This window comes from Beta vulgaris, chromosome 7 (assembly GCF_026745355.1).
Source record: "Beta vulgaris subsp. vulgaris cultivar EL10 chromosome 7, EL10.2, whole genome shotgun sequence".
NCBI lineage: Eukaryota > Viridiplantae > Streptophyta > Magnoliopsida > Caryophyllales > Amaranthaceae > Beta > Beta vulgaris.
Window position 1 is genome coordinate 31,668,951 of NC_079208.1, and position 72,089 is coordinate 31,741,039.

The window sequence follows — 72,089 nt, forward strand, 5'->3', positions numbered from 1 at the left end:
AAAAATTATGTAAAGTTCATACATCGAAATTATACATAAATAAATATATAACTTAATATTGATACATTAATAAGAATATATGATCAACACATCTATAAGATAGGGGTATATTTAAATTATACATGGTGGCTTCCGACTTTCAATTTTTCTATATGGTGGCAAGGCAACAAAATATTATACAAAGTAACCCCGATTTTGATAAATTCTATCTAGTGACCTTATTTCGTTAATTGGTGGCTACTTAATTAAACCCGTCTCTTTCTCTCTCCTCCCTTTATCACCTGTCTCTTTCATTAATTGATCATGCTCTCATCTTTTATAACTTGCGCCTAATTGCACAAAATAGGATTAATAATGGAACTAAGTTGTGCAGACTTTGTGAATATTGTCTTTGGTTTAGCAAGAAAAGCTTGGTCTCATAGTTCTCATATAACTGCAGATTGGAGTTAGCCTGAACCTATGATTTCTTAGGCAAGCGTCGAAAAAAAATCTATTGACTTCTTGAACATTCTAGAATATGGTGCGACTTTTCTTTATTTTAAAGCTATTACTAATATATACTGAACCCGAAATTTTTTAAAATGCTCTAAAATTTGTAATCAATTGCTTGCTCTACTTGTACATTAGCTAGGTCTAACATACAAAAGGCAGTGAACTTTTTGAAATGTTAACCGAGTCATTTGTTAGATAAAAAAAAGTAGAATAAGGATCTCACAAAGATGAATTCGATAAATGTGAATCATCTAGGCTTATAATCACTTTTCCTAAAGAAGTATTCTAACCCTATACTAAGTATGGAATCCACGGAATCCTCAATCGAGATACAAAGAACAAAAATATTCTTGCTCACTAAGAACAATGTCAATTAGGAACAAATGGGTGATTTATATATATTTGTGATGATGAATTTGCTTTTTTGTTGTGTTTTAGAGAGAGTTTCTAACCATTCAATCATATGAGAAGAGTATCATACATATAGAGGATCCTATTAATGCTTAAAACTCTACGTTAAAACCATAATAACCGCTCAAGGCAACAAGCAACATTTTGCGACAATCAGCAAACAGCCCAAATGGAGCGATCGCTCCTATGTGGAGCTCTCACTCCATGGTCATCACCACTTCAGTTACTTGCTTCCTTGATATATCCCTGCCAATTCTAAGCGAGTGCTCTATCTAGGAGCGAACGCTCTCCATCGATAACCTCTATATCTTACGTTGTTAACTCACAACACAATAACCAAGCGACTTATACGAACATAACATGAATCTAATCATAGAAATGCTCTAAATCTCCAACAATCTCCCACATTTAGAGTATTTAAAAGGCTATTGCACAACATCACCATAACAAAGCAATCTCATGAGTAAATGAAAGTGTACAAGGCCTTGAACTTACACTTAGTATAATACACATTCCAAGTACTCATATCCAAATGGTGTCGATAAACGATTGAACCATTAACAACACATTATGAGAACTTGAAGATAGTATACAAATAAGATTAACTACTTGTTCTTAATATAAAATTGACACTTGAAATCATGTGTCCATATCAATTCATAAGTGCATCACAGTTATGCCCCACTAGCTATTTGAAGCAGCCGAAATTCGCACTTACATAGGTAGATCTCTTAGAAGAAACATGCTCTTGTGATAAAGCATAATGTCAAGAGACCTATTAAGATTATACAACCTCTTAAACCATCTTAGGTTTAAAGAACTTTAACTTGGATGATTATATAAGTTTTTTCAATCATCAAATAAGGAAATTAATCTTATTGAACTCAAGACCCAACGTCTTATTGGGTGTTAAGTTAAGATTTCCTTACTCATGATTATCAATGAGCACCAACCCTAAACCGATTTCTATCCTTTTTAATGAATCTCTAGCTAATGCTTTTGTGAAACAATCCGCTAGATTATACGTAGTTCTTATATAGTCAATAGAGGTAGCACTATCTTTTATAATCCCTTGGACATAACTATGTCTCACACCAATGTGCCTTGACTTACCATTATACACTTGACTATAAGCTCGTGCCAATGCTGCATCACTATCACAATGTAGAAATATGTGATATTGGTTTTGGCAACAAAGGTATCTCAAGCATGAGATTCCTTAACCACTCGACTTCTTTTCTTGCTGATGATAGAGCTAAAAAGTTAGATGTCACTAAAGAATTGGCAATGCAAGTTTGTTTCTTGGAAGCCCAAGATATAGCATCTCCCCCAAGGAGGAATACCCATCCACTTGTGGAGGAATGAACTTCACTATTAAAGATCTAAATTGCATCCCAATACCCTTTTAAGACCGAAGGATATCCACTACAAGACAAACCATAATCCGTGGTATTCCTCAAATACTTTAACACTCGACGAATAGCTTACCAATGTTCCATACTAGGATTACTAGTATATCCACTTTATTTCTCCATCGCAAACACGATATCTAGCCTAGTACTCGTCATTGCATACATCAAACAACATATAACCCTCGCATACTCAAGTTGAGACACGACATTACCATCATTTTGTAACAATTTTTCACTTGGTTTCATAGGAGTTGAAACAAGAGAACAATCACTAACATTAAACTTCTTGAGCACTTTCTCAATGTAATGAGATTCTGACAAGATCAATTTTTCATTATATCTCTTAACTATTATACCTAAGATGACATCCGACTCCCCTAAATCTTTCATGAAGAATTTTGAAGATAGAAAGGATTTTTTCCATTCAAATTGTGACAAATTTCGTTCCAAAAATCAACATGTCATCTACATATAGACAAATCATGACACCATTACCGTTGTCATCAAATTTGCTATATACACACTTGTCTGAATTATTCAATTTGAAACCAATGGATAACACAACCTCATCAAACTTTTGATGCCATTGCTTTGGTGCTTAATTGTTTTTGCTCATACAAAGATCTAATCAACTTGCATACTTTATGCTCTTGATCTTTCATGACAAACCCTTCCGGTTGTCGCATGTAAACCTCTTCTTCTAGTTACCCATTTAATAACATTGTATTGACATCCATTTGATTAATCACAAGCTTATGAATAGCCACAAGAGCTACTAACAACTTTATGGTGGAGATCCTAGCAACGAGTGCATATGTATCGAACTAATCAATACTTTGTCTTTGTGAGAAACCTTGTATAACTACACAGGCTTTGAACTTATCAGTAATCCCATCCACTTTCATTTTCTTTTTGAAAATCCATTTATTCCCTATTGGTTTACACTTAGGATGTAAATCAGCTAGAACCCAAGTGTTATTTCCCATGATGAAATACATCTCATCATCAATTACCTATTTCCAAAAAGCGACATCTTGAAACCTCATAGCCTCATTAAACATTAAAGGATCCTCTTCCACATTTAATATATATGGAAACTTAGTCACAATAGAACTCCTTGATCCTTCAACTAAATATAGATGAAAATTTGGGCCGAAAGATTTCTCTTTTCTCGCCCTTTTACTTCTTCTAGGTTCTGATTTTGTTGATGCAACAGTCACATAAAATTTTTTTTCATCAACTTCTTGATCAATGTTGGTTTGATCAATTTCTTGAACATTGGAATTATGAGTAATATCCTTTCGTCTTGGAATTGATGAATATCTTTTTTAATCAAATTGCATCTCTTGACTCCACAATAGTATGAATTGATCAAACGTCATTTTGTTTTATTACATAGAACCTATAGGATTTGCTATGAAGAGAATACCCTATAAAGATACACTCAACTCTTCTTTCACCCAACTTTTTACGTTTGGGTTTCGGCACGTTTACAATTGCCCTACATCCCCAAACTTTGAGATAACTCAAGTTGGATTTTCTTTTATACCAAAGTTCATATGGGGTAACCTCGTTCTTTTTTATTGGAACTCGGTTTAAAATGTGACAAATTGTAAAAATAGCTTCTCCCCAAAACCATCACATAAACCCGAATAGGATAACATAGAATTTAGCATTTCTTGCAAAGTTCTATTTTTCTTTCTGCCATACCATTTTTTATGGTGTATAAGTTGCGGTTGTTTCATGTATAATGCAAGTAGATTGAAAGTAACTTGCGTCACATAATTCAACACCTTTATCAGTTCTAAACCAACTTTGTCATTTAGTTGCAATTCAACTTCATTTTTATAGATCTTAAATTTATCAATGGATTCATCCTTAGTGAACAACAAGTATACATAAAAAAACCGAGAATAATCATCAATAAAAGTTATAATGTATTCCTTGTTCCATAAGGAAGGAGTGTTATGGAAACCACACAAATCACTATGCACCAAATCAAGCAATGAAGTATCCTTTTCCACATTGTTAGGATGAGATTTTCTTGTTATCTTTGTTAACATGCATGTTCTAGACTTCTCTATTCTTGGATCAAAAGAGGGAATCAAATCATGCTTAGACATGGAATACAACTTTTTATAGTTAACATGACCAAGTCTATTATGCCATAGAGACGAATTGTCATTAACAACAAACAACATATCTTTCAAAGCATTAAAAATACTAAGTTTAAACATGCCATTACAAAGATAACCAAGTCCTACAAATATACCACCCTTAAACAATATGAATTTTTCCACTTCAAAAACAATTTTAAAACCTAAACGATTCAAGGTAGCACCGGATAATAAATTTCTTCTATGTGCTGGAGCATACAACACATCTCTTAAAATAAGAGGCTTTCCGGAACTAAAAACTAATTCTATTTGTCCTATGCCTAGAACCTTGGTCGTAGAATCATTTCCCATGTAAAGAACTTCTCCATTGTGAACCTCCTTGATGGTATTGAATAGAGACCGTTCCTTGCATACATGTCTTGATGCTCCCGAATCGATCCACCATGAACAATCATCCTGTACACAAAAGATTTCAGAAATCATACACACAAAACTCATATTTGAATTAAGTGAAACTTGTGTACTCATACTTGTTTGGCATGGGTTTGGCTTGACTTGCCATTCGCTCCATTATTTTTGTTCATTTTGGTCTTCCAAATGGTGGAATCCTTCTTGAAGTGACCGGGCTTTCCACATTCCCAAGTTGAGTAGCTCGACCAAACTTAGGCTTCTTTCGATTGTTGCCTTTGGTGAAATTGTTATCCATCTTCTTAGGATTAGAAGACTCCTTTGATTTACCATCCTCCACCATGTTAACGGTGGAAGAATTAGGATTGATACCATTTTTCCATCTTGGACCCGAATGGCCTCTTGAATCTCAAGATGGGTAGTTGGGTACCCAATTATTCAATATTCATATCATCTTTCTTATGCTTTACAGAATTTCTAACATCCTTCCAACTAGGAGGCAATTTATCAATTATAGAATAAACAACAAAAGTCTCATCCATTACAATGTTGTATTGCTTAAAACTCCCTAAGATTCTTTATATTTCATTGAATTGCTCCAATAACGGCCTAGAATCTACCATTTAAAGTAATTGAAATTACTAACAAGAAATTTCTTGCTAGAAGCATCTTCGGCGATATACTTACTTTCTAGTTCATCCCAAAGAATCTTAGCAGATTCGACAAATTAGTAGCATCGAACATACCATTAATGATGTGACAACTACATATGTAATCATTGTTCTCCCACTTGTTTCTCTTCCTAGTTGATTCAATGGTTTCATTTTCAACTTCCTCGGGCTTGGGAGTGCTTAGGATATATGCCACACTTAGACATGTAAGGAGGAAATGCATCTTCTTTTGCCATCTTCTAAAGCCAACACCTTCTAACTTGTCATGTTTGTGAAAAATTGCAGACATTTCATGAATCGTAGACATCTTTGAATAATACTTCTTTCGAATTGTTAGATAAAAAATAGTAGAACAGGGATCTCACAAAGATGAATTTGATAAATGTGAATCTTCTGGGCGTGTAATCACTTTCCCAAAAGAACTATTCTGACCCTATACTGAGCGTGGGTTGCACGAAATTCTCAATTGAGATATAAAGAAGTACGACAATGTTCTTGCTCACTAATTATCAATTAAGAACAAATGTGTTATCTAGATTATTGATGATGAATTTTGCTTTTGTGCTTGCGTTTTAGAGAGAGTTTCCAACCATTCAATCATATGAGAAGAGTCTCATATATATATATATATATGAGAGAGAGAGAGAGAGAGAGAGAGAGAGAGAGAGAGAGAGAGAGAGAGGATCCCCTTAATGCCTAAAACTTTACGTTAAAACATGATAACCGCTCAAGGCAACAAGCAATGTTTCGCGACAATCAGCAAACTGTCCAAATGGAGCACTCGCTCCTTTGTGGAGCGGTCGCTCCTCCATGCAGCTCACACCCCATGGACATCATCACTTCATTGCTTTGCTTCCTTGATCCCTGTCGACTCTGAGCGAACGCTTTAATTTCCATGGATAACCTCTACATGTTATGTTGTTAAGTTACGACACCATAACTAAACAAGTTATGCAACATAAAATGAATCTAATCCTACAAATGTTCAAAATCTCCAACATCAGTTTATGTATGACAATTCATATATAACTGCTTTGTTGATCAAGCAGTCTGATCTGAAATATATATCGAGTATATTTTGAGTAATTGTAACATGTCGCTTGCAAATATGTCGTGAGGATCTCGTACAACATAGTCAATTAATGAAAGAGAAAGGGAACGAGGGAGGAGAAAGAAAGAATTGCATTTAATAGGTTAGCCACCAATTAATGAAATAAGGTCACTAGATATAATTTTTCAAAATTGGAAGTCATTTTATATATATAGATATATTTTTTTTTGCTCTGCCACCATATAGAATTTTTCTAAAATTTATCATGATAATCTTAAAAAATATGGACAGCATAACATACAAGTATGAACAAATTCATGTTTTAAGTATAGACACTTTTTAATTTGAAAAAGTGTCAACAGTTTGCAGTAATTTTATTTTAGTAAAATATATGATTATTTATCAACATTTCACAAAGTAATCCTTTTTGCTCAAAATGTAATGTTTTTTAAGAATTGCCCTCCAAGAGAAAAAAATTGTAATATTTCAATCGAAATAGATTACTAGTTTCTGAATACTTTCATCATATACCTGGTACCATGCAAACCCAAGCCTATTTTTCGCCCATTTACTTATTTGGAGCTCTAACTATTATCTGATTATGCTTATTTGCAAATTTCAAATAAACAATGAGCAAAAACTAACCTTGTGTGTACCATAAATATAAATATGTTACATCTAAATGTATGATAAAAATTTTCCAATTTCTTAATACTTACTTCCAGTCTACGTAGATTTTCATGTAAGAATTATTATCACCCTAACCTTACAATACATATAGGGTAAAAGTTGGTACACAAAAATCAAACAAGAACAACTGTCAAAATAACAAAAATGCTCCAAAGTACTTTATAATCCATCGAATCATCTTAGCTTTCGGTGTATATATACAAGCGACTCACTGCTCCAACAAGTCGTTCTCTTACTTTTGTTCATCCTTCATAATCCCTCATTAGTACCAAAAAACAACAAAATGAACATACCAAGAAAAACCAAGTTTTCACTAACATCAACAATTTCGATTTTTACCATTTTCTTGCTAATGCTTAAAACAACGTTAAAGGCCACCTCTCAAAAACCCCAAATTCATCTACATGTCCAAAACCATCTCCAACTTGCACAATCCCATTGCGATGGCACCCTCTACACTGACCTTTGCATCTCCACCCTCTCTAACATCCCACACCTTCACAAGAAGTCCCTGACAGAGATTCTCCGTTATGTAATCAGCGTGACAGAGGCCGAGGTACGTGCCTCGGCCACCAATATATCTGGTCTCGAGTCTGTCAACCGGCACACTTTGAGCCGGTTACAGCACTTCGCGGTCAGGGACTGCCTCGAGCTCTTAGCGGACACGACAGATGAGCTCGACACAGTCCTAGATGAAATGACGGGCCAATGCGGTCCATCCAACAATGTAAGCAATATTCGCACCTACTTGAGCGCAGCCATGACGTACCAGTATACCTGCCTAGACGGGTTTGACGTTGGGTCTAGCAAGACACTTAGGCGGCTCATTGAAACAGGTCTACTTAACATCACACACCATGTCAGCAACTCCCTAGCAATGCTGAATAAGATCCGCGGGCCCCGACATTGCAAGGACAAGACTATGTCGTCGCCGCCTTACCATGACGACGATCTCCATGATCGCAACGGGCTGGACCGGGCCGGGCTCCCGCGCTGGATGGAGAAGAAGGATCGGAGGCTGTTACAGACGGCAAAACCAGCGTCACCCGGAAGTGGGACGACTACCCAAGTCGACATTGTGGTGGCCAAGGACGGTTCTGGTAATTTTACGACAATTCGAGAGGCGGTGGCAGCAGCCCGAAATTGGAGCACTACCCGGTTTGTTATCTACATAAAGACGGGAGCTTATTTTGAGAATGTGGAGGTGAAAAAGAAGAAGACCAATATTATGTTCTTAGGAGATGGAATTGGGAAGACCGTTATCAAGGCAAAGAGGAATGTAGCTGATGGATACACCACTTTCAGGTCTGCTACTCTTGGTATGTTTTCAATAACACTAAGTTATTTTTTAAATAATTTTTATTAATAATGTAGCAGTAACTGTATTTTGTTAGTTCATTGTGTAGGAATTTATAAGTACTAAAGCAGAATTTTATGAATCTAATTCATAAGCACTTAAATCATGATCACATGCACATACAATTAAGGATCACATATAAGTTTAGAAATAACCTTTCTAGCGTAAATTCCACAAAGCTTGAGTAATCCAGATAAAGAACCTCAGATGCAATTCCTCTACTTGGTCCACCAACCCGGATCAACACTCTACCATGCTAGTTGGAAAGGAAGAAAACTTATTCTTTGGTTTCTTGGAGTATCACGGGGCTTTTAGAGAGAGAGAATAGGAGAGAGAAAATAATAAGAGATATTTGATGTGTTTTCTTTTCTGCCTAACCCAATATATAAATATATTTTAGGTCATACTTTTCTCCTTTTTTCCTATCACTTGGCCGGCCACCCTAGGGCCCTCTCTTGGGCTCTAGGCTTATTTCGTTGATCCAAGTTTAATGTGTGACCTTGTAGGATCCACTACATTGGGCTTCGGGTTTATTATTTACTAATCCAAAGTTCTATAGCTTTCTCTAGCATGACGTATAGACGACCCAATATAAAGAATTATTATCTCCATAATACGATCCAATATATATTAGTAATTGCATTTAAGTCGAGGACATAAATCCTTCAATCTCCCACTTGTCTGAGACGAGTGTGCAATGTTTTTATTCCTCAAGTCTCTTAATGTCTTAATTTGATAGTATGATCATAATTCTATATCATCCATACTAGCTTTCAAATTATTCCTTGAAATCTGACTTCAAATTGTCAAACAAATTATCATCGAATGATCCATTTGAGCACGGCCATGCATTTTCAATTTTTCACTCTTCAAGGGGCCAAGACCCTATCCTATCTCATATAGGAGGACTTTTCCAATCTTGTAGTAACCAATAGTCCCACTCAACTTTTAGCATAATCTGAATGCTGTCTTTATCGTCCCCTTTTACGGCATGACGTTTGACAGTATCAAAGTTATACCAATCATTGGGCTAAGTAATGTTCTACTCATGTCTCAGGAATCTACTAATATAATTTCGAAGTTACAAAACTTCTAAGTAGGTCTAGTTCGACTATGTATCAACTATACATATCCATATGATTGATTAAACATCTCTATGTTTCCATAGCCCATGAAACGACGCTATCAATCAATCTTATATGTTAATCCCTTTAATAAGTTATTTATGTCCAGTTTAATGACTTAGATTAGGAACTTTAATATTCTATGAATTCTGTTCACTTATGGTGTTTCATTCATCAAATCACATATTTGACAAAACCATAGAATTCAAGATATATTTTGGACATTTTATTTAATACCAAACCAAAATTAAATAAGACAAAATTTATTATCATAAACATAAATAGCAAAACCATGTCTTTACATTATAATAAGTTTCTCTAAACCTAGTACAATCTAAAGCCACTCTAACATTTGCTTCAAGCCTATAGCCCTAGTGTGACACTCATGCTTGGGTTGAGGTAATGGTTTAGTTAGCGGATCAGCCACGTTCTCATCCGTATGAACTTTGCTTTGAGCTCTTCCAGCTCACTGCTACTCCATTTAGACGAAAGAAATACCCTGACTGAGAGCGGTAGTCATCTTTGTCGATTGGAAGCTTGTAGTAATATAACCTTCAACAACCAACTCACTTTGTCCCCATATGCTAAGAACATGCCTTTAGTCCTCCTCAAGTACTTAAGGATGCTCTTAACTGCTGTCAAGTGTGCTTCTCCATGTTTTGCTTGGAGCATGCTGCACATGCTCAAGGCATATGCAACATCAGGTCGAGTTCTTATCATGGCATACATGATCGATCCTATAGCCGAAGCATAAGGAATGCTACTCATTCGCTTTAACTCATCAGCCTCAGTGGGGCACTGAAGCGATATGCCATGTGACATGGGAACGAAACCTCTCTTCGAGTTTTCCATGTTAAACCTTGTAAGAACCTTATCAATATAAGTTTCTTGACTTAGCCAAATCATCCTTCGAGACCTATCTCTATGGATTTTGATTCCTAGTATGTACTCAGCTTCTCCAAGGTCCTTCATAGAGAAACAACTCTTTAACCATTCCTTGACTGACTCAAGCATTGGTATGTCGTTTCCCATGATTAGTATGTCATATACATACAGAACCAAGAAGACTAAGCTGCTCCCACTAAACTTCTTGTAAACACAAGACTCTTCTTCACTTTTGATGAAACAAAATTCTTTGATTGCCTCATCAAACCGAATATTCCAGCTCCGAGATGTCTGCTTCAATCCATAAATGGATCTCTTAAGCTTGCAAACCACCCCATTTAGCATCAGTATAAGAAACTAGGGAGGAAACCGATGATGCGTAAAGATGGAGGCCATGATTAAGTGAACCTTGAATATAGCGGATAATGCGCTTTAGAGCGTGCATATGGTTAACTCTTATATCATGCATATGTAAACATACTTCTTGAACCCCATAAGAAATATCTGGACGGGTGAAGGTAAGATATGAACAGCCCTGGCAAGACTCATATAGAGAGTAGGATCCTCAAAAGGAACATTAGAAGTAGCATTGAGCTTTTCCTTTGTGTCAACAGGAGTAGTAGCAGACTTACAAGAGGACATGCCAGCCCGCTCAATGATTTACTCAGCATATTTACGTTGTGAGAGAAACATACCACCCTTATGTCGAGAAACTGCAATGCCAAGGAAATAATTCAAGGGACCATTTCATAGGAAATTTCGAACTAAGAAGATCCATAATAGACAAATGGAGAGCATTAGATGAAGCAGTGAGAATTATATCATCAATATATAATAAGATATAAGCCATGTCAGATCCCTTGCGATAAATAAATTACAAAGAGTTATCACTCTTGCTATTAATGAAACCAAGAGAGATGACATAATCAGTAAACCGCTCATACCAAGAACGGGGTGCCTGCTTTAGACCACATAAGGACTTACGTAATAGACATACATAATCCGGATGAGTCCGATCCCGATATCCCAAAGGTTGATGCATATATACTGTTTCCAGTAGCTCACCATGAAGAAAAGCATTTTTTTACATCCAATTGATGAATGGGCCATACTTTGGCGAGAGAAAGAGAAAGAACTATATGAATCGTAGCCGGTTTAACTACCGGGCTAAACATTTCGCCACAATTAATGCCAACCCTCTGAGTCGTCCTTTCCCCTACAAGACGGGCTTTATGCCGCTCAAACACACCATTAGATTTTACTTTATGAGTAAAAATTCACATGGAACGAATAACATTAACATTAGGCGAACGAGGTACCAAATCCCACGTCTTATTTTTAATAAGAGCATCATACTCATCATCTATGGCCATTCTCCAATTAGGGTCACGGAGGGCAGCAACTGGGTGATGAGGTAAAGGGACCGGGTAACAGTAGCAGCTAGAGAATATTTGTTATTGGGCATAAAAATACCCTTTTTGACTCCTAGTGACCATGGTGTGCCGTGGCCCGTGGTGCTGTATGGGAGCAGGAGAGGATGTGGGATTTGTAGGTGGGGTAGGAGGATTAGTAGGTGGCTGATATTAGAAGTAAGTGGGCTAGGTGGGGAACGCTGGGTAGGTAAAGGGGGTACAAGACTGGCAAAATTTGGGCTTTTAGAAGGAGAGGGGGACGGGCCAGCAGGGGTTGACCTGTCATGGGTAGGATGAGAGGTAGGATGGGCCGTGTCTTGCTGGGATATGGAAGTTTGCTGGACCGTTTCAGCAGTAGCAAATTTTTTAAGGTGATGCAGTGTATATGGAGAAACCTCATCACATTAAAAAATCATACGTGGATGAAGAATACAAGTTTGCAAAAGGGAAAATGTGCTCATCAAATAAAACATAGCGATAAATTATAATTTTATTAGTAGACAAATCATAACATTTGTAACCACGATGATTCGAAGGGTATCCTAAAAATAAACAAGGAGTAGACCTAGGTTGCAATTAATTGATAGTAGTAGAGAGAATGAGAGGATAACACAAGCAACCAAAAACTCGAATGTGCCAATATGAGGGAATCCTTTGATATAGGATTTGAAGAGGAAACACATTTCCCAAAAACATACTTGGAAGAATGTTTAGAAGATAAGTAGCAATTTGTAAGCATGATGCCAAAATGAAGGAGGGAGAGAGGCATGTGCTAAAAGAGTACAAGTGACATTATTGATAGTACGTATTTTTCTTTCGGTGCCATTTTGAGAAGAGGTATGAGGGCAAGAAAAACGGGAGGACATGCCATGAGTTTTACATAAATCCCAAAATTGACCATTATCAAACTCTCTCCCAGTATCACATTGCACATTTTTAATATTACGTTCAAATTGGGTGAGAATATGAGCCATAAAAAACTAAGAATTTATCATAGACATTCAATTTCTTAACTAAAAGAAAAGTCCAAATAAGATAATTAGAATAATCATCCAAGAATAAAACATAATTTTTATGCCCGATAGAACCCAAATAGGAGAAGTCCAAACGTCACTATGAATAGTGTCAAACGGCATACAAGTACTCGAATTAGAAGAAACAAATGCTAGCTTAACATGTTTGCCAAAAACACAAGAACAACAAGTGCAAGAAGAAGTACGAGTACAATCAATGCTTTTATTGCGCCTGAGAGCATCTAAAACAGGATCACCCGGATGACCTAAACGATCATGCCAACGATCATGCCAGAGAGAAGAGGAGATGGCGGTAAAGGTAGAAGGGAGAGCTTGATTGTGTGTGGTGACAGGATATAGGTCACCCCACTGTCACATCTCATTATTGGTCTCCCCATCTAAAAATCCATCACAAAAAACCCAAATGGATCAAATTTAACAATCACAAAATTATCAGTAGTATATTTTCGAACATAAATCGGATTTTTAATAAATTTGGGAGCATGGAGAATATTTTTTCAAGGATAATCGGGGATTAGGGGAAGGTAATGAGGTGTTATCGTAACCACTAATTGGAATAGTATGACCATTTCCGACAATAATACCACTAGAAGAATTGCTCAAATTAAAACAAGGCGAGAAATTACCATTAGAAGACGTCATGTGTGACGTAGCGTCGATGTCCATGTACGAAGACGGATATAATGGAATATTTTCTTCAAATGTTATTATTTACATAGTAGTCAATATATACCTATATCAGTTTGATCATGAGCATGCATTACGCATTATTCAAAGTAACATTACCATACATGTAGGGTAATTCCTAGAAACATAATATTGACTATCCTAATATACAATATACTAGAATATGTTTTACATATATTTAACTAATATGATTACATGATAAAAAATTATCAATAAAGAATTGTTGTAAAAAATTCACTCGAGCTTGCTTTTAGAATCCATTAGGATATGTATATATCCCCACTCCCTTGTTGTGCATTTGTAACCGACGAATGTGCATGTTGAGTTGAAGGATTGAGTAACTTTTTCTTGGGTTGCTGCTTCTTTTGCTGAATTTGAGAAGGACTAACTTGAGTATGTCCTTGTTCATGATAAATAATAGCTGGAGGATAATTAATGTAGCATGAACATGTCCTTTTTAGGAAGGTTTGGACACTTTCTATTGTTATATATGACCCTCTTGGTTGTAGTTGCTACAGTTCTAACTAAGTCCTTTCTTTGACGTCTTTCCTCTGTTAATCTGCCTAATAGATGGATTTCTCTTAACATTGGCCTATCTTGAAGTTTCTTAACCGCAAGTACCTCAATGGGGGGATAATTTGATGTTAACCACTGATGAGGGACATTTAAAGGCTCTATAAAAACCACTAGTAAGCTGAAGATATGATGCTGTTGTGAATCATTCAACTATATAGTATCCATTCGATGGCCTTCCAAATAGCTGCTAGAGCATGATGGCAAAACACATCACTTAGTTGTCATGCGTTGCACCTATATGTTCTCTCAAGCAAGCTTATCACATATATTGTTGGAGTTGCTCCTTTTCTAACCCCATAACAGAAGTGACCATTTAAAAAAGCATACCATCCCCGAGCATCAACTCTTTGCCTTCTCTAACTTCTATCGAATTCTAGGACATATAACAATGTCTTTGTTAGCTATGAAATCCCTCTTGTTATGTAACCTTTTCATTAAAGCGTCTTTGATATCTTCAAGCATATCAATGATAGGCTTACGTCTAGATGATAAAATGTAAGCGTTGTAGACCTCATTCATATTGTTATCTATGGTATCATATTGGGACTAGGGAGTAAGAAATGCCCTAACCAACCTTTTATGATTTCATTTCATTCAGTCGTGCCCTGCTTCTATAGATAAAGATGACAATAATTCCATAGTAGCTTTAATTTCATTTTCTACAGTGCTCTTAGCTACTTTCCAAAATCTTCTTTTGTACAAAAAACTGACTATCAAAGACTTGTTTAAAGTTACAATATCATCAAGCTTATAATTAATAGGTTAATAAATCGTCTTAATTATGATAGGTGAAAATTCTCATTAAAATAGATTATGTATCTACTCTCAAATCAGGCTAAATGGCTATCAGATCAGCTTTATTTTGGTTCCTATTACTTAAAAGGAATTAATAACAACACCACTCCATACCACCAAATTTATTCCTCGTTAGTGTAAATCTACATTCTAACTTTGTGCATACGAACCTGATAAGACGTGGTTAGTACATGAATAATCTTTTGATATAGCTTATGCCTTATAGTAATTAGAAATTGTGAGTATCTCTATCATATAAGGGAAGAGGAGGGGGACACTAAAAAATGGTAAACCCTTTTATATCCGTAAGTAATAAAATACAAATTTACAATCTTTTACCATTATACCATTCATTAACAAAATATTTACATCATCCTTAATTTATTAGTTTTCAGAAAACAAAAGAAAAATATACAATGAATTTTATGAACAATTTATCGTATATATTATCACGCAATTCCCCTTTTGTTAGTTTTCGCACGCATTGCGTACATACAAGACTAGTTATTATTTATGAAAACATTAGAGTATGTAAGTATAATCAAAAAACTTTTCTTAAACAATGATACAATTAGAAAGCCTAAAACGCATTGCTTGCAACCATATTTGAACCCGTAACCTCTGGATATTGTACAGGACCCAATTACCATCTCAACCAACTTTTAATCATGCTTTAAGTGTCCACATTATTATATTTGTACCTTTTAACCGTTTACTTTCCTTAATATATGTTAATGGGAATAGAAGAAAATACATATCAAATTCGGAAAACAATACCAACCCGGAGCAATGTCAGACCCAAATACCAGTTAATAATATAAATAATATACTTTGTCAATTTCTCATATAATTGGACATCCCTTCAAACTAATTATATGGCTCTAAAACTACCTTCCTTTGATTCTTTACTTACAATAAATCTCAAAGTTTAGAATTATACTATGATTACCCCGAACTCATCGACTTTTCACCATAGTCTTTTAAATATATTCAATATCAATTGTAGTTGAACCATAGATCATAAGCATAAGAGGTTTAGTCTACCTTCTTATGAGGTACTCTATTTAAAACATAACAAGTAGATAAAACGGCTTCCTCCCACATAAATCAGATAACTAGAGGAAATCAAAATTGCATTCATCATGTCTTTCAAAGTTCGACTTTTCTTTTCAACTATCCTATTATGTTAGAGAAATATAAGGGCAAAAAGTTCATGGACAACAACATTAGTTTGATAAAAATTAGAAGTTAGAACCACATTCACCACCACAATAAGACCTAAGTCTTGATTTTTTTTATTTAGTTGTTTTTCAACCTTGGTCGTATAAAAAACAATGTCCAAAAACTCGATCATCTTTGCTTTTTAGCAAATAAAATCTAGTGAACATCGACCAATCATCAACAAAGGTTATATAATACTTATGGTCAAATTTGTTGACAACATTCTTAAAGTCTGTAAAATTTGTATGGATTAATTTGAAAAATATAGTATTGTCCCTTAGTCAATTCCTTAAAATATTTCTCATGATACTTGACCTTATCACACACTTGACACTTTTGCATTTCAGACATGACAACCTCCAAATTCATGCTATTAATGCGCCTAAAGTACTTAACATTAACATATCCAAGTATAAAATGCTAAGTATCAATACATTCAACAATATAAGTAGAATACGATGACACATTCATTGCAAAGTCCAGATTGAACATGCAAACATTACAAAAACCCTTGCCAACAAACTAAGAAAACTTAGACAAAACTAGTTTGTCAAAAATAAGTTTAACACCAGCATTATTAAGTAAAGAACCAAAAATAATATTTCAACATGCATCAGGAACATATAACACATTTTTAAAGGCGAAATTCTTTCCAGAATTGAGTATCAGAGTGACATTACATTTGCCGTAGAATTGCACTTTGCTGGAGGTTTTCAAGAACATGTACTCATTGTAAGGCTATTTTTACTGCTTACACGATGTGATTGGGGATTCGACAACCACATTGTCAAGGTTTTAGGTTTGAAATTTATTTTGAAAAAGAAAAATAAGTTGACAACAAGTCTTTAAAGGAAGACTCGTAAATCTAATTGGATATTTTGGAAATCATAAAGACATCTTCAGGACCTATCGAATGTAAATTTATCCGTTATGACTTCTATTGTGGCCTAAATAATGAACGACGCACCAGAAGACACATGGAACTATCAGGAGCATCCACATGTCCCCATCGAAGGATTAAAAAGAGGCCAAAAACACCGAGTTTTACTAAAGAGAGGGTAAAAATCCATCTTTTGGCCTGAAAGAATATTCAGGGCCCAAATCTCAAAAAATGACAGCTCGTGATTGGCTGGTGTTTATCACCTAATCATTGTATGGCACGTGTTGATGTCTGATTGTCTGACTAATAAGGTTCTCCCATATTAGAGTGTCCCAAACACTATAAATAGCCCCTAAAAATAAGGAGATTTGTAACTTTTTGAACAGTGTGTCCATACTCTATAGAAATTCTCTCTCACTTTCTCTCTCTATCTCTACCTTTCCTTTTCACTCCTGATACTAGATTTAAGCTTTGGAGGGGGAACCACCACCCAAATCTCCTGGGTTGGTCCCTTCTTTTGTAGGTTTGGGAATAGAGCTTAGATTCGGGTTACGAGATTCAGACATCACTGCACAAGTCTCCATTCAAGAACTTTATAATGATAGAAATTTACTTGCCGGCCAAGTAACCCCGTAACATTTGGCGCCGCCTGTAGGGAGACGCATCATTGACTGATTGTCACTCGTCTGACGTGGCAAGGAATAGAAGTTTTCAAGTACGAGTTGACGATACTGTAGATAATGAGAGACCACCTCGGGGGAGGGATAGACCTCCGTCCATGATCCATTTCCTTGGTCAGAGTCGTGAACCTATTGTTCTGGAAAATCTTGAACGTCTAGTGAATTCTTCCTATCTGGAGAACGTTTTGAATGATTTTCATACTAATATGGCAATAGTCGTCCAGGAACAAATCAAGAACAACACGTTCTTTTCCATGTCAATCTAGATTGAGCTACTAACAATCTAGTTCATCTTAGAGGCGTTCCGAGGAAAATCGTCCAAGTCCAAGCCAACCTGCTCGTTAGGAACCCTCTAGGAGAACAACCAGAGAAAAACAACCAGAAGGTAGTGAGTAGCGAAGGAAGATGGACTGGAACTTGGTGGTAAGGACCCAGGAAGATGCTCGTCCAAATAGACATCAAATGGAAACAGATGCCTTTGAGTACTTAGAGGCAAAGAAAGTTGCTGCATTACATTGGTCGGCCACCGGATCTACATCATATTTGAGAGATTGCCTTTGAGGCTACCATCTAGAATAGAAGGAAGAAGTATCAGCCCTTCTCTTGTTCGTCCAAGATAAGACAAATTTTTTGTGCATCCAATGGTTTATATGCGTCCAACTCCTGCAAACACCTCATCTAATCTTGTGTTAAAAGAGTATCGTAAGGAGTTCATACCCATTGAGGGACAGCTGAGAGCCCTCCGAATCAACAGGATAACTACATTCTCGGCTAGAACCATGGACGCGCCCACATTCCCAAAGGTTAAGCTCCTTACCATACAACCTTTTGATGGAACAACGAATCCAGACGATCACCTATCTATTTATAAGCATTTGATGCACGCCCAAGCAGTGAATGATGCTACTTGATGTAAGAACTTCCTGGCTACTTTGAAGGGAGTAGCTCAGAAGTGGTTTAACAATCTCCCTACTAATTCAGCTAACAACTTTACTTAATTGATTTACCTTTTTAATAGTCACTTTGTTGCCAATAGACAAGAATAAAAGAAAAGCATGCACTTAGACAAGGTCATCCAAGGACCAAAGGAAGCCTTTCGAAGTTTTGTTAAGAGGTTCAATCTAGAAGCCCTATAAATTTAAGATCTCAGTGGTGGTGTGGTCTTTAACACCTTCATTAGGGGGTTGAGGCCAAGAAGTTTTACGTTTGATCTTGTAAGAAGAAAATCACTAATCTTGCAGAAGCATTGAAAGAAGTCGAAGTGTTTATGCACGCCACCGAAGTATGTGCAGAGGCAAAGCACCCTAAGTCTAGGAAGCCTAAAGAGGTAGCTCAGCCAAAGAAGAGAAATCCTAAAAAGGATGAGAATTGGGCTATAACATCCACAACCAATTCGTTTAAGCGAGGAAAAAGGAAAGAATCTGTATCTTCAGCTGATCCCGTTGAATTTAACAAGGATCAATACTCCATTCTTATGGAGATAAAGGATTAATATGAGCTAAAGGCTCCGACTGAAATGAAGACTCCTTATACGAATAGAGACAAGATCAAGTACTATCATTTTCATATGGACTATGGTCATGAGACCAACGAATGTAAACAACTTAAGAGGGATTTAGAGGATTTAGCCCGGAAACGTAAGATGAATTCATACTTTCCCCAATGAGGGACGAAGTTTCACTTAAACGGATGATCATTACAACAAGAAGAAAGAAAGTGAAAGCACTAACGAGGATGTCGTACTTGTCATATAAGGAGGATTCACAATTGGAGGACCAACCAATAGAGGGTACAAGAACTACTTGAGGGAGCTCGGCCAAATCTTACTAACTGACCAGACAAAAGCAAGATCGGGGGAAGATGAAAACCCCTCGTGATGATCCTGTAGTTGTAGTGATGAAGATAACAAACTTGAGAGTAAGAAGAATTCTGATGGACACTGAAAGTTCCACAAACATCATAACTGCAGATTGCTTGTCCAGACTAAAGTTTGATGAGAATAAGAACTTGGTTCCTATCCACCATTCAATCATTGGTTCGGCGGAGGAGTATATGGATACAGTTACTTTGCACGTCTGCCATAATCAAAACAAGTACTACCATTTTCACAAGGACTATGGTCATGAGACCAACGAATGTATACATCATAAGAGTGATTTGGAGGATTTAGCATGGAAAACAAAGATGAATTCCTACAGAAAAAAGTATTTGCCCGTTAAAGAAGAACCACCCTCGTCTGAAGAAGTGATGCCATCATAGGCGTGACACTTAAACGTACAGAGCCTGTGGAGGTCCTAATGTACATTCGCCTAGATGATGCTCGTCCAGAAAGGACCTTGAAGATTGGTTCTTCTCTCACTACTGATTTGAGGGGTATTTTGAAAAATTTGCTCAAAGAATTTCAATATGTGTTTGCCTATAGTGTTGAAGAGATGCCTGGTATTGATCCGGATATAGTTGTCCACAGGCTAAATGTAGATCCAAGTTAGTTCGTCATAAGAAGAGGTATTTAGGGCCACCAGAAATCAGGCGGTCGACCAAGAAGTATAGAAGTTGTCGGAATCCCGTTTCATAATAGAAACCTACTATCCCGAATGGATAGCAAATGTTGTCATGGTACCAAATCCTAATGTCACTTGGAGAATGTGCGTGGACTACGTTGATCTTAACAAGGCATGTCCTAAGGATACTTTTCCTTTTCCTAAGTTAGATCGGTTGGTGGATTCCACCACTGGCCATGCTTTGTTGAGCTTCTTGGACACTTATTCAGGATTTCATCAAATCCCCATGTAGCCGGAAGACTAGGACAAGACGTCCTTTATTACGGAGAAGAGGTTAAATGACGGGCAGAGGATGCCTTTTGGCCTCAAGAATCCTTTGAGAGACTGATCAACACGGTCTTCCAGCCACAATTGGGAAGAAAAATAGAAGCATATATAGATGACATGATCGTAAAGAGTCAGCAAGAAGAAGACCATGTTGGTGATTTGAGAGAAACCTTGGAATCTCTCAGAAAGTACAAGTTGAAATTAAACTCCAAAAAAATGTATTTTTGGTGTCTTGGCAGAGAAGTTGTTAGGCTTCGTAGTTGATAAGACGGGAATAGAATCCTATCCTGATAAGATCCAAGCTATCCTAGACATGAAGTCCCGTTCCAAGATCAAGGAAGTACATCGTTTGATTGGTTGCCTAGCTGCCCTTAGACGTTTCGTGTCTAAGTCGGGAAACATGTGTCATCATTTTTTAGCTACAATTAATAAGAAAGCTAAGTTTGAATGGGTACCAGAAGCTGAGCAAGCACTTTAGCAAGTCAAAGACCATCTTCGTCAGTTACCCATGTTGGTCAGTCCAGCCGGGGGGGAGGGGGGACTGTTGGTGTAATTAGCGTGTCTCCTTAGGTCGTGGGTGATGTTCGGCCAAAAGAGAGTCAGTGAAAATCCCAATATACTTTATAAGCCATGTACTTAAGGACGCGAAAGGTAGATACAATATGGTTGAGAATTTAGGCTGACACTAGTAATGGCCAGCAAAAAGTTGAGACCTTATTTCTTTGCCCATAGTATACTAGTCTATACAAACCAAGCTTTCTAGCAAGTATTAGAAAAGATGGAAGTTGTAGGATGGATGCTGAAGTGGGCTATTGAACTAAACATGCTTGACATAACTTTTATGCCATGGAAAGCCATCAAGGGACAAGCCTTGGCAGATTTTATCAATGAGCTTACTCGGCCAACAGTGGAGCCAATATCTGATCTGGCCGAGGGTAGAAAGCACTGGACGCTTATGGTGGATGGATCGTCCAATATAAATGGATGTGGGGCACAAATCATTTGTCAAACTCTAGAGGGAGATAAATTTGAATATGCATTAAAGTTCCAGTTCCAGGCGTCCAACAACGAAGTTGAGTATGAGGCTCTTTTAGCCGGCACCAAGCTATGTAACGTGTCTGGGCTATAGAGATTGAGGCAAAATCAGACTCTCTCTTAGTCGTGAGTCAAGTCACTGGGGATTATGAATGCAAAGAGACATCAATGAGCAAATACATGCGTCTAATCAAGGATGAGATTGAGCCATTAAAACGATTTGTTATCGACCAAGTGTCAAGGATAGAAAATCACAAAGCTGATGATCTCTCAAAATTTGCCAGCTTTGCTGACTTTGATGTACCAAGGACAATATTTTGGAAGTTAAGACAAAAAAGAGTATGCATGAACATGTCTTGTTATTTAGCCGAGGATAAGTACGCGAAGGATAGAGACAAGTGGTTTGGGTTGTGGGATGAAACTCTCTACAAGAAGTCATTCAATCATCCTCTTCTCAAGTGTATCACCATGGAAGATGGACTAGAAGTGCTGAAGGAACTCCGTGAAGGAGCTTGTGCATCTCACATTGGGGGAAGAGCTTTGGGAAAAAAGGTTTCAAGGACTGGGTATTATTGGCCTACATTGGAATAAGACACTCTCGCGTATGCAAAGAAGTGTGATAGCGGCCAGAAGCATGGGAACTTGCATCAGAAGCCGTCTAACTACCTAACTCCCATATTATTCCCTCTTCCTTTTGCAAAGTGGGGAATGGATATTCTGGGAACCTTTCTATCCCCACTGAGGCAGTATGGGGCATAACGGCAAATGACGTCAAAAACATCATTTGGAAGAACATTATAACCCGGTTTGGCATGCTATAATCCATTGTGTTTGACAATGGTCCACAATATGAAATGCCAAACCTGAAAGATTGGTTGGAAGAAAGAGAGATCAAATCCCACTTTGCTGTAGTCGCCCACCCACAAGCCAATGGAAAAGTTGAATCCTTCAACAAGATACTCTCTAATGGCATAAAAAGGAAGCTAGAAAATGCCAAAGGATAATGGGTTGAAGATCTACAGCTGGTATTATGGTCTATCAGAACCACATCTAAGGACGCTACAAGAGAGACACCTTTCATGCTTGTTTATGCTACTGAAGCTATCTTGCCGATTGAGGAACCCACCCAAAGAGTCATGTTGTACACAAAAGAGGCCATGCAGACTGTCTTGGACCAAGTACTCGAGTTCAGGGTCAACACCCTGTTAAGAATGTAATTGTAAAAGCTGAGGATGGCTCGGGACTTTAACAAGAGAGTCGTCAGACGATCACTCAAAGTAGGGGACTTGGTTCCGAGGAAGATGGAAGTTGTTGGACGAGCTAAGAGTTGGGAAAGCTGATACCAAATTGGGAAGGGCCCTATATGATAGTTCAGGAAGTGAAAAGCGACACTTTCCATCTCTAGGATATGGATCGATGTCCAATACAACGCACTTAGAACTAAGACACTCTGAAGAAGTATCACGTTTGATCCAACTAATCGGCAACAAACTAAGTAGTCTATAACCTCAAACAAGTGCCACGACATCAAAAAGAGAATTAGAATTGTATACATGTACCTTAGTACTTAGCCAAGCAAATATCATATAATACAAATTCCGCTTTTACTAAAGTTGTTCACTTTGGGCCATTTTTACCACCATTCAGTCTAGTAGTCTAAAAGAGACATTAACTTATATAAAAATAAAACGAACGATAAAACATCCAAAATTAAATTGAGAAACGAACATCATAGCATGGAACAATCATTTCTCTGGCGCACATTGCTTCTTCAAGGAGACGGGCCAAAATGTAATAAATCTACAAGATAGTTTACATGTTTGGTCAGACAAAAAGTGATAATCTCTAGTAAGAGAAACATCATAGTTGCTAAAGGAAGCCGAATAAATATAAGCAAGCCTTATTAAGGGAATCTTACTTTGAACCTTAGTAAATGAAACATTACTGTAAGATAAATACTACTTCATAAAGGAAGTCGGCCAAGTACATGGTTAGCCCATAACTCAAACTTGGTAGTTTTATCCATATACAACCTCGTCAAAAAATGAGAGTTCCACATATGTTCAAACTTTTGTGGTCTTTCTCATTCTTGGAACCAAGCATGCCTAGAACATGAGGACTAGCTTAGTCCCAAAAAGGAGGGAAAACCATAACATAGTTGATCACCATACAAAAGTTACGAGAAGTCACATCCGAAATTGCACTTTTTATAAGTACCTAGTTCGGTGATCGCCCAACAATCCTGGTCGAGTTTCACTTGTAATAAGCTTAAATTAAGTAAAGTTTAAAAGTTGTCCACAATTCAGGACAAGTTTTGTTTGCAATTTGGTGAATTGAGTAGAGTTCCAAGGTTATCCATATTTCAATTTGGCTTTCTCTTGTACTCATCTTAAATTGAGTAATGTTTCAAATTCCTCCACAATCCAGGATAAGTTTCGTTTGCAATTTGCTTAATTGAGTATAGTTCCAAGGTCGTCCATATTTCAGGACGAATTTCATTTGTACTTTCCTTAAATTAAGCAGAGTTTGAAGGTCGTCCACAGTTCAGGACAAGTTTCACTTGTACTTTGCTTAAATTGAGTAAAGTTTGAAGGTCGTCCACAATTCAAGACGAGTTTCAGTTGTACTTGGTTTAAATTGAGTAAAGATTGAAGGTCGTCCATAGTTTAGGACGAGTTTCATTGGTACTTGGTAATAATTTAAGAAAAGTTCGAGGATCGTCCATAGATCAGCACGAACTCCATTGAAAAGACAAAATTATAGACAAAAAGCATATATTAATTGTTCAAAAGAGTACAGACTAATGTAGGGGGATGAGGAACCACGTTACAAAATGGCTATCGGCCAAGAAACATTGAAAAATAAACCTAAGGCTAGATACTCTAATCAGCCAGAGGAGTATCTTGACCGCCTACAGGAGGCTTTTCCTCATTTTCTGCCTATGCTTCTTCGTTTGAAGAGTCCAGGAAGACTAGAGGCTTCTCAGCTACCAGCGTCGCTCTATGAAGGCTACCCTGAATGTGAGGAACCTCCTCGGGAGCGGCCAGCATATTAAAGGCCTTCACGGCCTAAGTCTTGGATGTGCCGATGACCTCATTAAGATCCTTCTTGGCGTCATTGAAGGCTTTGGCCGCCTCCTCTTTCAGACAATGGTTTTTGGCTCTTAGAAGCATGTTTTCCCTTCTAAGTTGGATGACAACCACAAGAGCAGTATCTTTCTCGTCCTTTAACTCAGCTGAGACAATTCTAAGGCCAACTGTCATTGAGTTCTCACCTTAAGCAAATCGTTGATTGTGAGGAGATAATGGTTATTGCTAAACTGCAACAGAGCCGACTGTTTCTGTTAGGCTTCCCCGAATTGATGATGAAGAGTCTCGACAAAAATAACGACAACAAACGCAATGTACCTCTGCAACAAGTTGAGACATGTAGCCCATATGACCAGAAGATGCACCCCTCAAACCCTCTATGTAGGACTCATGGTAGTATCTGAGAAGCATCTGCTTTAACTTCTCTCGTTCGGCCTTCATCATCTTGGCGAAGGCGGTAGAGGACTTGTCGACTGAATCAGCCGAAGGAGCTACAAGAGGGGCGACAACATGTGCTTTACTCCTGCTAGCTTGTTGGACAGACTCATCTGACATCCACCAACCCGTAGTGTCTGAACTACATTGGAGTAGTACGACTCACCCGATGACAAGGAAGCAGATCTGTAAGACGGTGGCATTTGAGCCACCATCTGGGTGACATGACCACTATCGGTCGAGCCTTCCTTAACAGCCGCGTCTGACTATTTAGTTATCTCCTTAGCCATTTCAAACTTATCCTCAATGTTATCAGCCTCTTCCGGTTGCTTGATGATTGGAGGGGTAGAGGTAGGGGCGACCTCCCCCATGAATGGAATGATGACCGATGAATTGTACACCTTTAGAGGCTTATATGCCTTCGGAGCCGATGCATTATCCATTTTCTTCTTCATCGTGAAGCCTTTGGATTTTTTTGAAGGGGGTTGTTCCCGAGTAGCTGATGGCCGCTTCGTGGTAGCTGCCTGTTTTCCCGCCAACATCGAGGACGTTGGGGGCATTTTTCTGCAACATAAATGACGAGTTACAAACACAATCGTCTCGAGAAAGATAGATAATTAAAATCTTGGACGCTCCTAGCTTGCTTAAGGAAGTCGGCCAAGAAGTTAGGGTCATAACAAAGGGAAGAAGGAAGGCGGCCTAGATAAGCCATTTCTAGATATTTTTCTAGAGGGGTCCTAACACTCCGACGAAGGCCAACCGAAGAAGGAAGCGTCGACCAAGAACAGTTGTTTCCCTTCCTTGGACTTAAGGTCCTCGTCCAGTGATAGAACAGACTTTTCAGGGTTAGACGAAGGTTGCTCATAGTAGGAGTACGACCAAATATTGACCTCCTTTCATTTGTGACGCATCTTCGTCCAAAAACCTTATGGCGGCTTTCCTTCTACATGGAACCTTCGTCCAAAAAACTCCAGTAAATGGAGGCGTCTAGAAACAAAAAGAAATATGTTTCAGGATGAAGGCCACTTACGGAAAGAAACGGGACAGGCTTAGCCGCTTTCGTTCTGCAAGGAACCCTCGTCCAAATCAAGTTGGACGGACGACATAAACTGGCCGCCTTTCATTTCGGAAAACAAAAAAATAAAAAATATTTATTTACGTGTAATGACTAACCAAAGTATCAACTCTCTTCTCATAGCCAATCTTGTTGAACTCCTTCCAAAGATTATTAGTGAACCTAAATATGCTGAGTCTCCTGTCCAAGATCTTCTACCGACGGACTTGGCGGTGGCTGAAAAAGAAAAAAAAGCCAAAAAAATAATTAGTAAAACATGAATCATGGACGGTGCATTTTACTTGGGAAAATTCGTATTATACCTCTATCCTCGGCCAACCGCAAGCCAGCGGCAACCAGAAAATTTTCATAGAACATCTGTTTAAAGGGAATCTAGCTGGACGATCCCTTGAAAGATGAATAATTTGGTTTTGAATTCTCCGCTATTCTAAAGTATTCCACCAGTTCCTCGTTCGAATTACACTGCAGCTCTAAGAAGGATGTTGTTCGTTTGGTGTTAATTGTCGCCAGGCTATGATAATGATAGTGCCTAGCAATGGCCTCATTGGGATCCCAGACGAATATAAACTCAGCCTTCCACGCTTGCATCTTGGATGTCTTATCCCAAGACGTGATAAAACCATGCAGACGCTGAACTCGGCCCCTTTTACTATTTTCGGGACCTTAGATACATAATATATCTGAGTAAAGGCCAGTAAGAAGGTGAAATGGCCTGCAACTCACAGACGGCAAGAAAAGTTAGAATATTCTGCCATGAGTTCGGTGCCAACTGGTTAGGATTGATTCTGTAATATTGTAGCACTCAACCAACAAAAGCGTGAGGGGAAATATTAACCCCGCGTCAAGGGCCAGCCGGTAGACGGTGAAGTGGCCACTTGGGTCGTCTGAGTCATCAGGGGAGCTAGACTCACCGTCGTTTTTATCACTTTCACCCATATCAATGACCCTCCCAGACGGACTAGCCTCTGGGTTTACTTGCTCAATCTCCTCTTCCCCGACGCTACAAGGAGAAGAATGTTCAATCGTGGCAGAGCACTCTGAGTCTCACGTTCCCCTCCTCTGGAACTCGTCCTATTGACGTATCCATCTTAGAGCTGGAGGTTGGGAGTACGATTCCACGTCTATGACGGGAAGTTTGCTTGACGCGCGCTAGATTGCCATGCATAGGTAAAGATTGGGTTGTCTGACTTTGTCAACTGAATAAAAAAAAAAGATATGCATGACCGACCAGAATAGGCCCAACCTTAGAATGTGCCGAAGAAGAAAAGCTATCGGTACTAGCATCAAGGCAAACTCTTGAACGACAGGGATTATTCAACGAAGAAGAGGAATTCATTTTTATTGATTTTCAAGAAAAAATAAAGAATAAAGGAGAACTAAGAACAAAGAGGGGATACTTGACGAGCGACTAGGACATTCAGTGGAGAAAACAAAAGGTGGACAAACTCACTCTCTCTATGAATTTAGCAATTGGGCGGAGTCTCTCTCTCTAGAAAAATTCTCTCAAGGGGGAAATGATTTCGAAAAGGAAAAAAGAGCATATATATAGGGGATTAAAAACCTTCTAGACCGGTGAAAAGTGACTCATAAATTCAAAACCGGTTAAAGATAACCGATAAAACAATTAAAAAGGGTGCGTTTTTCCTTCATTTGAAAATGAGGTAGCTTCCTCAGGTAAAAGGACATGTAACCGTCTTGGGGCCAACAATAAAATCCTCTTTTAGGGGTAAATGTTGTAGCCTAGATAATGAATGTGTCCCCTCTAAAGGAGCAAAAAGAGGCTAAAAACTCTGAGTTTAACTGAAAGAAGGGTAAAAGCCCACCTTTTGCCATGAAAGAATATTCAGGGCCCATATCCCAAAAAAGGCGGCTCATGATTAGTTGGTGTTTATCACCAAATCATTGTCTCCCACGTGTTAATGTCTAATTGCCTGCCCAATCAGGGGCCCCCATTTTAGGGTGAGCTTAAAGGGTAGCATTCAAGACCCCAACACTATAAATAACCCCTAAAAATTAGAAGAAAGGTAACTTTTTGAATAGTGTGCTCATACTCTGTATAAATTATCTCTCACTTTCTCTCTCTATCTCTACTTTTCCTTTTCACTCCTGATACCTGACTTAAAAGGGGGGAACACCACCCAAACCTCCCGGGTTGGTCCCTTCTTTTGCATCTTTGGGAACGGAGCTTAGGTTCGGGTTACGAGATTCAGACAATACTGCAAAAGTCTCGACTGAAGCACAATTGAAAGATAGGAGTTTACTTGTCGGCTAAGTAACCCCAAAACAACTTCATAATTGACCAATGAACCAAAGATTGATTTAGAGGGTGAATGTATGAATATGATCATGATTCAAATTGTCTAATTGTTGGCTTCTACTTAATACGATCCATGTTCTAGCTTTATACAATTAAACAACCACACAATGTATTCATGTATTCTAAAAGTTAAGTTATTTTGGTTTATTAAACGATGAAAAAAATAATATTTTAAGTGACATGTTTATTAACCAATCAAATTAGTAGGAATCTAATCCAATTTTCCAAAGGATATGAATTTAATGTAAGAACATTTATTTAGGTCTTTGATTAAAAAATAATAATAATCATTTTCTACATTATATCCTTGTGTATTTGCCAGTTTCTATGTTGTATCCTAAACTTTTCAAAATTCTACATGGTACCCTTAAAATTACATTTTCAAAAGCACAACTCCCGTAGCGCTATTTGTACATTGTTAATTTCGTTAAATATTTTAGTCTAGTGGAAGTAATTTAACTTACACATAGTTTAACCCTTGTAGGGAATATTTATAACTTAGATGAGTTTCACTGGATTATAATATATAAACGAAATCACTGACCTATATTAGCGGTAGGGTTGTTGTGCAAAAAGAAAAGGTAAGTTTGAGGTAGTCTGTGGAATATTAAAAAGGTTCGAGTACGACTTAGAAACCTATGAAATACAAGTATTTAACGTATAAAAACCCAAAAAAAATCAACATATTAAGTAATTATAGTGATAAACACATAGGTGCGTATATGATATATACATAAAATATATAAAAGAAAAATGATAGGTTTAGAATATATATACAAGAATCACAAATCATTGAATGATCTACATCAAGAAAAATAACTTCAAAAAATTAAATAGGAATTAAACTATTAAGGTCCCTCGTGAATATACTTTTGTCATCTGGATCTTAAATAGCGATTTGAATATTTAAAGTGCTTTAAAGGTATGTATTTGGAGTACTCGAGGTAAAATTGTATTATGAAGTCGTGTCCCGAATGGGATGAGGTTTTTTTATAAAGAAAATGAAAAAATGAGGTTAGATTTGCGTTACCCGACACGCAATATTGATATGCGGCACGTATCAGTGATGCGCGACACACATCAGCTACAGATTTATGAACTTTGATAATTTTCTCGATGTCACACGTGCTCACCGTCTTGCGTGGGACACACTGGTCTGCTCCTTGCACAACCGCTTATCTAATCATGTTTTATTTATTATCAAAAAATTAATGATTAGAAAATCAATTATCTAATCGTGTTCCATTAAATGATATGATTAGAAAATCAATTATCTAGAGGATAAAAATCTAATTTTCATAATATCTTTTAACTTTATTAAAAATAATTAATAATTAATTTTCATGAATAATCAATTGAGATTTTTGAAAATGGGGTTAAAATACCATTAATTATCAAGAATGATTCATTGGGCATTTAAAATTGGGTTTAGAATCTTTTGAACATATACTTTGCATTCTTAAAATGATTTGGGCTTAGCTCTTCATATTGATCTCCTTTGGATCGAACCAATTAGGACAACTGTATGTATCATCTCGGAAACTAAATTGGGAGACACGATTATGTGTCTACTGTAGCCCCCATTTTGATTGAGATTTATAAAATTGAAAGGCAAAGTAATTTATGTTGCAACAGAGAACGGTTCTAGATGCTCCACAATCTATAATTACTCTCTATATCCCTAGTTACTGTAAAAAATAGTTAGTCTATAAGATGATAAATACAAGCAATTTGATTAGAATGGAAAACAAGATGTTAGTAAATAGGTGCAAACAACTCAGATAATGCACATAATGATGCAATAATGCAAACATAGACTATCTAAGGATGCTGGAGATGTTATGTAAGGTTAAGGGTGCAGAGAGATAGATTGAAGACATATTATGCAAGGTCAAGTAATGCAAAGCTAGATAGGCAAAAATGGATCGATATTTGAACTTTATTTGATGAAGATCAGGGTCCTCAAGTCAGTCACATGTATTACAACTTTTTAGAAGATTGATTCTAAAAAACCACTGCAAATATAGGAAGCCCCACTTTGGCAAAGCTTTATCTAAATTAGGCATAATTATGAGCCTAGAATAGAAGGTACTTGAATTTAGCATTCAAAGTTATTGATTTGAATGGCACTTGACTTGTTTAGGTGAACTAGATGTCACTAGAGAGCATGAAAATATTGGAGAGTCTTTCAGGGACAAACAGAGTTTAGATTGGAAAATAAATGGTTTAATTTGTGACACAAATAGATAGAGGTGGGAAAAGGCTTTGACGTAGCTAGGTTCCGACGCCAATCTGTGTCCGGTTCTAGAAATAATATGCTTTTGAATTCTATAAAGCAAACTATGAGACCTTGATTAATAAATATTATTGAATCGGTCAAATCTCAGGATGAGGATTCCTACGTATCTTTACGGAAGTAGACCATTCATAATTGTTGATATGACTTTTTTTTGTGTCCCAAGTACTTTTGCTTAGGCCGCCCGTGTGGGCTTTCAACCTAGCAGGCATGGACATATCTGAAAGAAGGATTTAGGTTGGACATCAAAAGTTTTAATTTGAATAAAGGTTCTATTGGATGGGCCAAATTAAGGATTACAGACTTTGAATTATATATGGGCCAAGGTAAGGGTTATGACATGTTATTATTATTTGAAGATCAGGGTACAGTCTATGGCTTTTGTGGGTGTTAAGGTATTTTGATGGATGAAAGTGTTTGGAATAAGGTATAAATTGCGTGTAATCCCCTTCACTTGAGTTTTTCCTTTGGCTCTTTTTTCTTTACTTTTTGCATTGCTTTTTTTTTCTTTTGCTTGGAATTTTTCCTTTTTGTACTTTGAATTTCTCCTTTTTCTTAACATTGAATTTTTATGCATTGAGGATTGCGCACTAGTTTTTATGGTTTTCGGTGTTAAAAGGATTAAAGGCTTTTTGTGGAGTTCTAATTTAAAGTGAAATTGGGTATGAGGATCATGTAGGTGATTGTTTAAGGGATTTGGTTGCTTGAAGATGGCTTAAGGGACTTATTTTTCATGAGGGCGGCTTATGGAGGTTTTGCATGATGATGGCTTATAGAAGGCAATGACTATATAAAATGATGGAGGGAAGAGGAAAATGACTCAAAAACCAAAACATATCTATTTTGGCAATTTTAATTTTTGTTTACTAATCAAAGGTCATTAGAGAATTTTTGATTGGAATTTCATCATTGGAATTCGAAGCATAAATAATGGTGAAAGGCCAATGAAAACCAAAACAATATGCAGTGACATTCATCTGGTGAACTAAAAGGTCGCGACGATATAATCTATGACATAGGACTCGTAGTATCTCTCTAGATCTGGAAAAAGCAAAACACCCATTTACACTTAGGTCCCTAAGAATTGAATATTAAAGGATCCTTTGAAATATACATTAGTCGCCTAGGTCTTGAATAACAATTCGCGGGAGGAAGAATCATGAAGTTTGGATTGAAATAAATGGAGATTAGAGGTTGTGTATTTTAAGTGTTTGTTAAGGTATGTGTGTGGAGCATTGAAGATGAAATCGTCTTACAAGTTTGTATCCCAAAACCAAATGAAACGATATTTATGTCTACAGAATATCAGAAAGCGAGATAAGATCTATGTTGAGTGGCGCTCAAGCCTGATGAGTGGCATAGATCAGCAATATCACACACATCAACTACGCGTTTCTGAATTTCAATGGCTTCTCCATCTATGGGAGAAGTTGTTGATAGAGATGTTCTCAATGAGGATGCCCTAGTTACATGCAACACTCCTTCTTCTACGTCGATTGAGAGATCACTTGAAAAAACCCAACATTTAGTTGTTGGGATTAAGGCAGAGCAGTGCATTATAAAGAAAAACATGTCATCCATATTCACAGTCATGGAAAATTTCAATACTTGGATGTAGTCACCAAGGTTTCTGAACCTTTTGCTCTCCCCTCCTTAGTGAGGATTTGTGAGTACCCTGCCCTTTCTTTTTGTCTACTCTTTACCTGTGTCACATTGCGGACATTGTGACATGCTAGCTTGAGGGAGGGATTTACCACATCATTTGTACATATTCATCATTAGGCATTCATTATTTCCCGTTCTCGCATATAATTTCATTATTAAGTTGCATTGAGGATTGATCTCTACTGATAGTATAGACTAGGCTTGGTTCATGCTCATCTCTATGTGAAGTCTAAGCATGCTTCGAATAACTCTACACTATTTTTGATCTTTCCTTGCTCGTTGTGATAAGATGGTTTGATCCTCCCAAGGGAGACTTGACGATACTGGTTAGCAAAATAATCTACCTAATGAAGTTATTTGAGCCTAATAGACCAACATCTTTTTAGTCTTTCTTTTCATGTGTAATGCTCTTCCTTGGTTATTATTCTGTAGAACTTGCATTGATACTCCTCGAATCGCATTGATTGTTTATGCATTAAATATGATTGAGGCAATTGTTGTTTTTGAGCTACATGACCAAATGCCACCTACATTGATTACTCCATTTTTTGTCACCCCTTTTGAGCCTAGTTTGTTTCTTTTGATGAATTACATCTTTATGCCTTTATCTTATCCTACCTAAGGGATTATGGTGTTTGATTGTATTGAATTCACCTCCTTATAGTTTCTTTATTTGAAACTCCTATTTCCTCTTGTAGATGATTTGTTAAATCCTTTATTGAAAACAAAAAATAAGGAGAAAAAGAAGAAGAAAAAAAGATTGTGATTTATGACTTTAGTGCGTAATCAAAGGAAATTGGAGTTTATAGTTGAGGAGTTATGAATTAGTTAATGCGAAAAAGAAATGAAGTGAAATTAAAATATGTGCGTTTGGACTTTAGTAATTGTTGTCAAAGGTGTTTGAAAAAAAAAAGGAAAAAAAGCTTCACTCTCTCCTTTGAGCATCACTTTTCTAGAGCTTCCCACACCCATACCTTGAGCCTTCATTACAAACCATATAAGCCCATATGATTCTTTGCATAATGTAGTCCTGTAGCGGTGGAGAGTGAGAAGATGTACAAACTTATGGTAGGATAAAGTCAATGGAATGGAGCCTTGAGCGACTATCTAACCCTTTTATACACATGAGTGATGTTTGCACGACTAGAGTGAGGGTTATCATGTATGGTCAAGGCAAGCCTGGGGAAGCAAAGTGGTAATATTGGTTGTCAAGTCACAATTATGAGATCTTGGACTTGGATTGAATAGTTTTGTGTTTATTCCCTTCATGGTTCGATTTTCACAATGAAGATTGATTTGAAAACCGTATTGTGTGTGTGCTTGAAGAGCTTTTGTCTTACTTTTCCCTATGGTTCATGTTGGAATGCTTGAGGACAAGCATTAGTTTAGCTTGGGGGAGTTTGATAACTCGGGTTTTAGTTGCATATAGGTAGGTATTAAGTCTCATTTTATGAAGATTTTAGTGCATCTTAGATCTAATTGTAGGATTGGGCATTCTTTTGAACCACTGTTATTTCGAGATCCTTTTGGGTCTTTCATGTGATTTTTAGGTTATTGAGAACGATTGTGACTACGTGAAGCTAATATGGTTCGTACATGGTCTAGATAGCAGTTTTCAGACGCGAGAAGATGACTTTGAGTGCTTTTGAGGTTGAAGGAATGACAATATCAAATAGTACTTTCTTTGCTGGACCAAGCAGAACTTCCCTTGCCCACGCTCCAACGCGCACGCCCAAGCAGGATCTCGCTTGCCCATGCACCAAGGCGTACACCCAAGCGAGATCCCGTTTGCCCGTGCACAATTGTAAACCAAAGCATTAAATCCTTCTGTTTTGCATGCACGCCCAAGAAGAATTTCGCTCGGTCCCGCAAAGAAAGTATTCTTTGATATCATCACTCCTTCAACCCCAAAAACACTCAAACTCATCTTCTCGCACTCGAAACCTGCCATCTACACCATCAACGAATCATATTAGCTTCTCTTAGTCACAATCGGCTTTAATAACCTGAAAATCACACGAAAGACCCAAAAGTGTCTAGAAATAACACAATGGTTCAAAAGAATCCCCCTAACATGCAATTAGATCTAAGATGCACTAACATCTTCATGAAAATGAGAATGCAACTAAAAACCGACTTATCAAGGACGACTGTATGCATCATCATTAGGTATTAAATTGGAGAGACACAATTATGTGTCTACACTTCACTAGAATCTTTGAGCTCCTTCAACAAATCCTGGTTAGCGCTAATATGACACATGGCTCTAGTATCGACAATCCACTAAATTTGATTTTCAGCCAAGTTAACTTGAGAAATAATATCAATGATAACATCCTCACAAGTTTCATGAACATTAGCTTGAGGCTTGCCTTGACCGGAATTTCTTCTATGACCAGTGTTCTTCAAACTATAGTTTTTTCTGGGTACCTTTGCAACCTTTGTTTCCATTTTTCTCTTGAGCAATCCTAGCTTAGTATTGCGCAAAAATGTGGTTTTTGTTATGTCATCACTCTCCATTAAACCGCTTGCATTTATTTCCATTAAACCTCTTGCATTTATTGTTAAGTTCATTACTCTAGGATGTACTCGCATCTTTATATTCAACAAAAATAATCGAGTTAATAACATTAGTCTTAGCACGTGCCTGGCTTTAGTTAGCATCCTCAATCTTGATATGAGCAACCAATTCTTGCAACTTTATATCCTTCTTCTTATGCCTCAGATTGTTCTTATAATCTCCCTAACAAGATTGTAACTTCTCAATAAGAGCATTGGCTTGAAAGTATTCACAAATTGACATGCCTTATGCAATGATCAAAGAAACCAAACTCTGATAGTCATGAATCTCGTCCATTATAGGGTTATCATCTACAAGCTCAAACTTAAGACACTTAGCAACATCATATTTCCTATTACCATCATCATCAAAACCATACTTAACATCAAACGCAATCCATATTTCATCAGCACTCTTGCACTATTGGTAAATGAAAACTTATTAGAAAAGGTGTAGTTAAGTAAGGTCAACCGCATAAAAGAACAATAAAGATTTCCCAAACTCAAATGCATCAGTTGAGTTAGACCATATTAAATCAGTTTTACATGCCGATAAGCATAAGTAATCAAAAGTTCAGGAGATGAGAAGTAAAGCTATCGAATTATATCCCTGACTTAATAAATTGTTCATGGGATGCATTTAATTTCTGCAATAGTACGATTATCCTTATGTTTTAAAAATGGGTAATGCTAAATGCAGCCCTTAGGGCTGCATATAAGCATTAAATACCTTTCCTAAACTAGTATAAAGTTGGTTATTTATGACAAAAAGCATGCATTTATCAAGGTCATTAATGCTTGTTTTACAAAATAATTTCCATTTATAGGTTCTTATATGCAGCCCTAAGGGCTACATTTAGCTTTTCCCTTTAAAAATTGCACCGTCTACTGCAATAATGGTAAAATTTTCACCATATTCTTTCATCAATATCAAACAATAAAATAAATAGGTTCATGAATTTGGTTATAGGATATAAGTTTCAAAATACGAGGGTGCTTCATAATTTTTTACAGCTCAATAGAACCTCAATTAAATTCCCAAAGATGAATATTAGATCACAACCAATGGCTCACAACCAATGGTTGTCCTATAGTTTTTGATCATTAATTATTTTATTACGTTCTCACTGTTTGATCTACCCCACCATATGTTCTCTCTCCTCCAATTGCTTTTTTGCTCCTTTTTTTCTTGGTCCATCATGAAAAGCTAGATATCAATTTTTTCAATTTTTTTCTATCTCCTAATAAACTAATATTACTTTTATACTCATATTCTCTCTCCTCATAACCCACAAGGAGGTAACGGTTGGGAGTAGAGAGTACTCTTATGCTTTGCTTTATATTTATTTGGTGAGTAGTGAGTTTTGATGAACGATAACAGAAGGTACGATGTAGAGTGTAGATGCAAATCTAATATTGATATGAGTATGAGAAAGATACACTAGCATCCCCACCCAATAACCTTACCAAATAAAAGAAACTTAGCAAAGTTCCTAAGATGAATAATTACATGCCAAGTTGCCAACATATTAATTGTTTCTTTCTTATGTGCAGCTGTAGTTGGAGCTGGTTTCATAGCCAAAGACCTAACAGTGGAAAACTACGCAGGGCCAGCCAAACACCAGGCAGTAGCTCTAAGAAGCGGCTCAGATTTCTCTGCATTTTACCGATGCAGCTTTATAGGCTATCAAGACACGCTATATACCCACTCGTTACGACAATTCTACCGAGAGTGTGACATATATGGAACTGTAGACTTTATATTTGGTAACGCTGCTGTTGTATTTCAACTCTGCAACTTATATGCTCGAACCCCCCTTCCGAACCAAAAAAACGTCTACACTGCTCAAAGCCGAAAAGACCCTAACCAAAACACAGGAATTTCCATCTTGAACTGTAAAGTCGCGCCTGCTGCTGACCTAGCAGCTAACAAGACGGCCTATAAAACATTCCTTGGGCGGCCATGGAAGGACTACTCTAGGACCATTTTTATGCTCTCGTACATCGACGATGTGGTTGATCCTGCTGGTTGGTTAGAGTGGTCAGGTGATTTTGCACTAAGCACTCTCTATTATGGAGAGTACAAAAATAGAGGGCCAGGGGCTAATACTAGTGCCAGAGTTACATGGCCTGGTTATAATGTGATCAACAACTCTAGTGATGCAAGCAACTTTACCGTCGGAAAATTCATCCTAGGAGGTGAATGGCTTCAATCTTATGGTATTCCTTACTATCTTGATTTGGACTAGTTATTGATAGGCAAATTTGACTTGTCCTTAACATACCAAGTTTTAGTTTTTTAAGCAATGTTTGTTCAGTTAATGTTAATTTGTACTAAAGGTAACCTATTAAGGTATAATTAGACCGATTGTTTGAGTTCATTCAAGCACATGCTCGCTGAATTTGGGATCTTGAGATTCAAGCACAGAATCAATGTTCAGCAGCCCCGGCCTGACCTATGTGGAGGCCCCTGCTGAAATCTTTCACTCTCCTATAATTTATCTTTCACTATCACTTTATATTGCTACTTCTCTTTTAAATTACAAAATTTGAAATCAATAATCAATATCTTTTTCCAAAAATAATACAAAAATAAACTGACACTTATAAATCAGAAGTTAACATACACCAACATGAACAAGCATGAGGCAAAATTTTAAATGAGTTCAATAAATAAAAATTAAACTAAGCAAAATATAATTGCCTAAATTTTTGAATTTTTAGTTCTAAATTTACAGAGGATGAAACTTAAAAATTTAGAGCAATTATAGTAATGGACTTTTTCTCGTTGGGGAAGATTTTAGTGATGTGAATTTTGTAGCTTCATAGACCATCGTAGCTTCATAGTGTGTAAGCCTGGAATTATGCACTATTACTCATTTATTGTTGAGAGGGAAAGTCTAAAAGTTGAGAAATCAGAAAAGTAAGGAGGAGAAAGTACAGAAGGTAAGAAGAACAGTGAGGAGAGAGATAAAGTAAGGAGAGAGAAAAATATGAGGATGGTCACTCACTGGTGCAAATAAATCGTACGGTACTGTACTTGTGCCTATTATTTTGGGCCTCTAACAACTTTCACCATTAACGATTTCTTGTTTGGAATCCAATAAAAAGATATGATTCTTTATCTGGAATTCAAGATATGTGTAACTTATCATGGTGTGGTTCTTTATCAGGAAACCAATATCAATATTCATATTCAAATACTACCTCCGTTTCTTTTTAATTGTTACACTTTGACATTTTACACTATTCACAAATTACACTTTGACCCACGTTTGTGATTTATACGTGAATAAAAACATAGTCATGTGGGATCTTGTTAGATTCGTATTAGTATATATTTTATTAATATGTAGTTTTTATATTTTTTACAAATACAAAATTAGAGATATAATGGCTCAAAGTAGTGCATCGGCATGCGTGAAAAGTGTAAGTGTAACAATTAAAAAGAAACGGAGGTAGTATTGAATAAACATTCATTAATTAGCTGATATGATTCCTTATCGAAAATCCAATATCGAAACAACTTACCACGATACGATTCCTTATTGGTAATCCAGTATCGATATAACTTTCAAACTTTGAGATAATTTTATTTTAACCATGGGGAAAGAGAACGCAGCGGAGGAGACAGAGCTTACACTCCAACAGTGGGGGTCGTCACCCGACCCAACCATCCACTTTGCTTTTGACCAATAACCGCGACTAGTTCAGAGTTCAATTTTCCGCTAATTCAATCAGCCCTCCACAAATTTTACATTACCTGATATATCGCCGGGTTTCGCCCCACAGAGCAATGGGCAGTTTCCATGTGGGGCCCCAAAGGTTCACAGTCCATGGGGCACTGTTCATGTCACCTCATCCCTCAACTCAAACGAGGCAATTTTTCCCTTTTAGATTCCTTTTGATTATCATTCATAACACAATCATCATTCCTATAACTCATCCAATAATATTAGTAATTCTTATCATTTTTTGAACAACCAACCACACTAACGACCTTTACTTTAGAGAACTATACTCATTATTTATCATAGTACCTTCAAACATATTTCAAGTTCAATATTATACAGTTACATTCAACTCAATTTTCAATTATAAAACTTATAACCACAATCATATTCACAACATATTCATCACAATGACAAAAGTCTCTTAGTTAGGATTAACTAACGAGAGTTAGTAATCCACTTATCTTTAATTCATACTCTTGCATATTAATAGTTATATTCTTTTACAAACTTTATGATTATCAGTCTTCATTTATCTCAACAATGATAATATCCGTTATCAAGCACCAACAACAATTACCATAGGTCTCTCTCTTAGAATTCACTAAGGAGAGTTAACTTAAACACCACACAATCAAGCTTCATCAATCAAAAGTTGATTATAAGTAATTAAGTATGACCGAAGTTATACCATTAGCTGAGTTCTAATTATTATAATTAATAATAAAACCAATTACAAACCATACTCATAGTCATATAGAGTGAGTTTATCTCATTAAAATAATTCCAAAGTAATTCATAACTTATATTGAATTATGTAGTTAAACACACACACTAATTTACTTTAGTGAATCTCTAGTCAAATAAGTCGGCTTTATTATCTTATTCTGTTTATAGTTATCGAACTAAAATACTTTATTAACCATATCTTCACAAATCTAATCCATAATTAAGTAAACTAACTCCCGTACTCTTCTTATTATTAGTATTAGTTAGTTAATCCTCTCATCGACTTCATGTATGTTATTAATTAGGTTGACCGATTTAAGAAGTCTACTCAAACTATTCTTGAACATAGCATCATTGAGAACTCTAGTCAGTTATGTAATCTTTACCTCATTGCAAACTTTCATCTAATTAATCTTCATAGAACTATACCCAACTAATTCTAGGACATCATTCTAGTTATAAGTAGAACACTATCACAAACATACCACATCAATCCAGTTATTAACATAGTACATACTTTTCTGAAAATGATAACCTACAATTAGAATTCTTAGTATATATTAGGCATACATGCCGCCTTTTCACATTCAGTGAACTTCCATCAGCTATAACATATGAACAACTTTCATATATCGCATAAACAAAACCAACAACATGATTTCACTTCAATATTATTAAGTAATATCAATTCTCATTCCTCATTGTTCTTAATATAACTATTTTATAAATATAAATGACAACCTCCCATCGAAGAAGAAGTTCACTTATGATTACTTACTATCCATCTTAGCTAAAATAAGGTTTACATTACTCAATGAAATAGATACATTTTACTAAGCTAATTTAAGAACACTTATAATCATAAATCTTTTCCAAAGCCAACATTACACCAAATTAAGTTATCACCTATAAAGGAGATTGTCTAATCTACGTTTACCACCAACAATTCACAAATTGCTATCCTTACATGTTGTCTCTACTCAACTTAATAACATCAATTAGTGATACAAAATATTCAACAAAGCTCAGAAATCTCACAAGTTTAATTAGAACTCTGTGATCAAGAGACGACTAAATTATCCTTGTCATTCCCTAATAATAGTTTTCTATGTGTAGATCATCTCGTTTCAAGTCCATAACTAAATCCCATGATTTCACCTCATAAGCATTAATAAACATCAATAACAATTCCTAATAAATAGTTATTTGAAGTAATGAATTCAAGTAGCTTTCTTAGTTGAAATGACTTTAAGAAAGAACCGGCATTTCTATTTTACAAAATCTAAATTGAACGAAAGATACTCTGCCAACTACATGAGATTTCAAGACTGAACTAATCAAGGAAATTATAGCCTTCCATCACAATAACTTACAAGTAATACCAATTGAAATTGAAGTTAGAAACTAATTACATCAACAACTTCACCAAATGAAACCATAAACTGAATATCATTAGCAACATAAAAAATGAATCAGATTTCACAACATAAACTACTAAACATTCTCAATCCATCCTTACATGAATTTCAACTGACAAAGAAATGATTAAGTGTTTCGGCTAAGAAACTAGTCAAAAGCGTAATGTGTTTAGGGTGAGAGTCAAATCCTGAGTTAGGTTATAATCCCGAGTCTTGTTACTCCCAATCCTGCAAAACAAGAAAAAATTGGCCCGGTGGTGTTTTCAAGAAAGCCTCTCCGACGCTCAAGTCAGTTGAGATTGAGGTAAAGAGAAAAAGTAAAGAAGTCAAGAGAGAAATGCTCTGGTTTTGTTAGGTGAGAATTGAATACTTGTTCATTGATGAGATTGTTGGTATTTATAGGGTTGGGAATCTCCCAGATAGGAAACCCTTTTGGGGGAGCATCCCCATACCTAGGGAAGCCATCACCTTTTTATGGTAAAGCTCCTTTGTTCCCTAAAAGCTGATGAATCTCCTTTGACATATGGGGCCTAGGCCTTGAATGAAATACCCCCTGATGTTTATTGGGCCAAGCAATGGGCTCAAACAATTAGCCCCACGCCAAATAATCGGATATGTATTTGGCTTAATCCAAGATGCGGCTGGTTGGCGGAATTTTCATGGACTTATTTCGATCCGGACCCCGACCCGGGAATGTTATTTCCCGATTGGGTTATGAGACACTCTCCTGCTAGACACCGAACTCCCACCCTGAGTGTCACTATCTGATGAAGTGGGGGGCGCTTATGCCAGACCCCAAGAGGGGCTTGATGCGTGTGCAAGGGGACCGACTACCAGGACCCTCATCGGCAAGTCCCTCAGCAGGCAGCAACCTTCCCGGAGTGTACACCGAAGTTTTTCGAGAGCCCCAAGTAGAACTGGAGATCGAGGGGTGGCTGCCCCAACTCGGGAGTGTTAAGGTACCTTGGCAATCCCCTCCCCGAGCGCGCACCGAAGCCTTTCGCGAGCCTCGCGCGGACTTGGAGCCCGAAGAATGGTTGCCCCGACTTGGGTGTTATCCCGACTCGAGGGCTAATGAGCCCTTCCTGTGTGATCTCGAGTTGCTCATATGTATACTTAGCTATTTTTAGCTAAGTGTTGAGCCCCTTGGATTGAGCAAGTAAGGGGCTCCCAACTCGGGGGCAAATGAGCCCTTCCCATGTGATCCCAAGTTGGTCATGAATATACTTAGCTATTTTTTAGCTAAGTGTTAAACCCCTTGGATTGACCAAGAAGGGGTACCCAACTCGAGAGCTAATGAGCCCTTCTCGTGTGATCCCGAGTTGGTCATGAGTATATTTAGGTATTTTTCACCTAAGTGTTGAGCCCCTTGGATTGACTAAGAAGGGGTGCCCAAGTCAGGGGCTAATGAGCCTTTCCCATGTGATCCTGAGTTAGTCATGAATATACATAGCTATTTTTTAGCTAAGTGTTGAGCCCCCTTTGGAATGACCAAGAAGGGGTACCCAACTCGAGGGCTAATGAGGCCTTCCTGTGTGATCCCGAGTTGGTCATGAGTATACTTAGCTATTTTTTAGCTAAGTGTTGAGCCCCTTGGATTGACCAAGAAGGGATGCTCAACTCGGGGGCTAACGAGCCCTTCCTTTGGCGTCCTTAGTTGGTTATGATGATGCTTTGCTATTTTCTAGCTAAGTATGGAGCCCTACTAAGGAGGAAAAGACTTTTGGTTCATGTAGGATGAAGGATCGTTGACTTAAGACCGTTGACCTTTGACTGAAGCATTGACCGGGCTTGACCATTGACCTTAGGTGCTCCTTTGGATTTGGGCTTGAATTTTGGGCCTCTGGTATTGAATGGTTTTGGGCCTTGTCATGGATTGACCATATGGGAGGCCTGTCTCTCGTGGGCCTTCTAAGGGTGATCAAGAGGTTGTCGTGACGCAGGATGGAGACGGCTCGATCTATATAAAGGGAGATAGAGCCAGTTTTTCGTACTTGTCATTTGCGAAATTTGCTCAATCTCTCTCATGCCTTTCTCTCTCTAAAATTATCTCCATAGGATCCTTTCCCAAGTCTTCTAAGCTAGTTTATGCCCGAGTTTACCTTTGTACTTCCTGACTTGTATTCTTGTCCTGAGTTGTATTATTCCCGAGAAGGTACGCTTTACTTTGTGTTTTTATTTCGTTTACTATATTCTATCGTAGATCGAACTCCGTAGTATGGACATAGAGTCGGAGTCAAGTATTCCCGGCTATCCCCTCATAGACATTCGAAAGATATTCAAGGGGAAGGGGGTTTCTTAATTAGTACTCGGGTGCCTTACCCGGAACCTTCGGCGGTGCCCGAGGCGGTTCCGTTGCCCAACCCATTGGACTCTTTATCGGAGGAGGACGATAGTGTGATCCCGGGTCCTTGGGAAGTGTCGATCGTGCATAGGAATTGTGCTAGGATTTACTTAGATAGGCATATTTCTAATGGTGCAGTGATGGTGTCCGGGAGAATTGACGAGGAGATCTGTATCTTGACCCACTCCTTCAAGATCTGAAATAATTGTTGGATAAAGGTATTCGATATTCGATGCTTATGCGAAAACTGACTTCACATTACGTGCCATGATATTTTGCACGATAAATGATTTCCCGACTTATGGGAATTAGTTAGGGTATATAGCTAATGGAGCAAAGGCATGCCCTATTATGAGGATATCATTGATGAGAGGTTACATCATTGTGGGAAGAATGTAAACCTGCATTATCGTATATGGCTCCTTTAAATCATCCCTTTCGTCAGAAGAAAAAGTTGTTCAACAGAAAAGTGGAGATGAGAGAAGCCCCTGTACCCTTACGTGGAAAAGAGGTTTCTAAGCGGATTAAAGGATATAACGAGAAATCCCAATTTTGAGGCAGAAGGGTGAGGTGCCCCCGCACCTGCTTGTGGTGTAGCCACACATCTTTTGGGGCGCCCACACCTAATTTTGGTTCGCTCGCATCTAATTTTGGTTCGCCAGTACCCTTCGTTTCCGGAAAGAAAATTTGAGCTTCATTAAAAATACGATAGTTTTGTTTTTAGTTTTTCTAACTTAGGCTTTATTCTAGAGTTTAGAGAGTTATTGCTAGGGTTTATACTAGAGAGATGAACACTTTAGTTTTATAGAGATTTGAGATTAATTAATCATAGTTTGTGATTTCGATAACATTCAAGGTACTTTTAGTTCAATTTAATTTGAAGTTTCAATTCTTATTTCATTTTTTTTCGTGGTTGTTCTTGTTTTTCCTTGTTATTAGTTCTTCATTCTTATAGTCTCCTAATTGTTATATCTATTAGTTTAATTATCTCTTAATCATATTTAGCCTTAGATTAGTCATAGATTTTATGTTTAATTACTTAGAATCCATGATTATTAGTGAGTAGTTTCTTATATAGGGTTAGGGTGAAAGTATGGATTAGGGTTTACATGTTTTGGTAATGTCATTGTGATGTTCTAAAGAAGTTTATGCATTGATCTTGGTGTTTTGAGACCTTAGGATAGATATTGATCACATTTATGCTTTGGTATTTTGGATTCAGATGTTCTTGAATTGAATTTTGAACTCTTGTATCATCACCAATAATCAACATAATTTCTAGGCCAAGATATTGGGTAGAAATTAGGTAGATCCTTCATTAGGGGTTTTCCGAATTCATCGAATATCTTAATCAATTGACTAAAGACCATTCGAGAGAGGATTTAGTTGATTAATTAAGTGATTATTCTTTAGCACCATTTGAGAGAGGACTCGAGTATTTTAAAGGAAATTAAAGCTAAACCTTACGTAGTAGTCTCTGTTGCTTCACAATTGCATTAACAATCACTGTCCATTCTTATTTATACTAGTAGCCTTAACGCTAGTGTCTTCCTATTTAATATTTGAACTCGTATTATTTGCTAGTTCTTGTTATTCGCTAGTTATAGTTGTTATCGATTCTTTAAACCCCCCCCCCCCCAAAACCCTTCAATTAAGTAATTTAGACTTGATAGACCTTAATTAATCCCATTTTCCCTGTGGATCGACCCCTGACTTAACTTTGCGACATTCTTAGTAAGTGCTTGTTAGGTTTTATAAATTTTGTTTGGAAAGTGATTTTTGGTGTCTTAACGACACACTAAAAACCTCTTATCAAAATGGCGCTGTTGCCGGGGAAATTGTGCTATTAATTGAAGTTTATTTTAGTTTAGCTTGCTTAGTTGATTTTTCTTTTATTATCTTTTTTTTTTTATTGTGCTTATTATTTGCTAATCGTCTAGTTAGCTTTATTGTGTTACATGAGAAGAAGAGCTCACGGTTCACCCAATTTTCCTTTAGATCCTGAAATCGACCGTACATTGCAAAACGTTAGGAAAAAATTGGAAGATTTGTCTTTGGGTTCCGAGCCATATTGACCAGTCTCAAGTATAAAAAGTGAAGTTGAAGTGGAAATGGGTGAAGCAAATACCCAACTCTTTAGGGATTTCGGGAATTCGGGTTCCAATGTTCGTCAAGGTGGTATTCGACTCCCCACCACCACTACAAATTTCAGCATTCATCCTCAGTATTCTCAGATGGTGAAACCAGAGGAATTTTGTGTGTGTGTGGGGGGGGGGGTTGGATGAGGATCCTCTTGACCATCTTGACAGGTTTCTTGAGATATGTGCTATGATAACAACAAATGACGTCTCCCCTGACTATATCAAGATGTATTTGTTCCGATCTTCTCGTACCGGAAAGGTAAAATCATGGCTCAAGAGCTTGCCTGCTACTTCTCTCACTACATGGGACGAATTTAAAATGGCCTTTTTGAAGAAATACTTCCCGGAGTGGAAGACAACACACATAAGGAGGAAGATCTCTTCATTTGAGCAAGAGAGCGATGAGACACTTGCGGAAGCTTGGGAGCGGTTTAAGGAGATGATCCGTTCATGTCCTCACCATGAGTTCAATAAAAACCTCTTCATTCGATTTTTCTATGATGGCCTTGATCCTATATCACGCGCCTACCTTGATAATGTAGCGGGAGGTCAACTTTCTAAGATCCTGTAAGATCAACTTGAATCCACTATAGAGGAGGTGATCAAGAACTATTCATGGGGTGGACGACGAAGAGGTGTTCAACCCAAGCAGAGCGGGAAGTTTGAATTAGATCCTATGGATCAAATTCAAGTCAAAATGGACCAACATGACAAGAAGCTTTCAAAGATCAATCTCGCCTAATCTAATCCTTACATGTAGATTCTTTTTCTTGTCATATTTGTGGTGTTACTAACCATGATAGTTCTCATTGTGGAGGTACCCATTCGCAATATGTGGCGGCGATAAACTCTAGAGGAGATGGATATAAAGGGAACCAAGGGTATAGAAGCAACCAACAAGGGGGTTGGAAACAACCTCAACAAAACTACACCCAAGGTTTCAACCAACCTCAACAAGGCTTCAACCCAACTCAACAAGGACGGAATCAACCTCAATAAGGGTACAATAAAACTCAAAACCAAGGTTATGAGCAAGGGTATAACCAAAATTATAACCAAGGTGGTTCATCCTCACAAGGGTCCAACACTTACCAAGCTCCACATCAAATAGCCAACACACAAAAATCTCCTTCTAATCATCCATTTCCCAAACAAAATGCCGAACCCATTCCATCTCCCAATCCAACCTCTCTCTAAATTCTCCAATAACCTCAATCCATGAACCAAATTCCATGAGCAAAGGTTTCAAGAGCGACAAGCCCATAACAAATGCTTGAAGCCCATAACAAATGCTTGAAGCCCAAATTGCTCAGGTAGCCAAGAAGAATCCCTGAACTCCAACGAATCAACTTCCGGGCCAACCCTTCCCTAACCCTAAGTCCAAGTTGGAGATAAAACTCCATTTCCATCACCTCCACCAACCAAGACCTATGTGCCTCCGGTTCCCTATCCTCAAAGGTTGGTAGAGATAAAATGACAAGCTCACTAAATTCCTCAACGTGATGAAGAGCCTGCAAATCAACATTCCCTTTCTTGAGGCTATGTCTCAAATGCCGGCTTATGCTAAGTTCTTGAAGGAGATTCTCTCCAACAAACGCAAACTTGAAGATGAGCTTATCACCATACCCTACCAAGTGAGTGCTCTTGTGCAACGAATCATGCCCAACACACAAAAGGACCCCGGGAGTTTTACCTTGCCGGTGAAGATAGGTGATTTAGAGCTTAAGGGTTCACTGGCCGACTTGGGAGCGAGTGTCAAGTTTATGCCAATATCTATTGCTAAGCACCATAAATTTCATCTTCATCCTATGCGAAAAACGATTCAATCGGCGGACCGCACTATGAGAGTCCCCTATGGTGAGTTGGAGGATATACCAATTCACGTTGTGCATGTGTTTATGCCATGTGATTTTGTGGTAATGGATATGGAAGAAGATCTAGAGACTCCTCTTATTCTTGGTAGCGAAGCTCTAAAGACACTGGGTGTCGTGATAAACTGCAAAAATGATAGCATCACAGTTGAGGTTGCTAATGAGCGGCTTGTATTTGAGTTCTCTAAGACTTTGAAGACACATATGATGGACAGAATTTGCCGGGTATGCCTAGTGGAGGATGAGATAGAGGAGGCCACGAGTGTGGTTCACACAGGGGATGAGTTGTATGCTTCGCTTACCGATGCCCCTAGCTGGGACATGGAAGCGGTTAAAGAATTCTCCATGCTTCTTGAGACTGCCATTAAGGAGACACAAGATGAAGCATTTGAGATTCTAGCTACATCTAATGATAAACAGGACTGTTCTATGCCTCCTCCAAAGGTAGAGTTCAAACCCCTTCCATTCTCTGTTAAATATGTCTTTTGATGATGCCTGTATATATCCCATTACTGTCAATTCGAGTGTTGATGACATCCTTATATAAAAATTGATTGAGATACTACAAAAATATAAAGTTGTAATGGGTATTCGATTGATGACCTTAAGGGGATCAACCCTTCTCTTGCTATGCATCGTATCCATCTCATCGATAGTAATGCCTCCTCCATATAGCACCAGAGGAGGCTTAATCCTAACCTCCAAAAGGTTGTAAACAAGGAGATCATGAAACTGCGTGACGCGGGAATCATCTACGCTATATCAAATAGCAAGTGGGTGAGCCCGATTCATGTGGTTCCAAAAAAGGGAGGCATGACTATATTGAGAATGAGAATGGAGAAATGATCTCCACTAGAACTGTCACTGGGTGGAGAGGCTGTATTGGTTACAGGAATTTGAACTAATCCACCCGCAAGGACCATTTCTCCCTTCCCTTCATTGACCAAATGTTGGAGAGGCTCGCTCGTCATTCACACTTTCGCTTTCTCGATGGTTTTTCTAGATTCTTTCAAATCCATATTCATCCGGATGACCAAGAGAAAATCACCTTTACTTGTCTGTATGGGACATTTTCATATCGAAGGATGCCATTTGGTTTGTGTAATGCCCCATCCACTTTTCAAAGGTGTGTGACAGCAATATTCTCTGACATGCTAGAGGATTCTATTGAGGTGTTCATGGATGATTTTAGTGCATGTGGTTCCTCTTTTCACACATGTCTGGTTAATCTTGAGTGCGATTGAACCGGACCGTCACTTATTCTTCCCCGTTTGAAAAAAAAAACTTTTTTTTACCACCATGGGAAGGAACAGTGGCGAGAGATCATCCTCACTGTCTAAGAGAGCTAAGACAGGGTCCTCCTCACAAGGACCCTCTTCTAGCTCTAATCCCCCACCCAGCTATCCTGTGAATTTCCCCAATTCCAAATGTTCAGAAGACTTTTTGAGCGCACACTTCGTCCCACGAAGTTTAACGACTACATTACCTGCGTTCACCTTAACAACGACTCGATGATAAGGCAAATGACAGATAATCTAGGGCTCTCAAACTTTCTCACCATCCATGAGCCCACTTATGATCAGCTTACTCTTGAGTTCTTGAGTACGTTGAACATAAGCCTAGAGCCGAACATGGGTGTCCGAACTATCCAATGTCGTCTTTTCAATCAAGTCCTAAAACTCTCATTTGACGAACTTCATGAAACCTTTGGGATGGATTCCAGTGCCCCTTCTGATGCCCATTTAGGCACCATTTAGCAGGGGTACAACGAACAAGAATGGTGGGCCAAGATTATCAATGACACCACTCCGTTTCGGACGAACTCGTCCAAAGCATCTGACATTATCCTGCCGCTCTCCATTACTTCTATAGGATGTTGGTTTGTACCATATTTTCTTAGCAAGAAGTCGGGCCATTGAGAAAGGAAGAGCTATTGGTTCTTTGGTTGGCCACTGACGGGGCCCACCTTGGAGCTCGAATTAATTTTGCTGCTCTCTTCCTTAATCGATTGCAAGAGATTCGAGGGGTACTACGATATCTAGGGAGATCGTTTGTGGTGAATGATCACCCGGAGAGCGTCTTACCTCGGGTAGGACGAGGACCTGGCTCGCTTAGAAGTTAGCATGCCTTCTGTTGGTTGTCCAACCTATTGGATGATGCAGCCCTGCAGCATATGAAATTTCTGCATCATTACATGACACCAAACCACATTTGGCTTGTTGGGGGGGGGGGGAGACCATATTGTTATATGAACAACGAGTTCATCTAGAACCCCCCCGCTAACTATGAAAATCGTTGGCGGGTTCCCCCTTTCCATATCTCCCCTCGGGACACCCGTGATAGGACCTTCATTCAGTCCACCCCTATGGAGGCCATACCACGGGATCCGAGAGTTCGGAGGTCCGACCACCTCATTCCTGAGAGTGAGGTGGCCGAACCTTCTTCCCGCTAGTCTTTCAATATGGGCTCCGTCATGGCAGCCATCACCAAAATGCAGGCCTCTTAGGAGGACAATCACCATGGGGTTACTGTTACCCTAGTCGGTATCCGCACTGACCTTGACCATGTGTCTAGGGTGGCTTGGCGAACTCATCTCGCCAATGTCCATTCCGGACAAGAGCCCCCTTTCCCCGACCATCCCCACTACCATTCTACCTTTGACCCTCGTGAAGGACCATTTGCGGAGCCTCATTTCCTCCCCTACCCCCACTACCCGTCTTACTTCCCTGATGGGTACTCCAGTGGGTATTTTCCTTCTAACACCCCTCCCGATGGGGGTGATGGTGGGTATTAGGTGCTATTCATAAACCCGCTCCCTCTCCCTCCTTTTGCAACTCCGAGCGCGGAGTTTTGCTTAAGCTTGGGGGCCTTGCATGTATGCTTATGTCTTTGCGAGTTTGGGGTTATCGGTGGTTAGTGATATAGGGTATCTATTAGTTTTCGGTGTAATTTGGTGATTGGTCATATCATGTCTCGCCCCACCTTCTGCTTCTTCTATTTCACCCGTACAACGTGTGTTTGACAGTTTGTTTTGGTAGTTTTGCCTGGATTTGCTTTGCATAAAAAAATATCAACAAAAAAACATTTCTCTCTTTTATTCTTTTCCTTTTCTTTATATTTTATTTTTCTTCATTTAGGATAGCTTGATTGCATGCATGATTTGTGGCTAAAAGTGTTCATAACTTGATTAGAAGACCTTCTCTATATTAGACTTGATGGTTTTGGAAGCCTTGATGTGACTTTAAGTGACTCTTGACAACGATAATTTTTGATAGTGTCTTTCTGAAATTAGGCGAGTTAGTTGATTGGATTGCCTTGCCCCTTGTGCGAAGAATCCCAAAGTAGGGCCAAGAACCTCGTAAGACTCATTCACAACCCTCACTAATGTTTTCCTAACTTGTGACTTGCATTTTAGCTCCCCAAGATTGCATAAGACCGAGCCTTTAGAAGAATAATTTAGGGCGTTTCTTTTTTCTAGAAATAGGATCTCCAAAGCCAAAAGCTTTTACACCTGCATAATTATCCGCTTCTCAACCCATCTGAGCCTTTCTATCCTATTTTTGCTTAACCCTCACAATAAGTCATGGCCAAACTTTCCCCAAAGTGGCGTGCATGTCTAGTTTGTGTTGAATTAAGTTATTTTGATATTGAGACTTGGTTGAAAGTGAATTAATATGCAAGTATGATTGCAAAAGCTAAAGAAAATTGCAAGGGAAAACACAAGATAAATAAAAGAACGGAAGAAAGCTTTGAGTGTTTAATTTGGATTTCTATTGAAAGAAAAGAAAGAAATAGCAATTTAATGAGAAAAATGAAAAACATTCAAAAAGTGAAATATTTTAAAAGGCGAAAAAGTCAAAGTGAGAATTAAGGTTATGTGTGAGATTTTGAATTGAGATTGGTGTTAGGACTAGTTTTGGGGAGTTTTTACGCCTAGTTTGTACTCTGCTTACCCTTTTTGCACCACATTCCTAAATTATCATCCGCACCTTTAACTTATCCCCCTTACAAGCTTAACAAAGTCCCTTTTGACTTCTAGATTGGATTTGGTCGATTTAGTAGTGGCGGGCGAGATTTTGTGCGTTATGATGAGGGTCATCAAAACTAAATTATCATCCGCACCTTTAACATAGCCCCCTTACAACCTTAACAAAGTCCCTTTTGACTTCTAGATTGGATTTGGTCGATTTAGTAGTGGCGGGCGAGATTTTGTGCGTTATGATGAGGGTCATCAAAATGTGGTAGAGGCGAGCTACTATGGTTGAGCATCCGTAGGGAGGAGTCAAACTCGAAATTGGAAATGGAGAAGAGTGAGAAATCACTCTTGGAAAGCTTTTTTCAAAAAGACTCGGTTGATCGGTGGATTGAGTCCTTAGAGTCACTCTTGTGCTTCATAATCATCTTCCATCTTGTGTTTGGTTGGTGTCCTAAATCTTGTTATGAACTCATTTAGCTTGCATGTCATGTTTGTAACATTGCGTTTAGAGCATGTAGGTTAGTTTGTTGCATGATTTATTTATTTTTTTTCCTTTTTGCTCCCTTTCTCCTCTTCTTTTCCTTCCTTCTCACTCTTGGTTTACTTGAGGACAAGCAAAATGCTAAGTTTGGGGGAGTTTGATAAGTGTGTTTCTAACGCACTTTACCACCTCCTTTTGCATTAGTTTTGTCCTTTTTATTCTCTTTTCTCCCCTCTTTCCTCCTCATTTCCCTTTCTACTTCTTCACTTGATCATTTATTGATCATAGTGACATTTTGCTAGATTTTCGATCTATTTTGATCGAATTTCTAGTACATATGCTTTCACCATATTTTCTTATTTTTTCATTGCAGGTATGACCCTTTTCGAGGCCGAGTATTGCGATATATGGCTTAAGGAATGAGCTACAGAAACAGAGGAATCGGACTTGGAGGTTCGCCCGCATGGAGCTGGAGATGTCCACACACAATGGTGCACCCACACATCAAAGTGATGCGCCCGCACCTTCAGCAGATTTAGAGGAGAAAACACAGACAACCATGGTGCGCCCACACCGTCACAATGTGCGCCCGCACCTGCTTGTGATGCGCCCCCACCTCCATTTTGTGCGCCCGCACCCTTCGTTTCTGGAAAGAAAATTCGAGCTTCATTAAAAAAACGATAGTTTTATTTTTAGTTTTTTAACTTAGGCTTTATTCTAGAGTTTAGAGAGTTATTGCTAAGGTTTATACTAGAGAGATAAACACTTTAGTTTTATCGAGAATTGAGATTAATTAATCATAATTTGTGATTCCGATAACATTCAAGGTACTTTTCATTCAATTTAATTTGAAGTTTTAGTTTTTATTTCATTCTTTTCGTGGTTGTTCTTGTTCTTCCTTATTATTAGTTCTTCATTCTTATAGTCTCTTAATTGTTATTTGTATTAGTTTAATTATCTCTTAATCATATTTAGCTTGAGATTATTCATAGATTTTAAGTTTAATTGCTTAAGATCCATGACTAGTGAGTAGTTTCTTATATAGGGTTAGGCGAAAGTATGGATTATAGTTTAGATGTTTTGTTTATGTGATTGTGATGTTATAAAGAAGTTTATGCATTGATCTTGGTGTTTTGAGACCTTAGGATAGATATTGATCACATCTATGCTTTGATATTTCGGATTCAAATGTTCATGAATTAAATTTTTAACTTTTTTATCATCACCAAGAATCAACTTAATTTCTAGTCCAAGATATTGGGTAGAAATTAAGGGGTTCCATCATTAGGGGTTTTCCAAATTCATCCAATCTCTTAATCAATTGACTAAAGACCATTCGAGAGAGGATTTAGTTGATTGATTAAGTGATTATTCTTGAGCACCATTCGAGAGAGGACTCGAGTATTTTCGAGGAAAACTAAACCTTGCGTAGTCGTCTCCATTGCTTCACAATCGCATTAACAATTACTACCCATTCTTATTAATACCAGTAGCCTTAACTCTCTTCCTATTTGATATCTTAACTCGTGTTATTTGCTAGTTCTTGTTATTAGCTAGTTATAGTTGTTACCGATTCTTTTCAAACACCCCAAAACCCTTTAATTAAGTAATTTAGACTTGATAGACTTTAATTAGTCCCATTTTCTTTGTGGATCGACCCTTGACTTGCCTTTTCTATGTTCTTAAAAAGTGCTTGTCAGGTTTTATAAATATTGTTTAGAAAATGATTTTTGGTGTCTTAACGGCACACTAAAAACATCTTATAAAAATGTACTATAAAACACACGCTGTATAGGTGAAAGAGAAGAAATAGGGGTGGGGGAAGGCAAGACCGACAGGATATTACAAATCACCAAATTTGACCGAAAACCAATAGAACCACTATATCACTAACCATTGATGACCCCAAACTCCCAAAGACATAAGCATGCATGCAAGAATCCCAAGCTTAAGCGAAAATCCGCGCTCGGAGTTGCAAAAGGAGGAAGTGGGAGGGGAGTTGCAACGATGCCATTTTGATAAGATGTTTTTAGTGTGTTGTTAAGACACCAAAAATCACTTTTCAAACAATGTTTATAAAACCTAACAAGCACTTACTAAGAACGTAGAAAAGGCAAGTCAAGGATCGATCCACACGGAAAATGGGACTAATTACAGTCTAAATTACTTAATTGAAGGGTTTGAGGGGGTTTGAAAAGATTCGGTAACAACTATAACTAGCAAAAAACAAGAACTAACTAATAACACGAGTTAAAATATCAAATAGGAAGAGAGTTAAGGCTACTAGTATGAATAAGAAATGACAGTGATTGTTAATGCGATTGTGAAGTAACGGAGACGATTATGCAAGGTTTAGTTTTCCTCTAAAATACTCGAGTCCTCTCTCGAATGGTCCTCAGATCACTTACTCAATCAACTAAATCCTCTCTTGAATGGTCTCTAGTTAATTGATTAAGAGATTTGATGTATTCGGAAAACCCCTAATGAAGGATCCCCTTAATTTCTATCCAATATATTGGCCTAGAAATTAAGTTAATTCTTGGGGATTATAAAGAGTTCAAAATCCAATTTAATAACATTTGAATCCAAAATACCAAAGCATAAATATGATCAATATCTATCCTAAGGTCTCAAAACACTAAGATCAATGCATAAACTTCTTTACACTACAAAAAAATTTGGTTATAGAGGCATGTTGTTTGGCTGACACTAGTGGAAAAACCCCGTGTGCTACTTGTCAAGTGCTTGGGTTGAACCCAAGCACTTGTGAAAATTTTAATATTAAAAATTCACAAGTGCTTCGGTTGATAAGTCCACCGGAGCACTTGTGAATAAGTGCTCCGTTTGACTAGTCAATCGGAGCACTTGTTAATAAGTGCTCCGATTATTCAACCCGAGCACTTGCACACGTTTTGTTGGATCGCGCTACACTTATGTTAATTTTTTGAAGGACGCTCCTCATGAAATCAGTTTATCCCCCTGATAGCTTAATTTGGAACCGGTCTCCTCCCTCAAACTCCTTTCCCCTGATAGCTTAATTTGGAACCGGCCTCCTCCCTCAAACTCCTTTCTATTTCTTCGCTCCTCACGAAATCAGTTCATTCTCTGTACTTCGCTCATCAGAACCCTAAAAAAATCAATTCAATTGCACTCGAAATCTGCTGCCTCTCTGCCGCCTTCTTCAATTGCAAAAGAAAAAACCTAGAAGCCTCACTCGAACTTGGGAAATCTTCTCCCCGTCAATCTCTCGCTGAAGTCGCTGCTGGTGCCCCTGTCAATCTGCTGCACACTAAATTCCCGAGGTTTCTCTCTCTTCCTTATTGTAATTTGCGTCATCAATTCGCAATTTATTTGGTGGTTTTAGTGGTTGTTTGAGCGCAAATTTTGGTCAATTTTTCTGCAATACATCCAAGTATGGAATTTTTTCTTCTAATTTCAGTTGTTAATTTCGAAACCTATGATTAATGGATTGCGAGTTTATGAACTTGCGAGTTGTATGAATTTTTACTTTTGGTATGGAATGGTTGATTTACAGTTGTGAAATGTGAATTTTTTTGAATTTTTGGTGAACTATAAGTTCTGAAATTTGAATAATATACAATTGTGATGTTGTGATGTCGGTTATGGGGTTGCATTTTATTGTTCTATTGATGGATTTTAATAAAAAGCAAAATAATACTAGTTGAATATTGATTAGTTAGATCTTGTGTTATTTATGTTTATACTTTATTTCACAATTATGAAAAGAAAATTGAGAGGGATACCTCAAACCCTTCTCATGAGGGATACCTCAAGCCAACAAAATTTGGGAACGATTTGTCAATCTTGATCGATTAATTATAAACTGGTTTCAAATTTTAGTATTCGTCGTGCATAATTGTAATTTTTGTTGTTGATGTTATATTTAGAATATGTATTATTTTAATTTAGTACTTATGTGGATTTTTTTGTAAAAGCAGAAATACGCTACCCCTCACTCCAAATGCTGGCTCCGTCCCAGCATCCAACAGATATAAGTTAGTTCCTCTTAGCTAAGATCAACAATAATCTCAGTAATAACACACTGTGTCTAGTCCCCATCCCAAATTTTAGATAAATATCAAGATAATTCGAACTTCAAAATTATAAAGGCTAAATTCAATCCGTAGGGACACAATATTCATGTGGATAGGATGAGTAATAAGTAAATCTTTTGATTATCCTTGCTTGAAACAAAATGATGAATAAAGACTGATACTAACATGTCGGGTTTGACTAGTATAATAATTTGACATTAATTGAAAATTCTTACTATTGACCTGTATTCTCTTACCAAGTTACCATCGCCCTCTATTCTCCTCGTATTGACATCAATATTTTTCTTATAAACCCCCCTCCTAATCTCCTATTAGCTCTCGCTCGCATTCTCACCTCCTTGACAGTTGACACTCTCACCATATCATTTACTAGCAACGACCATGGTTCTGATGAAACCTTCTAGTTCAACTCTAATACTTATTCAGTCAGAGCAATCCTGTCCATAACCTTCGATACAACATCTTTAGACTCCTTGAGCAGTTTAATACTCTTAGTCAATCTGTCTCTCTTTGTTGCTACAGATGGAGACTCCTCCAGCATCCTCTCAATGCCTCCTCCATGAGGTCCCATATCAACTCATTCACTATCTCGAATTCCAATTCTTTGTTCACCAGATTCTAGATAGTAAACAGTAGATACAAGGCCATGGAATCAACCAGCCTTCTTAGCACAATCCTTCAGTATGCAATCATCCTCATTTTCATATCTAGCGCTTGCTGAGCCACATTCTTGTACTTCCACAGATACCCAATGTCGACATCACCAAACCCTTTGATTTTCAAGATTGACTTCTCAGACTCGTTCTCGATCATATTTGTAAACTCTTCCTGGCATGACATTAGCTCAGTCCAAACAAGCATGTATTCGGGATGACATACATGTGTAATTCGCCAGCTTTTCCATTTCAACAATCTCTACAACACGCATAACAGATTGATCCTTCATCTTGCTAATAAGAGTACTTGCATCTCTTATAGTAGAAGAATAAAGCGGTGGGTAATTGTCACAGTGATGTTTAAGTACATTCACCACCACATTTTCAATGTACAGCCACACTTTACTCACAAAATCTATTAGACATGCAGAAATGCCCTTCACGTTTCGATGTAGGATGGTAACAAACCCACCAGGAGGCAGAAAGTTTGGCAGTGCAATACCCTTAGCCTCCTCCAGAACATGAATCTCTTCCATCAGAAAACCAGTTCCCTTTGAATTATGTTCACTACTTTTCTTCCTTAACATCCTTTCGCTCATAGTCATGTTAGTCAATTTCGAAATGACACGGTACATACTCTAGGGAGAGACAAATTAGTCTTAGTGTTCACTGTAATAGCTATTTCTGCAGTCCTGCCCATCCACTACCACTGCCCACCCCTGTGTCAACACAATGCAGTTCATGTGAAAACGTAGTACTAATAAAAGGCCCACTTTGCTTCTGATTCAGGTGAATGTATTATGTAGTTGTAGTATATTTTTTAACTTTCTTTCTTCTACTTTATTGAATTCAGCTTCTTCTTCTTTATTGGATTGTTTCTCAACTACTCTTTTAGTAGACATAGTAGAGGAATTTTGACAAAAAATTGTAGTATGGTTGGGACGTTAATATGTTTAAACATCACATATGTGTTCAGGGACTAATCTTGATGAGCTTGGAGTATAGTAAGGAGATAAATTCACTTCCTGGTACAACAAAGTCAACAGTAGCTAGTTTGACTGTTGAGGATCCGGGAGAACTTCTAATGGTAATTATCTGCATTTTTTATTTTTTTATGTGCTGACATGCTGGTGGAAGTAATCAAAGAATAAGATTCTATTTTGATCTGCATATAATTGTTTCGTCTCCAGTCTTCAGTAATGTCCTCTTCTTAATAAATTTGTGTTCTCTTATACCCTTGATTGTTTACGTAGATGAGGAGCAAACCACTTTAAAGGCTACATGGGAGCTACTAAACTTTTCTACGCAGACAAACAGTCTCAAGCTTGGTTTAGTCTACATCATTGGCTTACAGTCTCAAGCAGACAAACAACCACTAATTTGCTTCAAATAGTAATTAGAGGCTACATCTTTGTTTTTAGAGGCAGATTTACCTTGCCTCTATAGTCGATTTTTCTTGTAGTGTTAGAACATCACAATCACATTAACAGAACATCTAAAACCTAATCCATACTTTAACCCTAACCCTAGATAAGAAACTACTCACTAATCATGGATTCTAAGCAATTAAACATAAAATCGATGACTAATCTAAGGCTAAACATGATTAAGAGATAATTAAACTAATAGAAATAATAATTATGAGAATATAAGAATGAAGAACTAATAATAAGGAAGAACAAGCACAACCACCAAAAGAATGAAAAAAAAAAAACTGAAACTTCAAATTAAATTGAAAGAAAAGTACCTTGAATGTTATCGGAATTCCAAACTATGACTAATTAATCTAAAATCTTGATAAAACTAAAGTGTTTATCTCTCTAGTATAAACCCTAGCAATAACTCTCTAAATTCTAGAATAAAGGCTAAGTTAAAAAAACTAAAAACTAAACTATCATTTTTTTAATGAAGCTCGAATTTTAGTTCCGGAACAAAGCATGCTGGCACACCGAAATGAGGTGCGGACGCACCACAATCAGGTGCAGGCGCACCTCACCCTTCTGCCTCAAAATTGGGATTTCTCATCAAATGGTGCGGGCGCACGTTCTGATGGTGCAGGCGCACGTTCTAATGGTGCGGGCGCATCTTATGTCTAATGCGGGCACACTATGGCTGTCTGTGTTTTGTCCTCTGACTCCGCTGAAAGTGCAGGCACACCAGTTTGATGTGCGGGCATCTCCAGCTCCATGCGGGCGCACCTCTAAGTTCCCTCGGTTTCTATAGCCCATTCCTTAAGCCATATATCGCAATACTTGGCCCCGAAAAGGGTCATATATGCAATGAAAACACGAGAAACATGGTGAAAGCATATGTACTAGAAATTCCATCAAAATAGATCGAAGATCTAGCAAAATGTCAGTATGATCAATTAATGATCAAGTAAAGACGTATAAAGGGAAATGAGGAGAAAAGAGAATCAAAAGGAGGTGGTAAAGTGCTTTAGAAACGCACCTATCAGTACATTACAATCATATGAAATTATATAATGAATTTTCTTTTTTTGAATATTGACTAGTTACTTATTTTCATATTAGGCTAAAAGCAAAAGAGGAATAAAGTTTTAGGCTGTCAACAAGCATCCTCATTTTTTGGGTAAAAAGTCTTACGCGGAGATGATTCCCGTTAGGAAACAAAAAGGGTATATCCCTTCATCCTTTACAACATTATTTGTTGACTCGTCTGCATCATCATTAATTTCTTCCTTGTCGGGTGGAAATTTTTCCATGGCTTCTCGCGAGATCGAAAGAAGATAAGGAAGGAAATATATTTTTACCTAATGAAGAAACACAAAAGATAAAAGAATCCATTGTAAATTCTTTAAATTATGATTGTTACTACCATTTTTAGATGATGGCTAAGCATTTATTGTGGTATGTTGTATTAGGCCCCAAAAGGTTTAACACTTATGTTAATATAGAAGCCCAATCACAATAGGAAGCCTATGAAAGAAAGTTAGCATAAGTCAAGGACCAAAAACCCATGAAAGAAAGTCAACATAAGTCAAGAACCAAATGAAGTGTTTAGGAGATGGAGGTCAAATGACGACGAAGATGTGGGCAGTTAACAACATGATCATGGGAAAAGCTATGTGAGCATTAGAACGTGGTTATTCCAGCGCCAGGAAGGCAGTTATGATTTGAATCAAAGATGATTCAAATCATTCACCTCCAAGGATGCATTGGAGTAAGTATCATCACTAGTACAAAATTATGGATTCGCGTGGGACCTGAGACTACCATTTGCGTAGGACATCACTCGACGCAGATATTAAGCTACTTGTGTCGGACTTAAGCGATGCCTAACGCATATGAACCATGAGCCCTAGTACCAGCAAAACAATTTGTGTCGCATGCGCACTATGTGCGACGCAAAACTGGCATTATTTATTTTAAAAAATAGAATGTGCGTCGGGCTTAACACATCATGCGACGCAAATCTGGTAATTTTTATTAAAATGTGCGGTTTTTTCACCAATTACCCCTGAGTTTTCAAAAAATTCACCTCGTTTTATAAAAATACATCCAGATACTCTTAGTGACTAACGACCATTAACGCCGTTAGTTTTAACCCTAATAAATCCTAATTCTTATTACCCATCTTAACCCTAACTTCTAACCCTACCCTAACCCTAAACCCTAACCCTCCCACCACCCCATCCCCTACTCTCCCACCACCCCTGCCCATCCCCAAGCCCAGCAGCCCGCTTCCCTAGCCTAGCAGCACCCTCTTCCCTCAGCCGTTACCGCCCTCCCCTTCGCATCCCCGCCCCCACCCCCACCATTCGCAACCCTTCCCCCCACCCCTAATCGATTTTCCCAGCCGCTCCCCCCGCCTTCTGGAGTTTTAAATCCCCTCCTCCCACCCCATCGAGTTTTGCAACCCCTCCCCCAGCCCCGTCAAGTTTCGATTTTTTGGGCTCGAAACTCGATGGGGGTGAGGGGAGGGGCTATGAAAATCGATTGGGTGGGGGAGGGGGTAGGGGCTGCGCAATCTCGATGGGGTGGGGGCAGGGGCTGCGAAACTCGATGGTTGCGGGGGAAGGGACTGTGAAGGGGTAGGGGAGGGGGTTGTGGGGTTGGGGGAGGGAGGAGGGGTTGCAAAGGGGTGGTGAAGGGGCTCTAAAGGGGTGGGGAGGGGGCTGCGAGGGTGGGGGTGGGGGTGGGGCGAGGGTGGTGGCATGGTGGGAGGGTGGTAGCGTGAGTGGCGGGAGGATGGTTTAGGGTTAGGGTTAGGGTTAGGGTTAGGGTTAGGGTTAGGGTTAGGGTTAGGGTTAGGGTTAGGGTTAGGGTTAGGGTTAGGGTTAGGGTTAGGGTTAGGGTTAGGGTTAGGGTTAGGGTTAGGGTTACGATTACGGTTACGGTTATGGTCAGGGTTATAGTTAGGTTTGGGGTTGGGGTTGGGGTTAGGGTTAGAGGTAGGAGTTAGGATTAGGATTAGGATTAGGAATTAATTAGGATTTAAAAAAGAATATTAGGGTTAATGACTAACAGTGGTTAACGAGATTAGTCATTAAGTGTATCTGGGTGTATTTACATAAAACTAAGGGGTACCATGTGAATTTTGAAAACATGGGGTGTACCAGGTGAATTTTTTGAAAACTCGGGTGTACTTGATGAAAAAACCAAAAAAAATAGAAGTTACGTCGGACGTCACCCATCATCCGACGCAAATCATCACCAATTTTCTTAAAAAAAAAACACTAATTCCTTTACAAGGTGGTCTAGAAATTGTTCATAATACAAATTCGAATAAAAAAATTAAGTAAACAAGCGCAACATCAACATCAATTTACAAGATGAACAGTTCACAACATAATACAAATCGATTCAAACCACCATTTTTTGTTTACAACATGAGTGCAATAAATAAAAAACTAAAATGTCATATCTAAAAAAATTGAAATGCTTGTCTGCAAATTTTTTCTCCTCCACCAAATTTGCAAATACGACAAATTTAATTTTAACTGAGGTTAGAAACTGAAAAAATACCAGAACTACCAAAAACGAACGAACAATTGCCAAAGAATATTTGAGGTAATTCACAGAGAAGACCCAAAAACCTTCATCGAAGAAACACGCGCCCTCAACGAAAAACACAAAAAACAAATTATGCATTTAAAAAAAAAATCAAGGCGTTCTACCAAACAATGACCTCACTTTAGGGAAGAAAAATCGAACAAAAAAATCAATTAGAATCCTGAAATTGTAAATTGAAGATTTTTCAGCGTTCGTAAAACAAATTACCCATAATTCCCGTAAAAACTCGACAAAAAGAACGAAATTATAAATTTTCCACCACCACACATTAAAAAAAGAATAAAAAGTTACGTGGAATTGAAAAAATTATCAATTTCTTCTTGTTCTTTAATTCTCGATTTTCTCGTTCTTGAAATTCGAACAAAACATTGCACCTAAAACAAACCGTCAATAATTCAAAACACCAAAGTAACTCCAATATCTGATCTTAGGAAAAGTAAATCTTCAAAGAAAAAAAGAATTTTAGAAAATCACAAGAATAGTGAAGGAGATTTCACGATAAGAGAGAGGAGGAGAGAGAAGAGAGAGGGGAGAGAGAGAGGAGGAGAGAGGAGGAAGGAGATTTCCTATTTTCTAAAAGAGAGAGGAGGAGATCTGAGAAAGAGAGAGGAGAAGAGAGATAGAGGAATGACGGCGAGTGAAGGAAGAGAGAGAAGAAGACGTGTGGTATGGTTTGAAATTAAAAAGTGCAGCGGGCTTGAAACACTCTGCGTCGTACGGGCGTATATAGTCCGACGCAAATTATTCCCAAATATAGGTCTGAAACCCATTTGCATCGCATGTAACGAACGTTCGATGCAAATCTTCGGATTCAAAAAAACCCAATTGTTTTAATCATCTGCGTCAGATGAACATACATGTTCGACGCAAATCACCTAATATCACGATTTGCGTCACACCATAGGCACGTTCGATATAAATCCTCGTACTCATGTGCGTCGGATGTCTAGTACCATGCGACGCAAGTCGTTTGATTCTGACCATTTACATCAATTCTTCGTGGATGCGACGCAAATAGGCAGATGCAAATTATTGATCCTGTACTAGTGCATGTTGGCATATAAACACAAGTGAAAGGATCAAGTAAAGGACAATAAACACAACACACAACAACGTGCAACTTTCTTTCTAGCATAGCCTTAGCCTAGCCTAGCCAACCCCATTCTACGGTTATATATAGTTTAGTTCTTAGATCTAGAGCATGTACTAGTGACAAGTTTGTTCATCTCCGGTTTTAGCAAAACTCATGGAGGTAATCATCTTTGTGTTTTCCCTTTTAATTTTCTAGCCTGAATTATTCTCATATGTGTTATAAAAAGTTTATTCCAGACATTTGTGATTTGAATGGGAATATTTGACTCTAATTAATAGATTAATTATTGCATGTCTGGTTCTATTTAATGCTTGTCGCCTGAATTCATTAAGCGTTGTAGTTTAATAAATTCGATTACAACAAAGTACATTAGTAAGGTTTTATCCAATTAAAACCGGTAACCTTAAGGGACTAAGACTCTTGTGGCGCTCAATATCTAACTATTGGGTGTGCATTGACTTGTTTGCAAAGTCAACCACCTGATTTCGCAGCAAGAAGTTTTTTGGCGACCACAGTGGGAGGAGAAAGCTTCATAATCAAATTTTGAATTTTCCTCTTTATAACTTTTACAATTTAACTTTTCAAAACGACCATTGTTATTTTTCTATATATGTCGGATACACTTCCTCAAAGGAATAGGGAAGGTCCTGGAGTTGAATCGATCTCCCAAAACATAGAAAATGATGATTCAATACATTCAGAAACTAGGTTACCAGAGGATGGTAGTGAACCAATTCATTATGTCCAAGAAGAGGCACATGGGGAAACTACCTAAAGGGAAGTTTCATCTCCAAGTAGCACCAGTCGTGGATTTGTACATCAATTGTATGAAAAGCTCACAAAAATAGTAAAACAATTATTATTGGAAGCCAGAGAGAGACAAAGTCAACAATTTGATTCTATCTATATAACTCTAGCCCATGAGTCAGCCACAGTCTTCACTGATATCCTTCAAAGGATAAGTGAAGAGAATAGATATCAACTCAAGGCAAATTAACCGAATACTTGTAGATATCGATGATACTATGAGTGCAACTTTTACTTCAATGTCAACGTTGCGTAAAACTGAAGTAATTACTCGCTTAGAACCGCTAGTTGAAAAATACTATCAGTTAAATGAGAAACTATAGAAGGCTTTAGAAGAGGTCGAACTAAATAGAACATAAGGAGATCGTGGATTAACATCATATCTTCCAATAGCTTACCCATCAAGGGCAATTCCCTTGAGCCTTGGAGAGAATGGTGATGGGAACTTTAAGAGAAGTGATGGAATGGCAGCGGGCATGGACTCAGGCTGGCACCAGACGTTAGGACGTCACCAATCTTCATTTTCCATGGGTGGTGGACATTTTGGTGACAAAACACACCAATCTGGACCATCACATGTAGGAGAAAGGTAAGGTTCTTTTGTTGCAAACAACTATTGCTAGGATCCCTTCACCTTCTGCTTACACTATTAGAATAATTGCTTATTGCTGCAGTTTTACCCGTACGCAACAATATATCACTTTTAAAAAAAAGGTAAAATATAAAATCAGCATATTGTTGCGATTTTTGGTAAGAACCGCAACAATATATTAAAAAAAATTAATATATTGTTGTGGTTCTTGTTAGAGACCGCAATAATATCTCTATTAAAATAGTTCGTATTTGACCAGACATATTGCTACTCTTTCTAACAAAAACCCTAAGAATATAATACAATACTATTTTTTTTAATAATATTCAACCTATTGCTGATGTTATTATAAAAAATCGCAACAGTAGACTTTTCAAATTTAATACTAAAAGCTACTTTTCAAGGGTTTCCTTTCCCCTCATTCTTCTTATTAGGCGCCGTTATTCTCACATTTCAGTCTCCTCTACTCTTCTTCACTTTCTCTCTCCTCCTCGTCCCAACGTCGTTCCGCACCAGCTTTCCATCATTGTCACCTCCATCATAATCGGTGAATTACGACGAGTATAATGGAAGTCCACCAGAATTCACAACAGCTTTCCGTCACCGTCACCTATTTCTTCTCTCGCCTATCTTCTTCTTCAGCTATCTCTAGGGTTTTCCTGAACCTTCTAAAAAAAATAACAAGAGGAGAGAGCAAGCTTGCGATCATCATCAATGGCGTCTTTGACCTATGATTTGATTGGATGTAACATCGTTGCCCCCAACCTTTCGATCTTAAAGAGAACAAGGTCGACGGAAATGTCGAAGAATAAGGTCGTCGTGAATGTGTGTGTTAGTTCGCGCACTTCTCATCCACCGCCAATGACGTGCGATGGTTGTTCGCTGCACTCTGTTTTTGTGGTATTTTAGCTTTTTTTTAAATGAAAATGTCATTTTCGTTTGATAAAAATCAATATGATGTTAGGGTTTCTGATTTTTTGTTATTATTAAATCTGTGTGTTTTATTTTTAGTTTAAGTTTTTATTTTTTATTTTTTGTTTAATTTGTTTCTTGGTCTTTTCATTTCAGTTTTTTAATTTTTAAGTTTGTTTTTCGCAGATTTGCAACTGTAGATTATTTTGACTATGTTTATATTATAATTGTCTTATAACTACTAAAAATTTACGCTTGAGGAATGGAATTTTTTTTTAACTCCCCTACGTCTATTGCTGCGGTTTTGGGAAGGCACTGCAGCAATAGACTTGTATTTTTAATATTAAAAAAATACCTATTGTTACGATTTTTGCCAGAAACCGCAACAATAGCTTGACCTATTCTTGCGGCCAAAAATCGCCAGCAATAAGTTAATTACCTATTTCTGCGCCCTTAATTGATGCGCGGCCAAAACCGTCACAATAGGCCACTTAATGACTGTAGCAATAAGCATTTATTCTACTAGTGTTATATGCCTTACCAACGACCTATCAATGGGACGTCTCATTATGGGAATGCTCCATGTTATGGCCGGAATCAGGCTTCATTTGCTCAAGCAACTGGAGTTTACCAGAAAGGAGTACCCACAAAATGGTACGAGTTCCAGCCACAAATGGCACAAGGAACAACTAATCTTAACTATGTGCATCGTTAGGATGTTCCTATGGGAGGTCGTCAAAATCAATATTCCATACCTAGCCCTAGTCCTATGTATGATCAGTTAGGAAGTATAGAGAATGATAATATGGGATATCCGAGGAGAAATCAGGATCCCTTAGCAGCACAAGTTGAGGCACTAGTCCAAAAAGACTAGTACGAGATAACTCTAGGAAAGGTCATAGGCAGATAGGTCAAAAGCCTTATCCTGAATGGATTGATGGAACCAACCCATTTCCGAGGACATTTAAGATACCCGACTTTACTTTATTCTCAGGCAATGATAGAGTACCAGTTGAAGAACATTTAGTTAGGTTCAATTGTTAGTGTAGGACGCAGCTGACAATGAGTTTTTAAAATGAAGAATATTTTCCATGTCTCCAACTGAGACAGCTTTTTGGTGGTAGACAAATTTACCACCAAATTCTATTCACTCATGGCAGGATATGCAATTGCAATTTAAAAATCATTTTGGCACGCACTGAGCCTGGAGTGACCTTAAGTGACTTGGCCAGAATCCAACAAGTCTTAGGAGAGTCTGTAGAAGACGGCCTATATAGATTCAAAATCGCTAGGATAAGGTGTCATGTTAGCATCCATGAAAGAGGATTTGTACAAATGGCTCAAGAGCGAATTTTTTATTCAGTTTCGTAAAATGTTTGATGGTCATGCCTTTGGTGATTTTGTTGAGTTATCAAAATTAGCCGTAAGGTATTAAAGAATCCTACAAGCTGAGAGTGCAGCAAGACACCAAAGTTTCTTTGCTCAGAATGAAGAGCCGTCCCACTTTGAAACTGCACAAGAAGTGGATGTGGCTGAAATCATTCAGGGACTACCTTATAAGTGTTCTCCCCTTGAGAGTAAATAATTCTTGGTGCCAAATGGATTGAAATCTAAACAAAAGAGAACATACAACTTTGACGCTAAAAACTCTAGTGCCATTTTTGATTGGTTATTATCTAACAAAAAGATAAAACTAGTGGAAATGCATAAATTAAAAACCATTGATGGAGTTAAGGGTTAAAAATACTGTTAATGGCATGATGCAGTAACCCATGATACTTCTGAATATATGTTTAGAAACAAATTTCAGGTTGAATTTGATAAGAAAAATATCATGTTCGCTGATGAATAAGATGCTAATATGATTCGAGTGGGAGAACCATTCTAATTATTCTGTAATATGGTGGAAATTTACAATAATTTTACTATTACTCTACAGGCATCTCAAGCTACTGAAATTGGTAAACAACCCTTCAACTGACTACTTGATGAAGGAGTTTTGGTTATGCCGAAGATGGCCAACGAAGAAGGATTAGAAGATATGTGCAGATGGCATATGAATGTGTCGCATACAATAAACTAGTGCCAAATCTTTAGAGAATTCCTTACTAAACAATTGAGTCCCTAACACTATTTGTCTTAGAAATAGAACATCAGGCCATGGAGCTAGAAGCATACAAGATCAGCTTAGCGAATGCTAAGGTTAGTATCGATTCTAAATCAACTCCAAGTCTGGCGATGCTTGAGGAAAGAGATAAAACTTACAAAGAAGCCGCTCAGAAATTCCCATTGCAAACCAGGGCAATAGAGAGATTAAAGGCTCTTCTGGGAGGTATGTGCTCATCATGTGCAGACAAACTAACTTTCGAAATGGTTAAAAAATAAGTCATATAAAGTGATCCTGCATACATACCTGTTTATCAGCGCCCATTCCAAAAAAGGTCCAGAAGTCAAGGATCAAGCAAAAACAATGGGCATGATGGCCATGGGTCGTACTTTTCCTGAAAAGGAAAATAAAGGGACCTAAGTCAAACTCTTGTCCGGAAGATCCTTAAAAGAAAGGAAAATTCCAAAGGAAATCAAAAAGATACACGGCTTAAGACAGTGGTAGGGATAACACCACTTCAAGATAATAAAAACCTACATAAGAGTAGGTCATCAAGGATGAAAGAGTTAAGCATTAAGGCTGTTAAAGCTATGGCTCAAATCAACCCTCAAAACTTGCAAGAGTCTCTCATAGGAAACATCAGAATTGACGAGGAAGCTCTTCAAGCTGGTATCATAAGGTTATTGCCTCTTGTAAAAAAATAACCTAATTCATCATCCCTAATATAAAGTTGGACGACCAGAAGCATCATGTATAATATTCTCTTATGAAAGAGGCTTTCGGAAACAATTTAATGAAGAATATGATTCATAATTTGGATCCGAAGATATGGATTTATTGGTATCAAACAATGATTTATTGCTGGATGGAGATCCATTGATGAATGAACCTCAGAGAGGAGTTAATTAAAACAAGAACATGCAATGTAACGTAGTCATGCTACCAACGGAAACAAGAAATCAGAGGTCCAACTAGAACTCCAAGCCACTGCTACATCATGGGTAGATGAGGTTGACAAAGAAGAGAGAGCAGGTAGATTCAAAGTTACTTCTTCTCGAAGTTTATCTTCTTATTTGAATCCACCATGGAAAAGAGTGCCTAATATAACATCTTTTAAAGTTGATTTAGAGAAGCTAATTATAGATAAAATCTTTAGAACAAACGATGTTTCACTATTATTCTCTACAAGGAACCCTATACTAAGGCTTTATTCTTTACTGTAGACTTAGCTTTGAGGGACTTCATTTAGGCAAAGTATTGGTAGATACTAGAACTACTGTCCATATCATGCCACTATCTGTATATAGGAAATTAGGGAAGACTAGAAAAGATTTGCATAATATCCAAATCAACATAACTAGTTTTTCGGTCTATCAGAAAAGGTTGAAGGAATGGTTATTGTAAAGATCACAGTAGGAACTAAAACTACTTTTACTGGTTTTTTCATAGTAGAAAATGGTACTGACTTTAATGCCATACTAGAAATTGATTGGTGGCATCATAATTATGCCATTCCATCATCATTCCATCAGATTTTGATTTTATAAAATGGTGACGCCTATGAAATGGTAAAAGCAGATGGTTTGCCTAATCACATCTCCTAATTCTATTTTTATCAGGGACTCTCTAAAGTCAGTTCCCACCATCAAGATTGAGGTCGCACTACAACATAAGTCACAAACTCACCAATAGATACAAGACTCGAGTGCAATTCTCATTCAAGAAATCGAAGATGTCTCAAAAGTTGAAGACATTAAATCAAAATATGTATTTATTCAACAAATATCAAACTATGAAAAATCACTAAATCATTAGTTAGTTTATAGAGTTAGAGTATATTTTTCTAAGTTTATCATGTCTGTAGACCAATAAGAATATTGTAATGGGTTTACCCCTATCGTTGATCAAGTTATGAAAGAATTAGTTTTTAGAAAATATTAAGAGGATTTTCTCATAAATTATAGTACATGTTGCTCAACCTTGCATGTATCTGAATCTCTAGAAGAAGAAGAAGAGAAAGTATGGGCAAAAAGTGAGGATATTAAACAGGAAGTTCATGATCCATTAGAAGAAATAAATTTAGGGAGAACGAAAATTTACGTTTTACCTATATAAGTAAGCTTCTAATTAATCAAGAAAAACATGAATTAATTGAAATTCTAAAAGAATTTAAAAATTGTTTTGCTTGCGAGCACCACAAAATGGTATTGATAGGACATTAATCTAACATATTACCTATCAAAGAAGGATATAAGCATGTGGCACAAAGTCCTATATGGCCAAAATCACTAGGTTTGTTCGAATACATAGCCATGCCATTTGGTTTGAAAAATGCTGGTGCTAAATAGTAACGAGCCATGGACGCAATCGTTGAGGATATGCTGGTGCTAAAGAATTTATGTGGATGACATACTCGTGAAATCAAATGATTTTGTAAGACATAAAGAACATTTGGTTAAGTCATTTACAAGAATAAGAGAATATCACCTAAAAATGAACCCACTTAAGTGTACATTTGGAGTTAAGGCCATTAACTTATTAAGATTTCTCATCCATAAAAAAGGAATGGAAATTGACTAAAATAAGGCAAAAGTAGTATTGGCAGCTAAGCCACCTTCCAACAAGAAGGAACTGCAAAGATTCCTTCGATAAGTCAATTATGTTAGAAGATTCATGGCCAATCTAGTTGGGAAGACTAAAAAGTTTTTACCTTTACTGAGATTAAAACATGAACCTGATTTCAAATGGAATGAGGAGCATCAAAAGCCTTTTGATCAAATCAAGGAAGATTTGGCAAGTTATCCTGTAATCCCCCACAATTTTAAAGAATTCTCATAAATATATTAAAGTATTTATGTAGTTATATTTAAATCCAAATGAGTTTGGAAGATGATTTGACTTTTAAAAAGGGTTGACTATTTTAAAAGTCAACTGAAATTATTTTTCATAGCTTAATAAAATTTGAAATATTTTAATCAAGCATGTTTTAATAAGAGTTTTAAATACTTAAAGTATATTGAAAAGGTAGTTAATGGAATCGAAAGCCCAAAAGTGATAAAAAGGGAAAGAGTCATTTGATGACTAATGTTTTAAATAGCCCATCTTATTAGTCATCAAGTTTCATTAATTAAAATCTTTTTCTAAGCCCACAAGTACAAGCCTTTATATAAATATCCTAAAAATCCAAAATATTTTCACCCTACACTTATTTCTTTCCTCTTCTCACGTCATTCTCTCTCTTTCACTCGGCAATCTCTCTCTTTCCTCCTTGTGCGTCGTTTCTTCATCTTTCTCTCTCAAAAGTTTGTTTCTTCTTCTTCAAGTAACGTTTCTTATTCAACAAGAAACGTCACAAATCTTTTTAAGAGCCAAGTTATTGCTGCCGCCGGTCCTCCTTTGCTGCTACCGTTGTCCGGCGCCTTTCTTTCTTCCATTATTGTGGTTGTTTTCTTTCTTCCTATTCAAGATTCCATTAAAGTACTAGTTTTATGTTATTTTATTATTAATTAGCATGTTTATGATTTAAATTATTGTTTATATGCACATATGATTTTCGGTTATCATATATATTATTATAATAAATTTTAGATTTAATATGTTAAGTTTATTTTAGTTTTTATCCTGAAATTTATAGTTTTTAGGGTTTTTAATTACTAGAAACTATATATATATATAAAGTATAAATCATGAGATTTGCTTAGTACATAATTTTATATGTATTGAATATATTTTCAGAAGATTTATTAAATATTATAAGTGCTGTAATTTCAGAAAATAAGTATTTTAAGAGTTTTAAATGATTTTTAATCACTAGAATAGTTGTACTATACTAGGGATTAAAAATAACGAAAGTTTGGTACGTAAAAACGATTTTAAAACACGTTTAAGGGGGTTTTGATCGTTTTAAAGTTGCTGTAAATTTTTAGTTCGAGATATTTATTTCATTACTTTATTTTCTAGGCGGATATTTCGTAGGAGACTTTTAGCGAGTAAAAGTGGCCTATCGATTGGTTTATACAAGGTACGTACATCGTCTACGTGCTATGTGATTTAGAAGCATGCTCTAAGAGTATTTTATTTATTAGTATCATGTATAGGACTCTATTTGTTCATATATATGATACTGAATTGTTTTTACATGTTATTTGCCTGTGTGCTACATGTAAACTAGAAGTGATTATGATTATAATGTTTGTATGGAAGATTGATGCAAGCAGGATAAGTCAAGTTTATTTATTAATTCGTGAGTGAATTAATATAAGTTAGAGTGAATCATGTCTTACATGTATTCTTTGAGTATTATTTACTATCTTATAAGGACCGTGGACCTTATTTGGTAAGTTACAAGTTCTACCTATATAAAGGTAAAGTTTATTGTTGGCTAGGTTCAACAAGCAAGTTAGTAAAGTACAAAAAGGAGTTAAAGGAGTCTTGATTGATGAGTTGTGATCACTTGTTAATCCAAAGATAAAAAGAGATTCTGTTATGACTGTTTGAGTATTAGTTATGTGTTGCTTGTTTGCTGTGTCAACACAAGTAATAAAATATATACAACGTAAAGTGAAACGAGAATAGGTTATAGACTTTAGACTAGTGCACGTCTAGAGTTGGACACTGAGGGTTGGAATTTCATGGTGAGCGTTGCCATGGTTCTTCTAGGAATGGGTTGATCACCATCCCTCTTTCAGTTCAAAGGTTCCTCGAGATCGCAGGTCATTTTTTGGAATATGTGGTAGCTCCCATATTTCATATATTTAGATAAGTCAACTCGTCCAATAACTATTCCATTTAAAGAACGAAATAAAGTTTAGAGTCTAGTTCAGTAATAGTTGTCTGCAGATTATTATATGTTTATATTATTATTTATCCCTGCAAGTTATTTTGTAGTATCATGTTTAGGATTATTTATGCCTGATA

The 72,089-nt window shown here is 37.4% G+C and overlaps 2 protein-coding genes and 1 non-coding gene across 3 annotated transcripts; 2 read left to right on the plus strand and 1 right to left on the minus strand.

The window, feature by feature from the left end:
- Positions 1-7,420: 7,420 nt before the first annotated feature.
- Positions 7,421-37,591, plus strand: LOC104898916 (pectinesterase). The gene is made up of 2 exons (XM_010686044.4): positions 7,421-8,571; positions 36,757-37,591. Exons 1-2 carry the CDS (start codon positions 7,536-7,538, stop codon positions 37,449-37,451), a joined length of 1,731 nt encoding a protein of 576 aa, XP_010684346.1. The 5' UTR covers positions 7,421-7,535; the 3' UTR covers positions 37,452-37,591.
- An 8,335-nt stretch (positions 37,592-45,926) lies between these two features.
- On the minus strand, positions 45,927-46,033 carry LOC125492087 (small nucleolar RNA R71). The gene has a single exon (XR_007268534.1). It is a non-coding gene; the product is annotated as a small nucleolar RNA R71 (small nucleolar RNA).
- Positions 46,034-47,115: 1,082 nt separating this feature from the next.
- On the plus strand, positions 47,116-47,925 carry LOC104898996 (uncharacterized). Its single transcript, XM_010686134.1, has one exon. It carries the CDS (start codon positions 47,116-47,118, stop codon positions 47,923-47,925), a length of 810 nt encoding a protein of 269 aa, XP_010684436.1.
- The last annotated feature ends 24,164 nt before the right edge of the window (positions 47,926-72,089 follow it).

Coding starts and splice junctions, on each gene's coding strand:
- LOC104898996 (XM_010686134.1), top strand. CDS start 47,116: ATGCCGGCTTATGCTAAGTTCTTGAAGGAGATTCTCTCCAACAAACGC.
- LOC104898916 (XM_010686044.4), top strand. CDS start 7,536: ATGAACATACCAAGAAAAACCAAGTTTTCACTAACATCAACAATTTCG. Junction 8,572..36,756: donor TTTCAGGTCTGCTACTCTTG/GTATGTTTTCAA, acceptor TCTTATGTGCAG/CTGTAGTTGGAGCTGGTTTC.